Below are 72089 nucleotides of genomic sequence, written 5' to 3' on the forward strand. Positions count from 1 at the left end.
CATCATTGAATTAGCATTTTGGCTTCATGATCTTAAAGGCTCACTAAGCATAGGATGTTAATGAATGAAGTGGATTCTATTATAAAATGACCTGGAGCTGATTTGGATAAAGGAATTTGTAATGGGCATCTACAGTCATTTCCTATTTCTGTGAGTCTTTCATAAACCTAGATTTTAACAGTGATAACTGAAAATCCTAAAATACTCAATAGGTATTTGGAAGCAGCTAATTTCAATGAACAGGAAAAGGAGTGACACAAAGTTGCAGAGAAATATAGTAAGTAAGCAGTGGGATTCATAAGTGAATCTCTGGTGAACCCTTACTGTTTTCATGGACTAAGAAAGGGTTATGGCTTGAAGCTTATTGGAAATATGGATGTGAGGAAACTGAAGTTTGTCAGTGACCAGATTTTTATATCAACACTCCCTTTTTTTTTTTTATCCTTTTGTAGTTCTATTTAGGACCCTACGTGTTTATTATCTTCACCTGCTTCCTCGTGATCTTCTTGGTCTTCACCTACTTTAAAGTCCCTGAGACCCGCGGCAGGACTTTTGAGGAAATTACACGAGGCTTTGAAGGGCAGGCACACATGGCTAACAGAGCTGAGAAAGGCTCCGTTGAGATGAACAGCATGCAGCCTGACAAGGATACCACCAACGTCTAAGCCGTGCTTCCTTCCCACCTCCCTCCCAACATGAAAAGTAACCTCTCCCTGAATGGGGAGAGACCTCATCAGGTTGTAACCCAGGACTGTTTCTGAATGCTGCTACTTGATTCTTTTCTCATCCCCACACTCCATGAGCACTCAGAGGACCCCAGTGCTGGGGTTAGTTGTATCTTCAGTGGCTTTTTAAACATTTCATTTCTTGGACATTCTCTTCTGTTTGGAAGAGACCAAGTGAACCTACCTTCATTTCAGGAGGGATTGGCTACTTGGCATTTGACAACTTTGCCAGCTCTCCCTCCTTTAAGTTCTAATATTGCTTCATGAGGGCATGTAGGGGAGAAAGAGTTCCCCAACCTCAGACTCACCAGGAAACAGATAGACATGAGAGTGTGGAGGGCAGAGAGGAATTACATAAGAGCACCTTCCTCACTTCCATACAGCTCTGCTGAGCAAATTAATTTGAGTTTTATTTATTTTATCTTCTGGTTTTATTGCATAAATATTTATTTTTTTAAGTGTAATTTTACCAAATAATGAAAACATAAGGAAATTGAGGTTAGAGGGGAGGTACTTAAAGAGTTTATAGGGTGGAAGATTTGATACTGAAGAAGTTTATAGTTTAATAAGGGAAGATTTACACAGAAATGTAATGCGTTATTGGAAGGTATATGATGAGGTGTGTGAGGTTTGCAGATTGCCTCTTAACAATTTCTGTCCTTCAGATGGAAATTCTCAAGTTCAATTTCTCAGAAAAGTCATGTGCCTGTGTATAGAAGCTACTGGTTTCCTTTGGAACGTTTCTCTTTGTTTAAGATTATATGTAGTATTACTTGAAATCTAGGATTATTACTAAGGTGGGCATTGTAGTTAATGGTGGTTGATGGGTTCTGATTTTGGATGGAGTCCAGAGAAGGGAAGGTTGTTGGTAGAAATCAATCGTCTTCCTCTTATAGTGGACTCACTTTTTTTTTTTTTTAAGTGTTCCTACCATTCATCTGATTGGAGAGCAACCTAAAAATTGGTTCTTGGTAAAGGTTTGGTTTTTCTGTATTTTGTTCTTTAGGAATTTTTAGATGTTTATATTTTCTTTTTTTAATTTTGTTTTAAGCCATAGCTTTAAAAGAATTCAGAGGAGAGTGTTCATAGCTATCTTGGAATTTGTAACCTCAGCATTGGGAGAGGATTTTTCCTGAATGACTGTTACCTAGTTGAAGTATGTTACAGCGTTAGGGTCAGCCCATGCCTGTTTTTGTCTGTTTCCATGTCAAGTTACTCTTGTTATCATGTTACCATAGTATTATGTCAAGTGCCCTAAGGGCCCTTGAGTCTTTCCCATAGACCACATTTGAGGTGGTATGAGTAAATGTGCAGTGTAGCCACACTTGAGAGTATGAATGTATGTGCACTGTCACTTGGCTCTGGGTGGAAGTCGTTTATTGGTAACTTGTTTCCTCTGTGTTCCTACAGCCCCCTTTTGGATGGAATGTGTTCAAGTTTATCCCTGGGTATATAAGTAGCACTGCCTCTGCTGGGTGGGATTTGCATCTGTGGCTTTCTTCCTAACGTAGAGAACTCTGCCTCACTGTAGACTCAGACAGTGGGAGCAGGAGAGTGTGAAATCAGGACATGTGGCCTCCTAGGGGAGCTAGAAGGAAGTCATGGCGGGAAGGAGGCATTCTTTTCAAGGGGATAAGAAATACACTAAGACTTGTAAATCTGGAAAGTTTCAAAGAGTTAGATGAGATGAAGGTATTTACACTTGCCATAGGTCACAGACACCTCCACTATCTAGTTCCCTGTATTTTTATAAATGGTGACACCCTCTTTTCCCTTTTTCATATGTTGCTTGACCTCCTGACCTCCCATCCCCTCCTTGGTGCTTATACATTCGAGGCCCTTCAGCCAAATCCTTGCCTATGACAATATTTTAGTTCTCAGTTCTTACCATTCCCTCTGGTCATTGAGCCTTTGGATAAAAACTCAGACTATGGCGTGGGGCTTTGCTAGGACAGGTGACTTTCCTCCAACTGCACCTCCACTTCCGGCTCCTCAAAACCATGGGTGGGCAGTATGAAGTTTTCCCATTTCTCAGTGACCAGATTGTGAATATTTCCAAATAGGTTTTATATTATTAATGTTACTGTGGTTCTTCGTTTTGAAATAAAAATTCTGAATGTACATGTTGGGTTTCTTTGTTTTGTTTTTGTCCTTCCTCAACAAAATTCACTTTAAATCCTAGTTTGTTTCTTATAAGACAGTCTCGAACATATGAAAATAGTGCTCCTTGTTTGTTATGCACATGAAATTAAAATGTCTTGGTGCATTGCTTTGCATAGTTAAATTATGTCGCTTTCTTTCTTCAGTGAGAATTCTGTTTTTCTCTCTTAAGCTCGTTCCTACTTCATTTCTCCTTCAGTCTTTGATCATTAAAATTCATCCTGCACTGATGTCAGGGCATCCATATGATATATATAACACTGTCCACCTTAAAATCCTCCAGTAGATTTCAGTCAACTATAGAAAAAAAAAAAAAGAACTTACACCCCATAGTGGGTACAACCACTCTAATGCAAGGTCCCTGCTGTGTTTCCTAGGACTTAGCTCCAAATTATAGAAGAAGATGCCTCACCCACTACAACACCATTAACATCTCCATGCCTTCATTTATGCAGTCTGGACACCCCCATTCCTGTTTCTATTCACTTATTAAAAATTTGAATGGCTGCTTTTAATTTCCATTCAGCCCAAGCATGAGCTCCATACAGCCTTCCTCACTCCCAACATAATCTTTACACTATGGCACTCTGTATGTTAGACGGAATGAAAAAATGAGCTGTCCCCTGACTGGAAAGAGCCTCAGTGAGTATACCATCCTCCTATATAATAAAAGGCTAATATGCAAATTGACTAAACAGCAGAAGGACTGATTGCTATGATGCACACTGACCACCAGGGGGCAGACACTCAACACAGGAGCTGCCCCCTGGTGTTCAGTGCACCAGAAGCCAGGCGTAGGGCTGGTGAGCACAGTGTTGGTGGCAGGAGCCTCTCCCACCTCCATGGCAGACATCCCCTGAGGGCTCCCAGATGCGAAGAGGGCATGGGCAGGGCTGAGGGAACCCCCTGACTGCATGAATTTCATGCAATGGGCCTCTAGTATTCTTCATAACTGTTGTCTTCACTCCCTTTTCCCACCTTTGCTTCCTTATAGTTCATTCTCCAGGTAACCAGAGAGAGCTTTTAAAAATCAGATCATGAGGGAGAAACCAAGATGGCGGCATAGGTAAACACCTGAACTTGCTGCCTAGCACAACCACTCCAAAATTACAACTAAAAGACAAAACAGACATCACCAGAACCACAGGAAGGCTGGCTAAGTGGAAATTCTACAACTACAAGGGAAGAGAAAAGCACACTGAGACTCAGAGGAGGTGTGGAAGTCAAGTGCAGAGGTACAGAGCTACACGTGCGGAGAGGGCTGGCAACTGAGTATGCGGCTGGCTTTTTCAATCTGGAGGGAGACAGAAGCTCCCACCTGCTCTGAACTCTAGTTCTGGGCAAGACCCTGGGGACCCAGACTCATACGGGGAGAAACTGGACTGTCTGGCATTGGGCGGAACTCAAGGGCAGCTTTCTCTCAGAGGTACTTGCAGCAATTATCAAGGGACACTGAGACTTTGGGGCCTCTTATGGCAGGGCTGACGGGAAGCCATTGCTGTTTGCTTCACCCTGAGACTCCACCCCATCCAAGCTCTGCGCAGAGGCTTTTGCGTATGAACAGCCTGGTCCTTTGAAAACTAAAATTACCTAACAAATTGCAGCTGAGTCAGAGAGACCCAGAACATCCAAAAGAAGGCCCAAGGCCCCACAGCAGCTTGCATTGCTTCACAGCTGGGCCTCATCTGGGCACCTCCAAAACCCAAACAAAGAAGAGGAATCTGCAGATCTCTCTGTAGCTCCTGCTGGGTGGCCTCAGGCAGAGGCTAAATTAGCACCTCCTTGGAGATCTAAGAGCCAGTGTATCCAGGGGTCAGAGTGGGACCATCCAGATTACAACTCCTCAGATCCATAAGGGACACACTCAGGGGGCAGACTCAGTGAGCACCAAAGCCCCACTGAAGCAAGTCTTGCCTCATAAGGGTGTCTTCAGCACAGAAGTTCTCCCAGCGTAGACACAGCTGATCCTCACAGCCAATTGGCCTGGAGGTCAATTCCTCCCAGTGATACCAACAACAATCAAGGCTTAACTACAACAAGACTGTGTGCACAGCCCACAACGGGGTGCACCAAGAGTGTCCACCTCAGGTAACTGGGGAGGCTGAGACACTGGGCCCTATAGGACACCTAGCACACAAAGCCACTCAATCAATTCAGGGAAGCAGCCAAAATGCGGAGACAAAGAAACAGATCACAAATGAAAGGAATGGAGGAAAGCAAACGACTGGATATAGAGTTCAAAACCACGGTTGTAAGGTTTTCCAAGAATTTTCTAGAAAAGGCTGATAAATTTAGTGAGACCCTCGAGGATATGAAAAAAGGACCATCTAGAAATTAAGCATACACTGATTGAAATAAAAAATAATATACAGAGCTCCAACAGCAGACTAGAGGATTGCAAGAATCAAGTCAAAGATTTGAAATATAAAGAAGCAAAAAAACACTCAACCGGAAAAGAAAAAAGATAAAAGAATCCAAAAATATGAAGATAGTGTAAGAAACCTCTGGGACAACTTCAAGTGTACCAACATCTGAATTATGGGGGTGCCAGAAGAAGAGAGAGAGCAAGATACTGAAAACCTATTTGAAGAAATAATGACCGAAAACTTCCCCCACCTGCTGAAAGAAATAGACTTACAAGTCCAGGAAGTGCACAGAACCCCAAACAAAAGGAATCCAAAGAGGACCACACCAAGACATATCATAATTAAAATGCCAAGAGCAAAAGACAAAGAGAGAATCTTGAAAGCAGCAAGAGAAAAACAGTTAGTTACCTACAAGGGAGCACCCATACGATTGTCAGCTGATTTCTCAACAGAAACTATGCAGGCCAGACGGGAGTGGCAAGAAATATTCTAAGTGATGAATAGCAAGAACCTACAACCAAGATTACTGTACCCAGCAAAGCTATCATTCAGAATTGAAGGTCAGATAAAGAGCTTCACAGATAAAAAAAAAAAAAAGCTAAAGGAGTTCATCACCACCAAACCAGTATTATATGAAATGCTGAAAGGTATTCTTTAACCTTTTGCACTCGGATGTCGAGTGTGATGGTTATTGAATGTATCAATAATTTGAAATATTAAAAAATCCAAATAAATAAGTTTGTATGAAAAGAAACTCCAGTTTTTTATTCTACTGCCACGCTTTGTAAAATCTGGGGTATTTAAAAAATTAAATCCCGAGTAGAATAAAGGAATCGAGAAAAAAGCAAGCGAGTGCAAAGGGTTAAGAAGAGGAAGAAGAAGAAAAAGGTAAAGATAAAAATTATGAGCAACAAATACATTTCAACAAGTGAATCTAAAAATCAAGTGAATCAAAAATCTGATGAACAGAATAATCTGGTAAATATAATAGAATCAGGAGCATAGAAAGGGAGTAGACTGACAATCCTCGGGGAAAGGGGTGTGGAGGGTGCCGGAAGAGAATGGACAAAAATCATACACCTATGGATGAGGGGGGTAAGGGCATGGGGTGGAGTGGGAACCGGGTGGAGGGGAGCTAGGCGGGGGGAAAAAAGGAATCAACTGTAATAATCTGAACAATAAAAATTTAAAAATAATAATAAAAAAATAAAAATCAGATCATGCCCTAGCTGGTTTGGCTCAATAAATAGAGCATCGGCCTGCAGACCAAAGGGTCCTAGGTTCAATTCTGGTCAAGGCCACATGCCCGGGGTTGCGGGCTCTATCCCCAGTAGAGGGCATGAAGGAGGCAGCCAATCAATGGTTCTCATCATTGATGTTTCTATCTCCCTCTCTCACTTCCTCTCTGAAATCAATAAAAATATATTTTTTAAATAATAAAATAAAAATCAGGTCTTGTCACTCCCTGCCTAAAGCCTTCCAATTACATCTTGTCACACTTAAAATATTGGGTGACTATATAAGTCCCAGTTTACTCCTATTACCCTGGTGTAACTTTTAGTATATTCCTTTCATTCATTCTCAAAACTGCCTGACAACAGATGTGGTTACCTACAAGGTTTGCTGTGTCAACCTCATGTCTTGTTGCTCTCCTTGTTCACTGAAGTCGAGACCCTTTGATCTTTCTAGTTCTCATGCACATCAAGTTCATTAGCACTTAGGTCTTTACACTTATCCCTTTTTGCTTGGAATATTCTGCCTCAAAATTTTGCATGGCTGTCTATCTTGTGAGTTAGGTCTTAGTTAACACTACCTCTGTGGAATATAAGCTCCATGAAAGCAAGTACCTTATCTGCATTGTTCATGCCTAGAACACTGCCTGACATATAATTGATATTTATTAAGTGTATCAGTCTGGCTCCTATCTGAAAACAGAATCACACATTGATTTAAACATGGAATGTTTACTATTAAAAAATCAAGCTATAATAAGAGTAAATAAAATATAAAAGATCTGCCTAGCCAGTGTTGCTCCATGGTCACAGTTCAATTCCTAGTCCAGGCACATGCCCAGGTTGCAGGCTCAATCCCCAGTAGGGGGCATGCAGGAGGCAGCCTATCAATGATTGTCATCATTGATGTTTCTCTCTCTCCCTTCCTCTCTATGAACTCAACATGGCATCTAAGAGCTGGGGAGAGTATCCAAATAAGGACAACCAGAGGGAGGCCACCTCCCAAGTGCAGAGGTTCAGGTCTTAATAGAAAAGGTCAGTGGCAATCCCACTAGATAGCAGAGAAGTTGGCTGGATTGCATGAACCGGAGCTGGCAAGCATTCCCCAGGTGAGCCACAGCTGGTAGTCAAATATGTGAGCGTTAAGAGGGAGTCAGGTCACCAATGTGGGTGGGAGACCTGGGGCCTTGTTGAAAGTGATCGCCAGACCTGGGCTGATCACCTGTGTGAGGTGTGTGAGGGAGCTTGCTGGGGTGCATGGCTGGGGCAGGGCACCACCCAAGGTTCTGTCATCTTCACCTGTGTAGCCACTGGAGCCAGCAGGGGAATCTCCTTCCTCCTACAATGTCCAGCACCATCCCCTGAGAACACTTCATTGTGCTTCACATCCTAAAAAAGAAATGATTTAAAGGAATTATATCCATTACCACCAAGCACTACTGAAGGGTAAATTTGGAGCTCAGAGGCAATAGATAACGGGCACAATAATTGTTAGATAGCTGGCTTAAGACGGTCCTTGGTTGAAAGGATTTCCTCCTCCCACACCTCCCAAAGCCACAGGACTTGAAATAAAATTCCAGTTGAAACGTGTGTCCCCCGCCCGCTCCCCTTTTTTTAAACCAAAAGTGTTTGCTGCAGAAATTTGGCAAAGTTCCGACTGCATAGCTCCAGCTGAGGTTGAGCCAGAGGGTCTGCCCAGAGCTAGGTCTGCCCAAGAAAAAGATGCCCTAGCTGGTTTGGCTCAATGGATAGAGCGTAGGCCAGTCACAACAGACCACATATTAGATGACTCAATTTACATGAAATTTCCAGAACAGGCAATTCTAGAGAGAAAAAAGGGTAGCTTAGTGGTGGCCCAGAAACAAAGGGAAGAAATTAGGAAGGAGCTGAAGATAGGGAATGATTTCTAATGGGTAAAAAGTTTATTTTCTTTTTTTTTAAATTGACTTGAGAGAGAGAGAGAGAGAGAGAGAGAGAACACATTGATTTGTTGTTCCACTTTATTTTATTTTATTTTAAAATATATTTTATTGATTTATTACAGAGAAGGGAGAGGGATAGAGTCAGATACATCGATGAAAGAGAAACATCGATCAGCTGCCTCCTGCACGCCCCCCACTGGGGATGTGCCCACAACCAAGGCACATGCCCTTGAAAGGAATCAAACCTGGGACCCTTCAGTCTGCAGGTCTACGCTCTATCAATGGAGCCAAACTGGTCAGGGCTGTTCCACTTCTTTATGCATTCATTGGTTCCTTTTTGTATGTGCCCTGAGGAGAGAGTCAGGACAACACTCTAACCAAATAAGCTACTTGCCAAGGCTCCAAGTTTCTTTTGGGGGTCATAGAAACACTCTAACATTAGAATATGTTTCCGCACCTCTGTAAAAATGATGAAAAAATGTTCATTGTACACTTTAAATGGGTAAACTTTAAAATGTATAAATTATGTAAAAATAAAACTTAGTCCTGGCCAGTGTGTTCAGTGGTTAGAGCGTCAGCCCCGCACCGAAGAGTTGAGGGTTTCATTCCTGGTCAAGGGCATAGACCTGGGTTGCAGGTTCAATCCCCAGACCAGTTGGGGGATGTATGGAAGCAACCAATCAGATGTCTCTCTATTTGCATAATCTCTCTGAAAACCGCTCAATTGTGGAGTTTCCTTGACACCTGAAGGAAGTAAGATATCAGAAGTTTTACCATATGCACACTTGGTCAAATCCTGGAACCCCACCTCCACTGTTCTCAGGATCTGTATTGCTCTACATCCTTCCAAGAAAATGCCAATTTTCTGTGGAAAAAGACCACAGAAACATTAGAAATAAAGCATTGCCATTTATGAGAACTGCAGTATAGGAGGAAAGCAAAATGCCAAAAAGGTTATTGGAAAGGTATACTGATATTTATATTCATGATTGTGAAAGGGGTACTGATAACATTAGAAACAAGGTCAAATATACATTTGAAAACAAAACGAATAATGCTGTTTATTCAAAGCAGAGTATAATATTGAATATCAATGAAGGGATTATAATGTTTGTCCATGGGAGTTAAACATTAACAATTTTTTTCCTGTTAATTGAATTTATATCTTAATATGTGACTTAGAGTGATCTTTATTATGTAGAAAAGCTGATTTTTTTCTTTATAGTCTAATAAGATAAGAACTGAGAATTGCTATTGGATTTAACAATATGGAGATCATTAGTGATCTTGACAGGAACAGTTTTGGTGAAGAGATGTTATTGAAAATTTGATTGACAGAGGTTCCAAATAGAATGGAGGATAGCAGATAAAATATACTTCAAGAAAAGGATTATTGCCCTGGCCAGTGTTGCTCAGTTGGTTGAGCATCGTCCCATGCACCAAAGAGTCACCAGTTCGATTCCTGTTCAGAGCATGTGCCCAGGTTGTGGGCTCAATTCCCAGTAGAGGGTGTGCAGGAGGCAGCCAATCAATGATTCTCTCTCATCATTGATGTTTTTCTCTATCTCTCTCCCTAAAATCTCTCTCTGAAATAAAAAACATATTTTTTAAAAAAGAAAAGGATTATTGAAGGAGATTAATATTAACAGAAAAAAGCTAGCTGGTGTTGCTCAGTGATTGAGCATCGACCCTATGAACCAGGAGGTCATAGTTCGATTCCCCAGTAGGGGGTGTGCAGGAGGCAGCTAATCTATCATTCTCTTTCATCATTGATGTTTCTATCTCTTCCTTCCTCTCTGAAATCAATAAAAACATATTTAAAAATAAATATTTAAATCATTTATATTCATTTTCTCCTTATGAAGCTAAAAAAGAGATAAGCAAATTAAAAACAAAGTTAGTAGAAAAAATAAAATAAAACAACAGAAATCAATGAAATAGAAAGCAGATAGGCTAGAGAAAATAAAGTAAAAAAATAGTTATTTGAAGATTTAAAAATTTGATCAATCAATAGCAAGACTGATCAAAAAACAAAGGGTGAAAATACAATTTATCATCATCAGAAATTTTAAAAATGAAATATTCTGCAGATATCAAAACAATAATAGAGAGTTAGTATGAGTAACTTTAAACCAAACTTAACAGTTTGATGATACAGAAAAATTCCTTGACAGGCACAAAATGGACATTAATCTGATTCATCTTTAATTGGATTTCTGCCAAATAAATTGAATTCATTCTTTTAAAAAAATTGCTCCACAACAATCTCCAGTTCCAGATAATGACTTATATCAAATATTTAAAGAAATAATACCAATCTCGCTCTTTCCCATCTTGCAAAATGGCTGGTGATAAAACTGAGAAGCCAAATGCTAAGGAGAAGAAAACTGAAGCCCAGAAGGCTGATGCTGGCGGCAAGGTTACTAAGGGCAACCTCAAGGCCAAGACGCCTAAGAAGGGGAAGCCCCATTGTAGATGTACAAAAGGAAGTATTCAGCAGCTAAATCCAGGATTGAAAAGAAAAAGGAGAAAGTTCTTGCTACTGTCACAAAACCAGTTGGTGGCAACAAGAATGGTGGTAGGTACCTGAGTGGCTAAAGGTCACAAAATGCCTAGATATTATCCTACTGAAGATGTACGTATAAGCTGTTGAGCCAAGAAACACTTCAGTCAGCAAGTGAGAAAACTTCGGGCCAGTATCACTCCCGGGACCATTCTGATCATCCTCACTGGGCTCCACAGAGGCTACAGGGTAGTTTTTCTGAGGCAGCTGAGCAGTGGCCAGCTACTTGTCACTAGTCTTCTCTCTCTTAGTTGAGTTCCTCTGCGTGGAACACACCAGAAATTTGTCATTGCCACCTCCACTGAAATTGGTATCAGTGGTGTGAAAGTCCCCAAACATCTAACTAATGTTTACTTCACGAAGAAGTTGTGCCCTAGCTGGTTTTGCTCAGTGATTAAAGCATTGGCCCACAGACTGAAGGGTCTTGGGTTCGATTCCAGTCAAGGGCACATATTGGGAATTTAATGAACAAACTGGACTACCAAGTGAAATAGAGACAGACTCATAGGTAGAGAGTGGGCAGACAGCTTTGGAGGTGGAGGGGGGAGGGGAGGGGTTGAGCAAACAATAAAAAAAAGAGAGAGAACTCATGGACATGGACAACAGTGTGGTGATTGTGGGGGGGGCAGTGTGGAAGAGGGCATAGAAGGGATAAATTGTGATAGAAAAAAATAAATTAAAAAATATTACTCATATATTTTTTACAGATGAGGAAACTGAGTCGCAGAATTAAGTTGGTGTAAACGCAGATACCAAGTGGGAAGATATGTCTAGAGTACAGGTGCTGCAAACTCTTAAACTGAAGATACATATTTGGGAATAGTCAGCCTAGAACAGTGATGGGCAACCTTTTGAGCTTGGTGTGTCAAACTTCGCCAAAAAACTGAGCATAACTCGGGTAGTGTGTCACTTTGAGGAAAAAACATTATTTCGCAAATGTTTCATCCTCAGGAGCAGCAAATGTTTCATCCTCGGCATGCGGCCGCCTCAGCGGCTGAGTGTCATCAGAAATGGCTACGCGTGTCAGTGCTGACACGCGTGTCATAGGTTCGCCATCACTGGCCTAGAAGTATGGAGATGCTAGTTAAAAACAAGGGCGAAGCCCTAGCTGATTTGGCTCAGTGGGTAGAGCATCAGCCTGCAGACTGAAGGGTCCCAGGTTCGATTCCAGTCAAGGGGACATGCCCAGGTTGCTAGATCCTCAGGGGGCATGCAGGAGACAGCCTATCAATGATTCTCATCATTGATGTTTCTCTCTCTCCCTCTCCCTTCCTATCTGAAATCAATAAAATATTAAAACAATAAAATAAAATAAAAATAAAAACAAGGGCGAAGCAAGAAGACAGAGAACAGAACAGGTCTGATGACAGAATCCCGGGGAATACCGCTGTTCCTGATTAGCACAGGAAGAGACACCCTTAAACATCTGCAAGGTAAAGATCCGAGAGACATTCACAGGCCAAGGAACAAAAGATTGTGTGTGTTCTTAAAGGATATAGAGCAATATAAATACAGCATTCTGAAATGGAGAGAAATTCATATAAAAGTATAGCTAAGATTAGGGGTTCTGGAGTCAGCTCTTCTTAGGTACATGTTTTTTGGGAAATCATTGCTCTTGCTCTAACCCTCAGCATCTATAACAGGATAATAGTATCTCACCTTGTTTACTGAGAGTGCATTTATAGTAATTATCACAGTATGGGCACATAGTTGTTATAAATGTTAGAGTCAAGTAAGATAATAAGTAAGGTTGCTGAATTAAACCATTTGCCCAGCCAGTGTGGCTCAGTGGTTAAGCATTGACCTACCTATGAACCAAGAAGTCAACAGTTCAATTCCGGTTGCAGGTTCAATCCTCAGTGTGGGGTGTGCAGGAGGCAGCCAATCAATGATTCGCTCTCATCATTGATGTTTCTCTCTCTCTCTTCCTCTCTGAAATCAATAAAAAAATATGTTTTTTAAATGTATAATGTTAACTAGCATCTCCATACCTCTAGGCTGACTGTTCACAAATATGTATCTATAGTTTAAAAGTTTGCAGCACCTGTACTGTCTGCCTACTTGGTGTCTGCATTTACTAGTATACCAACCTGATTCTGCAACACAGTTTCCTCATCTGTAAAATAAATATGAGTAATAATTTTTTTAAATTAAAAAACATACATTTTCCCCCAAAATTGAACCTTTTACGTTATCTCTAAGAAGATAAGCAGTATATATTCCTCATCTCAACACCTAGAAAAACAAGTTTTTGTTTTTTTAATGAACTAATGAAGGATGACTTTAAGGTGATTTTAAAAATTTAGCTTGATTACAATGGCTTGTTAAGGACAGAAAATGGATTGCAGTGGATTGAAGATAGAGCAGTTTATTTTAAAAAATATATATTTTTTTATTATTTTCAGAGAGGAAGGAAGAGAGAGAAACATCAATGATGACAGAGAATCATTGATTAGTTGCCTCCTGCACTTTCCGAACTGGGGATAGAGCCTGAACCGGGAATCCAACCATGGACTTCCTGGTTCATAGGTTGACACTCAACCACTGAGCCAAACTGGCTAGGGCTGTATCAGATATTTAAACAAGGAATTTTCTTCACAGAAGCACTCGAAATCCATAACTCTTTAATTGGACATCCATTGATGACACCCATTCCATGCTCACAGGATTCTGACCAACTAGTGAAAATCAATTCCATAGCTGCTCATCAAGCTAAGCAGAGCTACTTTTGTGGCCAAAAATACTTGCCCTCAGTGTTTCTGATAGTACAAGCCTGTGTGGCTGTGTCCATCTACCTTTCTTCTGCAGAACCCTGGCCCTACTTCAACCTCAAGTTCTGGTCCTCAGTCCTTGCACTTAAGTTATTGTCACCACACGCACATCAGAGAGATGGGTCATCAGAACATTGCAACCCTTTTAACCCCACTTGCACCCTATCCGAAGTGCATTAGTATGACCCATCTCATGCCCCAAGCTTCATGCCCTGTGCTTAATTAATGTGCTTCTCGAATCTCAGTTTGATCTGTGAGATGTGTATGTGTGTGTGTGTGTGTGTATGTGCGTGCGTGCGCCCGCGCGCGTGTATGTGTGAGAGAGATTTTTTTGTTCCATAGCTTGTGTAGTAGTGTACATGGAGGTAGTGCTATCTTTAAAGTCATTTAAAAGGTCATTTAAAATTCTCAAGGGCACATCCTTCTAGGACCACAGAGTTGGTAACAACCACCCAGACACCAGGAATCCTTTAAGGAGTCACTGACCACCAGCTGCTGCTTCTTTTCAATCAGGTTACACTTCCACCTCACCCCAAGGAACCTATTCAAATGCCTACATTTCTGTGTCCTTAGTCAACAAACTTCCTGTCCCGGAAGCTTTTGTCTGCGCCAACTGGCTTCTTTATTTAACAAATTCTCTTTATCTCCCGCTTGAGGCTAAGCTCACTTGGCCCTGGGAGCAGAAGAGGCCCTCCCCCACTTTCCTACCTCTGTCTGGCAGTTGTCTGCCTTTACCCTGGGTTTGCAGTCATGGCTTTTTTCCCTGCAGACACCAACTTTTTTGAAGAACAGCACGATTATTCAGAACAGAATTAAACGTGTCCTTTACCAGGAGAAGTGGGTGCTTGAAATTCACTAAGCAAACTTTATATTCTTCCTAGTACGGAGCTTTGAATCCAAACTATGCAAGTCAGAAGACGCCTCGAGGCAACTCAATCCAGTGTGGTAGTTTCCTTCAAGCACAAACTGAAATGGAAATACAAGCTGAAAAGCAAGACCAAGAGATTTTTAAAAGCTAAAATACAGGGTGGGACAAGAGTAGGTTTACAATTGTTTGCATGGAAAATAATACAATAAGTAAGAATACAAGAATAAACTTTTCAATAGTCACAACTGTAAATCTACCTTTGCCCCACCTTGTATAATAAGGTAGCTAAAATATGACATTGGAAGAAACAACCACCTCCTTTTGGGAGGAGACTGGAGAGAGCAATATTTTGAAGAGAAAGGATGTGAAAAGATGAGAGAGGATGGCAAGTGAATTTATAATTAATTTTATTTTTACCCTTGTGTACTATTATACTAGTTTATATTCTGATAAATCTGTGGCCAAAAGAGATAAGCTAAAAGCTTTGTACTTCTCCTAATTCATTTTGGCAGCCTCTTCCAGTTTTTATGGTGGCTTACTTATCCAGATGGTAAGTAATTTGGCTCTAATATCTTTTAGTTTAATTCTCAGAGAGCAACCTTCTTAGGTATTAACTATAAATGTTTCAGTTTTTAAACACATATAGACTAAAACTTGTGTTTTTAATCACTATTATCTAATAGTGCTTTAATAAGCCAGTTAATGAGTTTTCATTTAACCATGAAATCTGCAAGAACAAAGTGCCAATCCAAAAATAGTGTGCAATTTCAAGTATGAATTTCAACTTCTATTATTTATGAAAATTTTTTTCCATATTTTAAACATCTGTCTACATGTTTAAAATGACAAAATGTTAGTAGCAACATAATTTTTGGTGGCAAGTAACCAAAACAGAAACAACTTAAGTTGTATTACATCTGTGATATGATATACTCTTTATACAAATTAATTTTTAAATTTTCAATTGATTTTAGAGAGTGAGATGAAGGCAAGGAAACATTGACTTGTTCCACTTAGTGATGCATTCATTGGTTGATTCTTGTATGTGCCGTGCCAAACTTTGGCATATCAGGATGATGCTCTTACCAACTGAGCTACCTGGCCAGAGCTGTACTGATATATTCTTATGTAGAAAAAGCAGACTCTAGAACAAAATGCATGACATAATTCCATATTTGAATAGGAAGAAGTGTGCTATAATTTTATTTATATCATGTGTATGCATGAAATGTCTGGAAAGACGTCAAAGTTAACTGTAATGATTTTAATATTTTGTTAATAATTGTCTTTTTGTTTTTTGTTCTAAGGGAATGACTAAGTCACACTGAGTTGTTAGGAAGAACCAAGACTTAATCTTTCTCTTCTTTAGCTACCTGAATTCCACTCATTTCTTCATATCAGAAATGCTTTGGTAGAGAATATTCGAGAAAGAAACCATCTCAACCTTGGCTAATATATTTAGGGAAAATAGGGAACCTTACTATTTTTTAATGTAATTACCAATACTTAGATTCTTTCAAATAAATATATTTCTAAATTCTAACATGCAAAGAAGTTGAAGATGTGATGCTAAGTGAAAATAAAAAATTTTGAAAAAAATGTATGACCTGGGCATACATTGTATGTGGCTCAGTTGATTGATCATCTTCTCATGTACCAAAAAGGTCACAGGTTCCATCAATGTCTCTATCTAACATCAATGTTTCTCTCTCTCTTTCTCTGAAATCAGTAAAGAAAAAAAAGAGAGACAGAGAGAACATATGGTATAATCCTGTTACAATATAGCCATTATAATTCACATGTAAAACCACCCATATACAAAATAGCTGTAGGAATAGTGTTTATCACTGAATAGATATTTTCACTAGAATCTCTTCATTATGTATTTTCTCTATTGCTTAAATTGTTTTTAACAGAAAATTTTAGTGTTGTGATCAGAATGTCTGATTTTATAAAAAAATAAATCAAAATGTTCTTTGGGCCCTAACCGGTTTGGTTCAGTGGATAGAGCTTTGGCCTGCTGACTCAAGGGTCCCAGGTTCGATTCCAGTCAAGGGCATGTACCTCGGTTGCGGGCACATCCCCAGTAGGAAGTGTTCAGGAAGCAGCTGAATCCATGTTTCTCTCTCATTGATGTTTCTAACTCTATCCCTCTCCCTTCCTCTCTGTAAAAAATCAATTTTATATATATATATATATATATATATATATATATATATATATAATTTTTTTTTTTTAAAAGAAGCTTGGAATTAAAAATATGTTCTTTGGTTCCTTGATGATTGTGGATTTTACTATCCTCTGCCTTAAGTTTTCCCATTTTTACTCTAATAATATGTACCTTTTGGGTATAAGAAACAATAAATGAATGGCATTTCCATAAATGGCTAATTTCCAAAAGCAAACTATTAACATCAGAAATCAGTCCATTTCCCACTTTTCAATTTTAATTTCCTTTTTCTCCCTTACTTGCTTTCCTTTTTTTTCTTCAGTATCTAGCATGATGCTTTGAAGTTAATAGGTACTCCTGTCCTTTTTGCCACTCTAAATCTTCCTGAATTCTTAGCCATTCCTTGCTTATTCCCAACTTAATCCAAAGCAAACACAAGAAGCAAACAGGTGTGTGTATGTGTGTAAAAAATTGTCCCATGGCATGGTTTAGTACTGGGCTCTAACAGTTTGGTTTGTTTTTTAAAAAATGTATTTTTATTGATTTCAGAGAGGAAGGGAGAGGGGGAGAGAAATAGAAACATCCATGATGAGAATCATTGATTGGCTGCCTCCTGTACACCTCCACATTGGGGATCCAGAATCAAAACTGACCTCTTGGTTCATAGGTCAATGCTCAAACCATTGAGCCACATCGTCCCGACTGGACTCTATCACTTTGTAATAACTATTTTCCCAAGTTTCTAGACTGTGGTTCACCTTTCAGTATTTCCTCAAATTTGTTGCTTAGTATGTGCATTTATTTAGAGCCAAGAATTTTGTAGAAATGTTAGTGACAAATTACCTTTAAAAAGAAAAGCTCTAGTTTAATCTTTTTCCTTCACTCGTGCATCTAAAATATAAGTGAAAAGGGCAGGTGGCAGGAACAGATCAATTATTTTCAAAGTCAGAATAAAATCTGCTTGAATAGCAGTGACGTAGAGAATGGCATTTTCATTGTCCAATGAATGCTTTCTGTTTCTGTTATCTCCTTGGTCCATAATATAGCACATGGCACACAACTAAAAAAATCAGACAGCTTAAAGGAATAGCATGTTGTCCTTAGGTCTTGGCAGAAGTTAATTATCCCTGCCTTCTTCTTCTGTAAATTGTCTAGACAATTGGATTGGATGAGATTATAGAGAACACTGGACAATTGGGGACACCATGAGGAAAATGACCAAGAAAACGGCTCTGGCTATTCTCTGCAACTCTGATGCTTCCGAGAGCTGGAGGTTTCCAAGGAGCAAAAGGCAGAGTAGTGAATGAAAGTGCCCCCAATCCAATAAATTTGGGGCAAGCCTGGGTGGGAAAAGGACAGTAATAGGGGGGATTATTAGCATACTTTTTAGAGGGCTGCTTAGATCCTTATAAGGTGAGAACATAGTTTACCTGAAAAAATAATCTATTTCTAATTGGTCCTAGAATTTACTTATCTATTGGTCTCTGATCCTTTTTTCTTCAGTGTTAACATCAATGCATTTATAGAGCCATACATTAAAATGGCACATTAAATTGTGCTTTAATCCTAGTCGGATAGTTGGTCCACAAATTTGTCAAAAATAAAAGTATTTTGTCCTATCTAATTTGGCTCAATGGTTAGAGCATCAGCAGATGGACTGATGGGAGCAGTCAAGGGCACTTAACTCGTACCTGGCAACCTATGGATGTTTCTATCTCCCCTTCAGCTCTCTCTAGGAATCAATGGAGAGGGTATCCTCAGGTGAGGATTAACCAAAAATAAATATATAAACAAATAAAAGCACTTTTACGGTTGTGTCGACCAACCTATGAACCAGGAGGTCATGGTTCGATTCCGTCAGGTCACATGCCCGGGTTTCAGGATCAATCCCTAGCAGGAGGCAGCTGATCCATTGATACTCTGTCATCATTGATTATTTCTATTTCTCTCTGATATCAATAAAAATATATATTTAAAATATATAAGCTTATTTCTGGCAGGGTATAATTACACTGAAGAACTATCAGAACTACTCATGCGTTTCAAGTTGACATTCTAGTATCTGCCTCTCCCCTCTGCTGCCCTTCATTCAGCCCCTTCACAGACCCACGAGCTCTGCTTATCACGTTCCAGATGTGTCACTCTTCTCATAACTGAAAATGACAAATTGTAGTCTCACACACAAGGAGGGAGTAACTTGTTCAGGTCTAATGAATCAGTCCTAGCATCATATCCTAGTGACCTTTCCTTTGCTCATTCCTAAGATGGCAATCTCCCCAAAGTCTAGAGAAGATTTCAGTTAATGCCCCCCCCCCCCCCCCTAAAAAATCCAATAAATACCCATGCTTAGCAAATTTTTACTTATCATTAGACCACTGGGTGAAATCAGGGTAGAGCCAACTAATGATAAAATAGACTTTATTTATTTATTTGAATGTAAACTTGTAAACCAACCAGCCAAACTGGTACTATTGTCATGTCAGCAAAATACAAAAAACATCTTTTACAAATACTTGAGTAATAAACAAATTAAAGGGTGTAGTAAAACAGCAAAAGGGAAATCAGTGAAGCATATTATAGCTTAACCATTCACCTGAATTGAGGCTTTTAACAAGCCTCCCAACCCCAGAAAACATGAGGAATCCTTCATCACACACCTTTGTACTTTTGCCTTCTATTTTTGAGGTTAAGATTCTAGATCTAGCGTTATCCAAATACTAGATCTAGTATTATATCTAATTATCTACAGCCAGAGGCATCTTTTACCATTTGTCTAACAGCAGCAAGACTATAGAAGCCTCTTAAGAATCCAGTCATACCCAACCCCCACCCACCCTCCAAATTGGCACAGTAGGCATAATGAGAAGCAGCATATCAAGGCAGAGATATGTAAAAAAAAACCCTAGGAGAGGTAATACAGCCACTGCCCAACTGAGATTGAGTAATACACCCATCATCACACTATGTTCATGGAAAAATCTGGGAATAAATCTGCGGATTGCTGGGTACCATAATACTTAGGGGCTTGCAGTATTGCATCATAGGCTTCCCCAGCCATTTCCAAGGAGGCCTCCAAATCACTGACAGGATTTTGCTGGAACTGGATCTGGGGCTGCAGGGATTCCTCTCCATAGCTACAGAACTGGTTGTTCCAGGCCGGGTTGTTCCAAGCCTGGTTGTTCCAGGCTTGGGGACACCAGGTCTGACCATTCCAGGCAGGGTAGTTCCAAGATGGGCTGGTCCAGGAAGCGTTGCTCCATATGGAAAGGTTTCCAGAAGTGTTCACCAGGCATCCCTGATGACAGGAGGAGAGGCCCAGGTACTCCGTAGCTGCTGAGCTCATCTGAAAGAGAAGGATGGGTTAACGGAAAGGGTATAGGACCATCAGAACTGTCTGTGGCTGTGGTGTTATGCTTCAGCAATAGACAAAACGAGAAAGCCATTGGAAAGGAAAGAGCAGAAGAAATAAGTTTCTTGTTACCTGGGTCATACGGTGGCTATTCTTTGGCCAGTTGTATTTCTGCCACCTCTTACATTTCATTCTCTGGTTCTGGAACCAGGTCTTAATCTGTAGAAAAGCATAAAACAATAATAATGCAGATAGGCGAGGGACCAAAGAATATTGTTAACATTTTTTCCCCCTGACAATTACTTACAACCATCTAAAGCTCAGAAACAAAATTTGAATTTCTAGTGTCTTTTTAAAAATCATGAACTAACCTAATATTCTATCAATGAATATCCAAGCCCCTCTAATCAGTTGGCTGCTTTTTGTATTATAAACCTAACCTGTCAGAGTGCAATTCTACTAACCAGAAAGTGCAGTGTACATTTAAGGATCTATTCATCTCCCTTTGGTTTACCCATGCCATTGGTTACAGTTAATGGTTAATCTGTTTGGAATATAAAGTGCCCCCCATATAAGAACATTACATATTTCATAATAGTGGTAGTTTAATTCAGAATTATGAAACATGCAATTATTTAGAATTCACCACATTATATTGCAGCGCACAATAAACTAAAATTTCCATGTTGTTTATAAACTTAAGTTAGAAAATGAGATCACAGAGGGACAAGAATATATATACCTGTTATAAAATCATGGAATAGAGAACTTTCTAAGTATGGCACCAATGATAAAAAAAACACTCTCACAATTTTGGTTTGTGCAACAGGGAACAATGTTAAGTAAATTGAGATACAGTCACACAGTAGACTCTTTAATGAAAGATGGTTATGAAATATGTGACCAAAAAAATCCTATTTTCGTGTTAAGTTATTTGAGGGTTTGCATAGAAACAGAGTGCACAGAAAGATGTTAGCAATGCTTATCTGCAAATTAGGTTTTTTTGTGTGTGTTTTTTTTAATTTCTTATTGCAAAGACAACAACAAAACAGCCTCACCTGTTTGTAGCTAAGGTTCAGGATGCTGGAAAGCTCTTGCATCTGCTGGAGGCTGAGATATTTCTGTCTTTGAAATCTCTCATTGAGTACACAGAGCTGGGTCTGTGAGAAGACGGTCCGGATCTTCTGTTTCTTGACCTGGGCTTTCTCCTCCTTCCCAGTCCTGTTCTCTACAGAAGTGGGGAGTGTTGCGCTGGGACTGCTGGGACTGGTGGAAGAATCAGGGCTGTTCTGAATAAGCAGGTCCATGGAGGAAGGAAGAGAAGAGACTGCTGGGAATAAAAACGACACTTTCCTCTAAAGCTTTTTAAATATTAAATTTGCAAATTTATTTATTTATTTATTTATTTTAAATTTAATTTCAGAGAGGAAGGGAGAGAAAGAAATAGAAACAGCAACGATGAGAGAGAATCATCAGTTGGCTGCCTCCTGCACACCTCATACCGGGATCAAGCCCACAACCCGGGCATGTGCCCCGACAGGAAATCGAACGATGACCTCCAGGTTCATAGTTCAATGTTCAACCACTGAGCAACACTGGCTGAGCACAAATTTATTATTTTCAAAGCACTTTCCAAGTCCTCACAACCTCAGAGCTAAGTAATAACAATCCCTAAAGCAACCTGAATAATAACTTGCCAACCTTTGTACAATCCAGTACGTGTACCAGTGTCACCACTTATACATACATTGGACATGGCTAATACCAATACAAAGGACATGGCTAATATTGCTGGGGAACAGAGTGGGACTCAAGCCTCTTTAACACCCTGGCTGTTCAAAAAGGTCAAAACAGATTACTTGACTCCCACCTACAGTGTCCCATGGTAACTTCCTTTTGTAATTTTAATGATTATCTACATAATTTTTTATTTTATTTTTAATTTTTAAAAATATATTTTATTAATTTTTTACAGAGAGTAAGGGAGAGGTATAGAGAGTTAGAAACATCGATCAGCTGCCTCCTGCACACCTCACACTGGGGATGTGCCCACAACCAAGGTACATGCCCTTGACCGGAATCGAACCCTGGACCCTTCAGTCCACAGGCCGACGCTCTATCCACTGATCCAAACCAGTTAGGGCAATTATCTACATAATTTTTTAAACTGATGATCAGCTCTTTCTAGCCAGCACCGGGCCATGTACATCTCTCAGGACAACCCGCACAAGCGCCCCAAGACAGGAGGCAAGAGGAAGCCCCATCACGGGAAGTGAAAATAGGAGCTGAGACGCCCTGCTGCCAACACTAAGATTGCCCCCCGCCGCTTGCCACCCCACCGCCGTAAACACACTGTCCCACTTGGGGGAGGCAGCAGCAACAAGTGCTGGGCCTTGAGGCTGGACATGGGCAACTTCTCCTGGGACTCAGGGTGTTGTATGCGAAAAACAAGGATTACTGATGTCGTCTACAACACATCCCAACAACGAACTGGTACCCACCAAGACCTTAGGAAAGAAATGCATGGTGCTCATTACAGCACCCCACACCGACAAGTGGTCCGGGTACCACTAGGCACCGCCCCTAGGCCAAAACAAGGGGGCCAAGTTAAGGAGGAAGAGAATTTAAACAAAAAACGATCAGAGAAAATTCAGAAGAAACATGGTGAAAGGAAAAAGAATGCCAGAATCATCCGTCTTCTAGCGAGCAGTTCCAGCAGGCAAGCTCCTGCACGCATCCCTCCAGGAGCAGGCCAGTGCGGCCGCGCAGAAGGCTCTGTGCTGGAGGGCCAGGAGCTGGGGCTCCAGCTGAGGAAAATCAAGACCCAGAAAGGCAAATAAAGCCTTCTTCATATCTTAGCTCATGTAATACAGGTGCTTATTCTAAAAAAAAAAAAATATATAAACTGATGATCCAATTCTGGAAATCCATCCTTAAGTCAACGGTTTACCGACCACGTATAAATACTAGGACTAACAGGACACGTGACTTTCAATAGGCTTCCATTTCAATCCCCAGACTTTGTCCTTTTTAAAAATTTATCTTTATTGTTGAAAGTATTACAGATGTCCTCTTTGATTTTCCCCCTCATTTACCTCTTCCACCCTAGACTTAGTCTTTATTAGCTCTGAAACCTCATTTCCAAAATTATTCCTCCCTCACTTAAAGTCTTTAAGTTATTATTTTTTAAATCCTCACTCGAAGACTTTTATTCTTCAATGATGAGAGAGAGAGAGAGAGAGAGAGAGAGAGAGAGAGAGAGAGAGAGAGAGACATGGATCCGTTGCCTCCTACAGGTACCACGACCAGGGATCGAACCCCGAGATCCATCGGTTCACGGGACGATGGTCTAACCACTGAACACACAAGGCAGGGCTAAGCTATTGTTTTGCACTATGGGTAAAAGTTGGTTTACTTTTTCATTTTTAACAAACTGATCTCAAAAAAAAAAAAAAAAAAAAAAGGTACCGGCTTTAAGTATTCCAAGCATCCCCCAGTTATTATTCAGAAGCCTGAGTGCTGGAGTACAGGTTTTGAAGCCAAACTGGGTATCAATGACAAACTTTAGCCACTTTGACTGTCAGCAGATTAAACTAAACCTTCTGAAATTAACCACCATCAAGAGGAATGGACACTTCCTTGGGATTGAGGAGGTCTGAGCATCGCCTGTGCTCACAGAGCTCTAGAAAGGGAAAACATTTCAACAAGGTGGCGTTTGTATAATTAGCTGCGCCATTCCTGGCATTCCAGGAAGAGACGGGCCTGGAAGGTGATGCTCACCAGCAGACACCCTGCCCCCCACACCCCAAGCTGTGCCGTTACCACTTCTGGCTTAGTAGTATTTACTGTTAATGTGTGTTCAGACGTAAACACCAGTTTATTTACCACGACGTATTTGTTTTCGCTGTGTCTACGCACAGAAGTTCTCAAACATACAGTATACAGTTGATCTGAGCTCCACGTCCCCAGTCGCAGCCCACAAGCCGACACCTGGCACACAGGTGAAAGGGCACGCGCCACTAAGTTGCGACGGGAAGAGAGGTGTTGCCAGGATTAATAGAAATGACACCTGCCTCTATAAATCATAAATGGGCTGTGATTGCTCAAGAGGGAAAAGAATGACCCTTACCCACCACCCCCTTTCTTCCTTCCCTTCTCCCTCCAGGAACTCAGACTTTTGAGGATTCCGTTTTTCCTTACCAGTCTCCGTGGGGAGTGTCTCAGCAGATGACATTTGCAAGGATGCATAGTTTTCTTCAGGCTCATAAATCTCAGGCACTGGTGAAGGCTCCCTAGAACCGGATGATTCGGAGCAGGGCAGGCTCTGGGGATACGCCGAATCCACACTCATGTTGCTGAGTTGAAGGAGAGAGACAAAAACACCAAAGAGGTAGATTGTCAGGAAGACCCGGGCTTAAGTATTTAGCTAGAAGAGCTTAGAGAAATATGAAAATCTCCAGAGGTAAAAGCATCAAAAAAAAAAAAAAAAAAGGTGGGGGGAGGAAATGGGTCAGCTTTGCAGTGACTGGATCCAACCAGTCAATTTTGCAAAAAGATGAAAAATTTGGAGGCTCTGGATTTATAAAGGAGGCTCAACCAAATTTAGGCCCGCCCTCTGTGCTCCCCACACCCACACACACCCTTGCGAATTCTCAGTTAATCCTGTCTGCCAGGCTCACCACGGCCATTGTAATGCAAAAGGTAGCTGCAGAATAACCCAGACTGGGAGGGGAACCAGAACACTGGGGCCACCGACGCAATAAATCCAGCAACTTCTGGGTTCATCCCGTTTCCACCTTTTAAAATCAAAGATGCACCTCAGGTGAATGAAACTCCCACCAGGACAATCCATTTCTTGATCTTTAGACCCCTAGAAATTGGGCTAGATACACAGAAGCTTCAACTGGCTCCGTTTTCCTCTTGGACTCACCCTGAGGTCACAATAAAACACACATTGTGTGTTAAATGGATGTCAAAAAATAGTACTTGTTTTCAACTTCCACTGAAGTTGCTTCTTGTTTTTCAGCTTTCAGAAAGACGAGCTAGTCTTCCCAACGGGAGTGTTGTCTTGTTCTCACCAAAAGCCAGAGGAAAGAAGCTGCAAACTGCTAAGACACTCTGGTGCCCTGTTAGTAATTATGCACATACTGTTACTAGGGAAGATTTTGCGTTTCTTTACACGCGTTACTGGATAGAATCTTGGTTCAGCCACTTTAAAAAGTCTCAGTTTCCTCATCCATCAATAGGGACAAAAGTGCCTTCTCTGTGTTGTTGTAAGAATTAAAGGAAATAAAATGCTAAATGCACTATTGGGCGCGTGGGTGACCTACAAATAGGTGGCTGCTAATAGAAATTGCACCAGGATCCTGTGCCCATGAGCTTCAACATTGAAATGACCTTTTGTGGTGCCTTTTATGTTCATCCAGTAGGCAAGATGATAGAATGAAAGCGCCACCTTTTAATTTTGCCTGGGGAATTACTAGATGTAAAATAATGAAATGTATTGACCACCCCAACTGAAAGGAGTTAAAGAAGAACAATCTGTAGGCAAATGATATTCCTATGGTGGACTTGCCAAAGTGTTTGTAGATAGGTGCCTTTTAGAGTCAATGGTTACCCTCCTGTCTCTACCCCTTTTTCCCCCGAACAGTCATCATCTTCTGGCTTTTCTCTCCCCTCCGATGGCTCTTTGTTTAATCAGCTTTTTCTCCTCTGGCCTGGCAATCTGGTCATGTCCTCCAGCCCACACTCCTTCCCCACACTGCGCTTTTCGGGATGCCTTCCCAACGGACATACTGTAGAGTTGGGTTCCAGGAATAATACATTCATGACAACGATAATAACAATCTACAGACAATCTAACAACAATCTTAACAATCCAATTTTCCTCCCCATTTTCAAACTCAACATCCAAGAAATTTAAGATTCCTTCCCCCTTTTCAATCTCCCACCCCTAAAATAAACCCTTAGCAAATCGCAAGCATATATTTTCCTAAAATACAACTCTTGGCTAATCACCCCATGCACTCTGCTACATGGGTCTCCACCTAGAGCTGCTGGCTTTGCGCCTGTGCAAGCTGGGTGTGTTTTCTTCACAATTCAAAGATGCCAACTTGTGAGCCTAGGTCACAGTGATGGGCAACCTTTTGAGCCTCGTGTGTCAAACTCGCCAAAAAACTGAGCATAACTCGGGTAGTGTGTCACTTTGAGGAAAAAACTAACTCCAAGACTCTAGTCGCAAATGTTTCATCCTCAGGAGCTGCAAATGTTTCATCCTCGGCATGCGGCCGCGTGTCATCAGAAATGGCTACGCGTGTCAGTGCTGACACACGTGTCATAGGTTCGCCATCACTGGCCTAGGAATATTGCGGGGTCCAAGCAAGGGGGTGGAAATTCTATGTAACCTTTCTTTGTCTTTGCAGATCACTATTCTGGAGCAGGAGGGTCTGGCATAGGGGCGTCAAGTACAAGGTGGGTAGAAAGACATGGTGCTTCAGGCAGATAGCCTCTGTCTCATTAGAAAAAGGATAGGGTTTCTTTAAAAAAGAGAATGCGAGGTAACAGATGTTAACTAAACTTAATATGGTAATCATTTCGTGACATGTACATATATCAAATGATTATGTTGTAAAACTTAAACTAATTCAATGTTATATGTCAGTTTACATCTCAATAAAACTGAGGCGGAAAATAAATAAAGAGGAACACCTGACTTCAGGGCTCTCCATTAGCAGTTTGGTAAATGAGGGAGATCAAGGCCACCATGCGTAGTTTTCCTGCAGCTCTCTAAACTGCAGGTACCAGCAGCTTTGTTCTTTGCTGATGGGGGTCTCTGCCAGAAAGCCCGGGACAAATTCACCCCCCCCCCCCCCCCCCCGGGCCCGTGTTCCATTGTATCTAGTGGAAGAGCCTCCGGAATGAAAAACACAAAGGGAGGGGGTGGTAGCTAGAAGGCAGACTTACTACATTCTTTGCCCAGGAAAGCAATTTGAATAAAGCCGAGAATGCTTCAGAAGCTGTCGGAGACCTTGGGTTTGTTTGGGTAGACGGTATGGGTGGGGGAGGGGTGTGTTATAAAGTGCTAGAGTCCAGGGCTGCAAATGTAAGTGACTCGATGAAACCCTTATTTTAGGTTTTATAGGCACACATCGGAGATAATGTGGGTTCCAGTCCAGACCACCACAATGAAACAAATACCGCAATAACACGAGTTACACACATTTTTTGGTTTCTCGGGGCACATAAATGTTACATTTACTCCACTGTCACCGATTCAGTGTGCAATAGCATCACGTGTAAAATACAGTATACATACATTAATTTAAAATACATTTTGCTAACAATGTTAACCGCCATCTGAGTGTTCAGCGAGTCATAATCGATTTTTTAAATTCTTTTAAAATTTATTTTTTTATTGAAGTAACATTGGTTTAAAACATTATACAAGTTTCAGGTTTTCAACATTATAATTGAACATCTATGTGTCCTACATCATGCTCACTATCAAAAGTCTAGTTTCCATCCATCACCATACAATTGAGCCCCTTTATCCTATTTCTATCTTCTTTACATTATTTCACTCCACCTACTAAGCTCATTCAATAAGTAACTAACCGTTCCTGGTTGATATATGTACACACATATATGTATATATATTTTGTGATTTAACAAACATCTATTGGCCAGGAAATATTTATTTATTTATTTATTGCTTATTTTTTGAAATTATAGTCGAGAGGCCCAAGAAGTAAAGAAGTGACCAGGAGTAAAAAAATACCTGTAAGTCTTTAATTTAATATCTTCTTTTGTAATTATTTTGCAGTGTCCTGATGTTCCTCCTACTAACCTGGTGGTTCTCTCTCCGTTTCCTTTCTGGTTCCTCCTTATCCCGGTATACTGAAAAGCTTAGTTCTCAAACCTCTTTTCTATTTACACACACTACATTGGTGATCTCATTCTGCCATAGAACTTTAAATGCCATCTATATACTTTTGACTTTCAAATGTATATCTTTATCCCAGACCTGTTCCCCTATCTCAAGTCTCATACATCCAACTCCTTACTTAACATCTTCACTTGAATTTCTAATAAGCAGCACACAATTAATACTTCCAAACCAAACTTCCAATATTCCTCCCTTACACAAGTTCTTCCTATAGCCTTCTCCATCAGTGTATGACAAATTCCATCTGTTTAATTGCTCAGGCCAAAATCATAAAACCATCTTTGTTTACTAGGCTATCAAAATATATCTAGAATCCAGTTGCTACTTTTAAAAATATATATTTTTATTGATTTCAGAGAGGAATGGAGAGGGAGAGAGAGATAGAAACATCAATGATGAGAGAGAGTCATTGATCGGCTACCTCCTGCATGCCCCACACTGGGGACTGACTGGGAATCAAACCCTGACCTGATTTATAGGCCGACCCTCAACCACTGAACCATGCCAGCTGGGCTCCAGTTGCTTCTTTTTAAAAAATTTTTTTACTACACATGTTTCCTTTTTTAACTGTTTGAGTGAATTTTTTATCATCACATGGACTAGGACTCAGAGAACCAGCTGAGTAGCAGGAAATGGTTATTTCTTTTATTTATTTATTTAAAAATATTTTTACTGATTTCAGAGAGGAAGGGAGAAAGGAGAGAGAGAAACATCAATGAGAAAGAATCATTGATCAGCCTGTTCCTCCAGGCCCCCTACTGGGGATCAAGCCATAACCCTGGTATGTGCCCTGACTAGGAATCAAACCATGACCTCCTGATTCATAGGTGATGCTCAACTACTGAGCCACACCAGCCAGGCAATTTATCTATCATCCATCTATCTATTTGTCTATCATCTATCTATCTATCTATCTACCTATCTTTTAAAGAAATGTATTTATTTTGTTACTGCCCGAATCACAGAAGAGCTGGGGCTTGAAATTACCTGGGTCCTCTGGCAAAAGAGGAGGCTCACATTGGCAAGTTCCAACACAAGCTGAACTTAACCCCTTACTAAGTATCTAGAAGACTACTACACTATCCAAAGTGCCATATACTGCTTGGACTGTTCAATGCCTTCTAACTGCTCTCCTTGTTTGCACCCTGCCTTCCAGTAATCTAGTCTCAACCTATTGGACAAAATGAGAGAGAGAGAGAGACAGAGAAAAAGAGAGAGAGAGAGAGAGAGAGAATGATCTGTCGTTTCACTTACTAGTATTTATTCATTCATTGGTTGATTCTTTTTTTTTTTAATATATTTTATTGATTTTTTACAGAGAGGAAGGGAGAGGGAAAGGGATAGAGAGTTAGAAACATAGATCAGCTGCCTCCTGCACACCTCCTTCTGGGGATGTGCCTGCAACCAAGGTATATGCCCTTGACCGGAATCGAACCTGGGACCTTTTAGTTTGCAGGCTGACGCTCTATCCACTGAGCCAAACCGGTTAGGGCAATTCTTTTTTTTTTTTTTTAATTACTTTATTGATTAAGGTATCACATATTTGTCATCAACCCCCCCCCCCCCTTCCCTTCCCAATCCCCCCCATTGGTTGATTCTTATATTCTTGTATGTGCCCTGACGGGAGATCAAACTCACAACTTCGGTATATGGGGACAACACTCTAACCAACTGAGCTACCTGGCCAGGGCTTGTCCTAGATCTTTCAGTTGGGAGTGGGACCCAGGAGTCTTATCTTTTAAGATTCTCTAATTCTTGCTTTTTTGCAACGGTTTTATTCCCAGAACGCAAGTGTTATAAAAACCACCACTAAATCAAACCCAAAATGAGAAAGGAAAAGACTCATATTAACATCATCGTCTTGGACACATAGATTCCGGCAAGTCTACCACTACTGGCCATCTGACCTACAAGTGTGGTGGGATTGACAAAAGACCCATCAAAAAATTTGAGAAGAAAAAAAAACTTTTTGAGAAGGAGGCTGCTGAGATAGGGAAGGGGCTCCTTCAAGTATGCCTGGATAAACTAAAAGCTGAAGATGCCCTTGCTGGTGTGGCTCAGTTGGTTGGAGTGTTGTCCCATGCACCGAAAGGTCTTGGGTTTGATTTCCAGTCAAGGCTCATACCTAGGTTTTGGACTCCATCCCCAGCCCTGGGTGAGGTATGTGCAAGAGGCAGCCGATCAATGTTTCTCTGTCTCTTCCTTTTTTTCTCTCTCTCTCTCCCCCTCTTCTTTCTTGCCTCTCAGGCATTCATCTCCTAAACTCTAAGGTCTCCCCGAGAGAGACCTGCAACCAGGGAAGCAATGGGCAGTAGCAGCTCATCCTGGGCTAACCCCCTGAGCCTGTCTTCTCTTCTCTGACTTTCTAGGGAGCCAAAGCAGCCCTGCCTAGGCTCTGTCCTGTGGCTTCTTCTATCCTAAGCCCTTCCTTGTCTCCCTGTCTCCAGCTGTAATAGACATATTCTAAAATAAATAAATAAATCTCTAATCCTGTGCACCCTAAATTTTGAGAAGCACTGCTCTGGAATACAGTGCTAGGCAGTAGGGAAAATACAGCTTCAGTGGTCAAAACACTGATATTCACAATATTGGAGAATTGCAAGAACTCTCAAAAAACACACATTTCTTCCTTGTGGTTCAGTTTTAGAGTTGTCAGATCTTACTCTAACTAAAGGTTTATAATATTTAAGGACTAAATTGTGTATACCAAATTCTAAGTCCTCCTAGTGGAGAGGTCTGAAGGGTAAACCATCCAACTGAATTGTCAGTCTTGACCGTGAGCAACACTACAGAAAGCAGGGCTTCACTCCCCCTTTCCCACCCTGCCTTCAGGGTATCTTTGACCCCGTGTAGGAAAGGATTTCTTTTCCCATTCTTAGATCTAGCCCCCAGGAAAGGGAAGACATCTGGAAAAGTCTACCAAAGCGGGGCAAACATTTAACATTGCTCCGGAATGATGTGATATTTTGACCTAGAAGTGAATAGGCTTCTCAGTTTCTCAGTAGGTATTAGAAAATGCGGAAGAGGAACTTAGAAAAGTAGATGGTTGTGGGAGTTGAGTAAGGTGAAGTGATGGTGGTTGTGGTGAGAAAAAAGGAGAAACTCGAGCACCCTAGTTGCTCTAATTTGCTGGTAGTGGAATGAAATAAAGCTGTTAATACTAGTAATAATGCATCTAGATATTGTACTTAAAGAATTTCAGGATGCCATAGTATTCTAATATTATAAAGGGATTAGAGAAAGAAGGAGCTAGAGGTTCCTGTCTCCCAGGAGTATGTACATGTTTTAAAATTTTTTATTTATCTATTTGAGAAAGAGAGAAACATTGATTTGCTGTTCTACTTATTTCTGCATTCATTTATTGGTTGATTCTTGTATGTGCCCCATCTGCTAGCAACAAAGATCAATACTGTCTCCAACACAGCACCATTCCCCAGGTGGGTGATTAGCCATCTACGCAGTGGCAGGTTAATTCTTAGGACCACTTTCATGTTGGAAGAAGAGTACTTTGTTCTTTTTAGAATAGACATTTATTCTGGATACAGATTTGCCTTTCCTGCATGAATGCTTCTGCCAAAATTACTATCTGTGCATTTACAGAATGCGTAATCTACCTCCACGGTGTTTCACACAGCATTCTGATGGATGAGTTCACTTTATTGAAAATGAAGTGTCACAAAGGCGCTCATACTTATGGATTTCACCAGTCTCACAGTGTTTCCCATGACCCTGAAGTAGTTGGCTAGAATGGTGGAATGGCCTTTGGAAGACCCATTCACAGTGCCAGCTAGGTGGCAACACCTTTCAGGGCCGGGGGATTGTCCTACAGGAGGCTGTGCATGCTCTAAATCAACATTCAATACATGATGTTGTTTCTCCCATAGCCAAGATTTACAAGTTCAGGAATGCAGGAAAACAAAGACTTTGTATCATCTCATTGGAAAAGAGCACATTTTTTTTTTATTTTACACAGGGTAGACAGAAGTATGACTTTGCTGTTTTCTTTTTAAAAATATATATTTTATTGATTTTTTACAGAGAGGAAGGGAGAGGGAGAGAGAGTCAGAAACATCGATGAGAGAGAAACATCAATCAGCTGCCTCCTGCACGCCCCCCACTGGGGATATGCCCACAACCAAGGTACATGCCCTTGACCGGAATCAAACCTGGGACCCTTGAGTCTGCAGGCCGATGCTCTATCCACTGAGCCAAACCGGTCAGGGCATATTTTCTTTTTTAAAAATATATGTTTTTATTGATTTCAGAGAGGGAGAGGAAGAGAGAGAAACATCAATGGTGAGAGAGAATCATTGATCGGCTGCCTCCTGGCACAACCACACTAGAGATTGAGCCCACAACCCAGACAAATGCCCTGACTGGGAATAGAACTGCAGTCTCCTGGTTCATAGGTCGATGCTCAAACTGAGCCATGCCGGCTGGGCTGACTGCTGTTTTCTTTATTTGAAGATTAAATATGATTTTTTAAAATATATTTTATTGATTTTTTTACAGAGAGGGAGAGAGATAGTCAGAAACATCAATGAGAGAGAAACATCGATCAGCTGCTTCCTGCACACCCCCCACTGGGGATGTGCCCACAACCAAGATACATGCCCCTGACCAGGAATCGAACCCGGGACCCTTCAGGCCGCAGGCCAACACTCTATCCACCGAGCCAAACTGGCTAGGGCGAAGATTAAATATGATTTAAGGAGATGTCTATAAGTGTCAAGTTGACAAGAGATGAGCCATGATGGTTACTTTCATGTATCTATTTGGCTAGTCTAGATTACCATTATTCAATTATACACTATTCTAGTTGTTACTATAAAAAGTATTTTGTAAGTGTAGTTAGCATTTACCATCAGCTGACTTAAGTAAAGGACATTATACTTAATAATCTGGGTGGGCCTCGAACAAAACTGATTTTTTTTTTTTTCCAAAACTGATTTTTTTCCTGAGGAAGAAGAAATCCCACCTGTGGACTGCAGCTTTGACCTGAGCCTGACAATTTCTAGCCAGCTAGCCTGCCCTATGGATTTTGGACTTGATAGTTCTCACAATCACATAAGCCAATTCCTTGAAATAAATATCTATATCTAAATAAATATATCTATATCTGTTTATCTTCTACTGGTTCTGTTTCTATGGTAGAACCTCAACTGATTCAGCTATTAGGTATCTGTATATATAAAAGCCTAAGAGACCATTCCGACCGAATGACCAGTCATTATGACGCGCACTGACCACCAGGGAGCAGACACTCAATGCAGGAGCTGCCCCTGTTGGTCAGTGCGCTCCCGCAGTCAACCTCCCCCAGCTGGCCAACCTCCCAGGCCCCTCCCCCCGGCCGGCAAGCCTCCCATGGTCCCTCCCCTCAGCCAGCAGGTGATCAGGGCCATCTCCTGGCTGGGACGGGGAACTGGGGGTGGCTGGTGGCAGACGCGGCCCCTTTCCCATGGGGGCCAAGGGCCGGCTCCGTCCTCAGGGCCAGTGGCCAACCTCCCACGGTCCCTCCCCTCTGTTCTTCCCCCCAGCTGGCTGGCAGGCCCCAGTGGCGGTGTGGCAGTGAGGGAAGGAAGAGGGGGGAAGGCGGGGCACTGCACAGTGGCGGGGTGCCAGCAGCAGCAGCGTCCAGCATCCCTTCCTTCTGCACTCAGCCCAGCTACCATCGCCTCCTTTCCCGACCCCGCCCATGCAGGAATTTTGTGCACTGGGCCTCTAGTATTACCAATAAATAAAAGAAAGGAAGAAAGAGTTAACACCTAGGCATTGACAGTGGCATCTGGTTTATTTGGTTTGTCCAATTTGGCATTTGTTATTAACCCTACCAGACTTGAAGCCCTGAACCTAACTGTCCCCTATACCTGGGCTCCTGAGCATTAAAGAGAAAAAATCACCATGATATAGAAAAATGGTAGTTACATGCAAACAAGTGGTTAGAATAAGTTGGAACTTGGAGACATTGTAGAAAATAAGTACTAGGCAAAGTACCGAAAATTAGGTATAGTGTTATAGCGGTAGATTCGGAAATTACCGAAAAATCGGTACAGCGGTCTCTTAGGGTTAACAAAGGTATTTTTATTTGGCTTTATTAGTTTATCTTTAAAAATACATTAAAGCCCTAGCTGGTTTGACTCAGTGGATAGAGCATCGGCCTGCAGACTGAAGGGTCCCAGTTTCAATTCCGGTTAAGGGTACATGCCCAGGTTATGGGCTCGATCCCCAGTGTGGAGCATGCAGGAGGCAGCTGATCAATGATTCTCTCATTATTGATGTTTCTATCTCTCTCTCCCCTCCTCTCTAAAAATCAATAAAAGCATATTTTTTAGAAAAAAGCTCAACATCACTAATTATCAAAGAGATGCAAATTAAAACAACAGTGAGGTACCACCTTACACCTATCAGTATGGCTACCACCAATAAATCAGTAAATAAGTGCTGGTGAAGATGTGGAGAAAAAGGAACCCTCGCACACTGCTGGTGGGAATACAGACTGGTGCAACCACTACAGTGTAGAGTTTTCTCAAAAAAATTAAACTTGGAACTGCCATTTGACAGAATGATCCCACTTCTATGAATATGTCCTAAGAAAATCTGAAACACCAATCTGAAAGAATATATGCACCCTATGTTCATAGCAGTGTTATTTATAACTAGTGGCCCAGTGCATAAAATTTGTGCACGGGGGGCGGGGGGGGGGGTCCTCAGCCTGGCCTGCACCCTCTCCAATCTGGGACCCCTTGAAGGATATCCTACTGCTGGTTTACAGGGATTGGGCCTAAACCAGAAGTCGGACATCCCTCTCGCAATCTGGGACTGCTGGCTCCTAACCGCTCACCTGCCTGCCTGCCTGCCTGCCTGCCTGCCTGATTGCCCCTAACCACTCTGCCTGCCAGCCTGCTCGACCCCAACTTCCCCCCGCCGCTGGCCTGCTTGCCCCCAAATGCCCCCCTGTGGGAAAATTCATGGGGCCTCCCCATAAGAGCACTGGATAGACGGGCCTTGAAAAGGGTCTGTCTCTAACTGGTGTTCTTATTCCAAGGCAGCTGCGTGATTGCCTGTCCTTGGAAAGGGGTCACATGAATGTTATAAGCAAACTGTAATAGTAACAGATATAGAGGTTAAGTGTTCTTGGAGTGAACTTTGCTCAAGGAAGATTGGATTGAGAGTCCATGTCTCAAGGATTGCTTTGTCTCCACAAGGAGGTGCGTGTGGCTCGCTGCCCAGACCTATAGCACGATGCCCGGGAGTTCGGGAGGGGAGCTAAAATTTGGGATATAAATGTACTGCTCTCTGTGAATAAACTTGCCTTCAACAGCATCACTGTTGTTGGTCCTCCTGATCCCCGCTTTTGCTTCTCTTTCTTTCTTTTTCTTCGTCACCGTCTCCTACTTTCAGGATTACCCTGTTCTCTGTCAGAGCAGGTCTCCGACACCCCCCTGCTAGCCTGATCACCCCCAACTTCCCCCGTGCCAGTGTGCTCGCCCCCAACTGCCTCCCCTGCTGGCCTGCTCGCCCCTACTTTTCCTCCCCACTGGCCTGCTCGCCCCCAACTGCCCCCCCTGCTGGCCTGCTCACTCCAAACTGCCCCCCCCCCCGGTGTCCTGATCACCTCCAACTGACCCCCACTGATGGCCTGCTCATCCCCAATTGGACCCCCTGCTGGTCTGCTTACCGCCAACGGCCCTGCCCCCTACAAGCCTGATCACCCACAACTGCCCTCCTCTCTTGGCCTCTAACCGCCTCTACCTCGGCCCTGCCACCATGGCTTTGTCCAGAAGAATGTCTGGAAGGTCTCCTGGAAGGTCTCCCAGTCTAATTAGCATATTACCCTTTTATTAGTATAGATAGCTAAGACCTGGAAACAGCCCTAGTGCCCATCAGAAGATGAATGGATAAAAAAAGAAAAAAAAAGTGGTAGCACTGTTATACCTGATGTTCTGTAACACTGAGATGGCAGCCAAGCACCCCCTCTCTGAAGCGTGTAGGGTTACTATTGATCATGTGACATCTATGAGCTGCACATCACTGATGCTTATTTATCTGTGGGCTGTTACTACATTGAAGGCCCAGGAGAACCTCCTTTTGCCACATTCTTTGAAAACCAAGCTGAGGTGAAGAGGGAACATGGAAAGCGATTCCTAAAATATCTAGGAGGATGTGAGAGTAAAATCTGCCTTCCGGTGATTAAGAGGCCTGAGATAGATAACTGGGGAACTGGCATTCAAGCTCTAGAGTCTGCTCTGGAGTTGGAGAACCAGTTAACCAAGCTCCTGCTAGACCTGAAGACCACAGCTTCTGTCAACAATGCATCTATTGTCTTATATTTCATGGAAACGTACCTGAATAAACAGAGGAACATCACAAATAACTGCAATGCCAGCTTGTATACAAGGAATTAGAAAATCAGGCCCAGGAGGAGGAAGACCCATTAAAAAAGCCTGCTGAAGTGTTAGGTGAACAGACCTAACATCTGAAGGCAACAAAGCAAGTCTTCCCATTGTGGTAAGTCCCAAAAATCAGCCACTTAAGAATCTTTTCTTTTTCCACAGTAGAGAGATTGATAACTTTATACATACAGTTTGACACACACACTAAGAATATGCTGGAGCCCTAACTGGTGTTTCTCAGTGGTTAGAGTGTCAGCCCATGGACCAAAAAGTCATGGGTTCGATTCCTAGTCCAGGGCATGTACCTGAGTTGTTTGATTCCTGGTCAGGGCGTGAGTGGAAGGCTAGCAACCAATGTGTCTCTCTCACATCAATGTTTCTCTCCCTCCCTTCCGCTCTCTCTAAAAATCAATGAGAACAATACGCTGGGGTGAAGATTAACCAAGAAAAGAAAAGAGGGAGAAACCAAGATGGTGTAGGTAAACACCTGAACTTGCTGCCTCGCACAACCACTTCAAAACTACAACTAAAAGACAAAACGGACATCATCCAGAACCACAGGAAGGCTGGCTGAGCGGAAATTCTACAACTAGAAGGAAAGAGAAAAGCACACTGAGAATCAGAGGAGCTGTGGAAGTAAAGTGCAGAGGAACGGAGGCACGCGCGCAGAAAGGGCTGGCAACTGAGGACGTGGTTGTCTTTCTCAATCAGGAGGGAGACACAAGCTCCCGACTGCTCTGAACTCCAGTTCCGGGCGAGACTCCGGGGATCCAGACTCATACAGGGAGAAACTAGATTGTCTGGCATCAGGTGGACAATCGAGGTGCTTGCAGTGATTACCAAGGGACACTGAGACCCGGGGGCCTTTTAGGGCAGGGCTGATGGGAAGTGATTGCTGTTTGCTCCGCCCTGAGACCCCACCCCACCAAGGTGTGTGCAGAGGCTTTTGCATATGAATGGCCTGGTCCTTTGAATTCTAAACTTACCTATCAAACTGCAGCTGAGTCAGTGAGACCCAGAACACCCAAAGAAGGCCCAATGCCCCACAGCAGCTTGCATTGCTTCACAGCTGGGCCTCATCTGGGCACCTCCAAAACCCAAACAAAGAAGAGAAATCTGCAGATCTCTCCGTAGCTGCTGCTGGGTGGCCACAAGCAGAGGCTAAATTAGCACCTCCTTGGAGATCCAAGAGCCAGTGTACCCAGTGGTCAGGGTGGGACCATCCAGATTACAACTCCTCAGATCCATAAGGGACATAATCAAAGGGAAGACTCAGTGAGCACCAAAGCCCCACTGAAGCAAGTCTTGCCTCATAAGGGTGTCTCCAGCACAGAAGTTCTCCCATCGTAGACACAGCTGATCCTCACTGCCAATTGGCCTGGAGGTCAATTCCTCCCAGTGATACCAACAATAATCAAGGCTTAACTACAACAAGACTGTGCACACAGCCCACAACGGGGTGCACCAAGAGTGTCCACCTCAGGTAACTGAGGAGGCTGAGCCACTGGGCCCTATAGGACACCTAGCACACAAAGCCACTCTATCAACTCAGGGAAGCAGCCAAAATGCGGAGACAAAGAAACAGGTCACAAATGAAAGAAATGGAGGATATAGAGTTCAAAACCACGGTTATAAGGTTTTTCAAGAATTTTCTAGAAAAGGCCGACAAATTTATTTAAAAATTTTTTTTTTAAAAATATATACTTTATTGATTTTTTACAGAGAGAAAGGGAGAGGGATATAGAGTTAGAAACATTGATGAGAGAGAAACATTGATCAGCTGCCTCCTGCACACCTCCCACTGGGGATGTGCCTGCAACTAAGGTATGTGCCCTTGACCGGAATGAAACCTGGGACCTTTCAGTCCACAGACCGACACTCTATCCACTGAGCCAAACCAATTTCAGCAAGGCCAATAAATTTAGTGAGACCCTCGAGGATATGAAAAAGGACCAACTAGAAATTAAGCATACACTGACGGAAATAAAGAATAATATACAGAGATCCAACAGCAGACTAGAGGATCACAAGGCCCTAACTGGTTTGGCTCACCACAATGGACTCAGACAGGCTCCTGTGTCCCTTCACTCAAAAAGGACTAAGTACTGCCCTGATAACAGCAAAGCGGAGGAAGAAGAAAACTAAAAGCTACGCAAGGGACTGAGGTGCCAACATAGAGTCATCTAAAGAAGTTAATGACTCAAGTGCAACAGATTATAGAAAAGCAAGAAGTTGAAGCTATTTCTTCAACCATGTTCCTGCTCATGTTAGCATCTGTTATCTACCAGTCTTCTGCAAAGTCTTGCGCAGCCAAGTCCAAGGACTCTAAGTAAATATACACCAGCAGCACAAGAGACTTTCTTTCATTTAGTAGCTAAAAATGTTAATATGTCCATAGTTTTGATTTCTCTCTTATTGTTTTATTATTATTTAATAGCCATAGTTTTGCTCTTAACATTCAAGATTTGAAAATGATAACATGTATGTAATTTAATTTTGCATTGGCATTGTTTACAATTGTTTTAATATTAGAGCTTTATTAATATTTAAATTTTACTTTTATTATTAGTAGCCTAAAAAACAAAAAAGGGGGATCTGTTGGAGACAGGGTGTAAGCTGACACGGTCCTTGCACCTGAAGGGGCTAGCAAGGCTGGCCCCTTACCCACACAGTTTCCCCAGACTTGTTTGGATGGTGACTATCAGTAGAATGAGAGCAACCTTTTATGGCTTGCCAAGAAGTCTGTAATTACTTACTGAGATTTACTGTACCGAGAATTTGTCCTACTCTATCTCTCCCTTAGAGATTAAGAGGAACAAAGAGACCTCCTATTCAGTGTTTTGTATATAAAAGGCATTACACAGTTAATAAACGATGCTACAGTCTCTCGATTGACTCGTAGACCTCCCGATCCCGCTGTCCTGTCTTTCTTTTCTCAAATCCCATCTTTCTACCTCAGCCCAGTTCAACCTGTCAGGCTGGTCCTGACAGCCGGACACTTAGCATATTAGGCTTTTTTTTTTTTTTTTAAATATATATATTTTATTGATTTATTACAGTGAGGAAGAGAGAGGGATAGAGAGTCAGAAACATCGACGAGAGAGAAACATCGACCAGCTGCCTCCTGCACACCCCCCACTGGGGATGTGCCCGCAACCAAGGTACATGCCCCTGACCGGAATCGAACCCGGGACCCCTCAGTCCGCAGGCCGACGCTCTATCCATTGAGCCAAACCGATTTCGGCTAGGCTTTTATTATATAGGATTTTTCACATTGGATTTGAGGAATCTACAAGGATACATATAATATCATATACATAGAAAACATATAATAATGCCAGAAAAAGAAACTATTAAGTTGATGTAAACTCAAGATTATAGTAGTCAAAACAGCATGGTATTTGCATAACAATGGACACACATCAATGGAACAGAATAGATGACCCAGAAATAAGCCGATACATGTAAGCCAATTCATTTGTGACAAAGGAGCCAAGAATATACATTTGATGCTTCAATGAATGGTGTTGCAAAAAATTGGACAGTCACATGTGAAAGAATTAAACTGAACCACTATCTTATACCATATATGAAAATTAACTAAAAATGGATTAAACACTTGAATGTAAGATCTGAAATGATAAAACTCTTGGAAGAAAACATGGGCAGTAAGCTCCTTGACATTGGTGTTGGCGATAACTTTTTTTACACCACAGGGAAAGGCAACAAAAACAAAAAATAATCAAGTGGAAATACAGCACACTAAAAACTTCTGCACAGCAAAGGAAACCACTAACAAAATGAAAAAGCAACCTACTGAATGGAAGAACATATTTGCAAATCATATATCTAATAAGGGCTTAATATACAAAATAAATAAAAAATTCATACAACTCAATAGCCCAAAAATAATCTGAAAGACACACAGATGGCCAACAGGTACATGAAAAGATGATCAACATCATTCATTACCAGGGAAATGCAAATCAAAATCACAATCACCTCACACAGGTGTTAAAGTGTTAAAGTGGTTATTATACAAAAGATAAGAGATAACAAAGGCGAAGATGTAGGGGAAAAGGAGCTTTTGTACACTATTGGCAGAAATATAAATTAGTGCAGCCACTATGGAAAACAGTATGGAGGTTTCTCAAAAAATTAAAACTAGAACTACCATAACATTCAGCAATTCCACTTCTAGGTATTTAACTGAAGAAATTGAAAACACAAACTCAAAAAAGATATATGCACCTCTATGTTAACTGCATTATTTACAATAGCGAAGATAAGGGAACAATCTAAATGTCCAGTGGTGAATGAATGAATAAAGAAAATGTGACGCACGCGCGCGCGCTCCCACACTCAGCCATTGAAAAAAAAAGGCCTAAATCTTAACATTTGTGACAACATGGATGGACCTCAAAGGCAGTATGTTAAGTGAGATAAGTAAGACAGAGAAAGACAAATATTGCATAACATCACTTATCGGTGGAACCAAAAAAGTAAACAACACACGCAAGCAAAATAAAACAGAAGCACTCATAAAGGACAAACTGGGCCCACGTGGATCTGGCGTTCTGCCCCAGCTGGGCTGCAGCCATGGACCTCAGTGCCCAGTACCTCAGGGAGAAGCATGTCAAACTCAAAGGCTAAGATGGGCCCAATAAACAAGGTTTAAGTTTATGTGGGCCACAAAAAAACAAAAGCTTCAATTTTCTTAGAAGCGTAGGTTTATTTCGATAGAGACATGCTGGGTACAAAGGGCTGAAATAAATGAGTCATCGTTAACATAAAGTAATAGAACATTTTCATAAAAATTAATATTTTTTCTTGAACATTAACTTACCAGACACTGAATAACCGCACAAATTAATAAGCGTAATGCAAATAAACCTATTTCTCTTGTTCTCCGAAAGCGAAATATTTCCTGTTGCGCACACCAAACAAGTCAGTCCAAGACTAATGACGTGGCAATCGGCTGCTACAATATTCGCTGCTAGTGTTAGTGGAGAGAAATGGTGCGCCTGCGCGTAAGATGCATAAGGGAAATGAATGCAACACGGTTATAGTAATCAGCCATTAGTGAACGTTGTAGTTTGTTATTAATAATTATGTATAACAGGATATTGTAAAAGTTAAGTTAGGAAATTTTTATTAAAACGTTTCTTACATACTGATATATTGGCTGGGCCGCAAAAATATTCATTGTGGGCCGTATGCGGCCCGCGGGCCATGAGTTGGACATGTTTGCTGTAGCAGGACCCGGAGGCAGAGCACGCGGAAGTGGAGGACTCCCAATCCATGGGCGTCCAGCTACCGAGTCCTGGCGGGGGTGTCGCTAGTTCGAGGAGAAACCGCTGCTTCAGCGACACCGGCTGGTGAATCTGCGCCTGGCAAAGAGCTCCCCCATATTCATGCCTTTGAGCAGAAAACCCTGACCCCCAGAGCAATGGGCCCGTAGAGCGGCAGAAATAAGAGACCAGAACCTGCATAGCCATAAAATTAAAAATCAGGGCCAAAAATAAAAAATAAAAAAAAAGAACAAACATGGCTGCTAGAGGGGTGGGAGGATGGGTGAAAAAGGTGCAAGGTAATATGAAGAACAAAATCCCAGTTATCAAATAAATACCAGAAACCCTTATGTGTGTGTTTTTAAAAATATATATTTTATTGATTTTTTACAGAGAGGAAGAGAGAGGGATAGAGAGTTAGAAACATCGATGAGTTGCCTCTTGCACACTCCCTACTGGGGATGTGCCCGCAACCAAGGTACATGCCCTATGACCGGATTCGAACCTGGGACCTTTCACTCTGCAGGCCAACGCTCTACTCACTGAGCCAAACCGGTTTCGGCATCTTTATGTGGTTTTTATATTTCAATCCCCTCCATTCCACATAATAATAAACAATAGGTTATTCTATTACGGTTTTTTAACTCCTTGCTTTTCTTTTTAACTTCACCACTGAATTAAGCATGCCTATAGTTCAATTCTACTTTTAAAAAACATATTAATGTATTGCATGATATGCATTTTGATGTGTCTGACTTCTCTTTTCACCATTGTACCTCAGATTTATCTTTGTTGTGTGGAAGCTGTAGCTTGTTTACTTGTATTGCTGCATACTATTTTATCTTAGGAATGTGCTATGGTCTACTTATGCATTCTACTGTTGATGGATTTTGGATTGTTTTTAGCTTAGGGCTACTACTAACAATGCTGTGACATTCTTGTACATTTTTCCTGGTGTAAATACGTATTTCTAAAGACAAATACTGAGTAGTGGAATGGCAGGTTTAGAGGGTATGTGTATTTTTAGCTTTTTTTCCTTTTTTGAATGATTTTGCCCATTTATAGTCTTGTTAACAATTGATATGAGGTAGTTACTGTATCCTTGTCTATACTTGGCACTATCAATCTTTTTAATTTGAGTTATTCTAATGAGTGAGTATATGATGATATTTCATTGTGTTTCTAATTGGTATTTCTTTGATGGCCAATAAATTTGGGTATTTGCATTTCTTTTGTGAAATGTCTGCTTAGGTCTTTTGCCCATTTTTCCTGTTACGTGGTTTGACATTTTATTGTTGTGTATTAGTTTCTTCAATCTTTTCCTGAACGGAAGATAATAATGTAGTTTAATTTATCAATCTTTTTAATAATGTTTTTTGTGTCTCGATGGACAAACCTTTCTCTATCCTGAGATGATTATATTTTCCCATATTTGGTTTTTTTCTTTGTTTGCTAATCTTCACCCGAGGATATTTTTTCTGTTGATTTTTAGAGAGAATGTAAGGGAGGGAGGGAGAAACATTGATGTCAGAGAGACAACAGAAGGAGAGAGTGTCCCTAGTGTTTGGGTCCCAGCTCTGGGAAGGGGACAGAAAGCCATTCTATCTGACAGAGCAGCAGCTCCTAGCAGTGTACACAGGGCTCCTCCAGGTAGAGCCTCTCACGAAGGAGCAGCATATCGTGATAAGGACTTCCCTTCCTATCACGCTGTGGGTTTGGAATATGTTTTATCGGGCCCATCTCTGCCATGGCTGGAACTTTGACTAAATGGCATGCCTGTTTGCAGCAGAGAAGCATCCTGTCTGCCAGCCCACAATGTGAGTGCTCTTAGGCCCCATAGAGATGTAGACCCTCCAGGTGTCCTCACCTCTATTCCTGTGGCAGCCCCTGCAGCCTGGAGAAAGAGGAGGAGGAAAAACCCCACTGATGCCTGGTATGTAGATGGGTGTAGTTGGGGCAATCCATCCACCAGGACTGTAGTCACTCTTCAGCCAAACACTGACACCATCCGGATGGAAGCAGTAATCAACCACAGCAGCCGGTGGGCTGAACTCAGGGCTGTTTGGTTGGCGATCACTCATGGGCCCTGGGCATTCAAGTTTGCACTCACAGTTTGGGCTGTTCTAAAGGGATTCACTCTTAACGCTTAGACAGTGAAAAGCCAGGGGTGGATGATCATGAGCAAGCCCTTGTGTGGTCAGGATGTGTGGAGGGACATTTGGGTTCACCTGCAAGAGCCTGAGGTATTATTCCTCACTGTTTTTCACATCCTGGCTCATAAGGCACTGACACCTTCCTGCCAATCAGGAAGCTGATGCCCTAGTTCAGGTATGATCCCTAACGACTGACCCTTCAGTACATACAGCAGGTTGGGTGCAGAGGAAGAGGCTGCTGCATGGCCTGGGTGGGAGGGCATATTGCCAAGGATGCCAGATTGCTCTTGAAATACAGTGAATTGGCTAATGCAGTATCAGCATGTCCTGAGTTTTCTAAACAATGGCCAACGCAGCTGTCAGAGGAGTCTGGGCTCATCCATGAGGTTGCAAACTGGTGAGGGATTGACAAATTGATTTTATTGGCCCCCACTCTCTGAGCAAGGGCTCTAAGTATGCCCTGGTTTGTCTTAACACTTCATCTGGCCTAACCCAAGCTTTCCCCATCACCATGCAAACCAGGCTGCAATCAACAGGGGATTAGATAACCTCAGTACCAGGTACATATTCCCTTGTTGAAGAAGCAGTGATCAGTGGTCACATTTCAAAAGTCACGATATGCAAAACTGAGCAAAAGAACATGACACTGAATGGAGGTTCTATCTCCCCTATAACCCACAAGCAGCAGGGGTGGTAGAGGGGAAAAATGGAATATTAGGCAGCAGATCAAATTACTAACAGGTAAAACCACTTTGGCCAGGAGGATAAAGCACTGTCCCAGGCTTTACACATTTGAATGACCAACAAGTATGGCCTGCTGTCCATATGCCAGATTGGGGACCCCTACCAAGGCACCTTCCATAAAAGCATGGAAGTTGAGGGAAGCAGCCATTGACGCAAATGCCGCCATGGATCAACATGCTGTGCTGCTGAGAACACAGCCCCATCAATCCTGGGAAAGGCATTATCTACTGGGATTTGCAATGGTACATCCCATAAAAATGGATGGGTTAGTTTGCACCTTTGGGGGAGAAGGAACTATTCAATCTCCACTGGAATCTCATTGTCCATTGTCCTGCTGTAAACTGGACCTGTTGAAACGTCCTATACCTGGGATGAAACACGTACCATTGAAAGAGGGAAGAAGGTGGGGGTCTTCTCCTTAAGTTATAGACACAGACAAAATCACCCTTCAGGAGCACAGTCAGTTTTGTAGACAAAAGGCAGAAAGGGCCAGTTAGAGATATATGGACAGATTGCAGGATGTACTAACCCATTTGAATCTATTGTAGACTTCCCTTTCACTCTCTGAACATTTCCACAGAAGTTAGTAACTTCTTCATTGATTTTTTTTCTTAAATAAAATCAATGCACTTACTTATAAAGTTTAAAATTCACAGTAGTGTAAAAACAGAATGTTTACAAACTTCTTTGCACTCCCTTCATTCAGTTCTCTGCAGAATTAAACAATTGCTAATATGTTCTTGTTTATCCTCCAGAACTCCATTTATACATGAGGATCATGTCATACAAAATGTTCAACAGCACAGTCCATGTACTTAACATATATCAAAATGTTAAATTTGGAAAACTATCCCCACTGAAGAACAGGGGGATCTTTCTAAAAAAACTTTTTAAAATGTCAAAGAGGTAAAGAAATTATAGAGGTGGAGAAAGTACAAGAAATTTGAAATATTTCCACATTAGAATTTTTTTTAAAAATATATTTTATTGATTTTTTACAGAGAGGAAGGGAGAGGGACAGAGAGTTAGAAACATCGATGAGAGAGACATCGATCAGCTGCCTCCTGCACAACCCCCACTGGGGACGTGCCCGCAACCAAGGTACATGCCCTTGACCGGAATCGAACCCGGGACCCCTCAGTCCGCAGGCCGACGCTCTATCCACTGAGCCAAACCGGTTTTGGCCACATTAGAATTTTTAAAAAATATATTTTATTAATTTTTTTAAAGAGAAGAAGGGAGAGGGATAGAGAATTAGAAACATTGATCAGCTGACTCCTGCACACCCCTTACTGGGGATGTGTCCATAACCAAGGTACATGCCCTTAACCAGAATTGAACCTGGGACCCTTCAGTCTGCAGGCCGACACTCTATCCACTGAGCCAAACCGGTTAGGGGTAGAATTTTTAAAAAAATATATATTTTATTGATTTTTTACCGAGAGGAAGGGAGAGGGATAGAGAGTCAGAAACATCGATGGGAGAGAAACATCGATCAGCTGCCTCCTGCACACCCCCACCTGGGGATGTGCCCGCCACCAAGGTACATGCCCTTGACTGGAATCGAACTTGGGACCTTTCAGTCCGCAGGCTGACGCTTTATCCACTGAGCCAAACCAGTTAGGGCAGGGGTAGAATTTGTTTTAAAGAATGTTTTTATTGACTTTAGAGTAAAGAAAGGAGAGGGAGAGAAACATCCATCAGCTGCCTCCTGCATGCCCCCTACTGGGGATGGAGCCCAAAATCCAGGCAGATGTTCTGACCAGGAATCAAACCTGCAAACTCTTGGTGTATGGGATGACGCCCAATCAACTGAGCCACATCGTCCAGGGCCACATTAGAATTTTAATAGAGAAAAGTAGGAGTACATAAACATTACATATGAAACACAAATTGACATAGCCTAGAATGAAAATGCCTGAGAGAACAAAGTACAAATTCAAGCTTAGAGATTTAGGTACTGGTACTTGATGAAATCACATTATTTCCCAGCAATTCAGTTTCCTCATTTGTGGTTTAGAGTGATAATCAAGTGAGTCAATAAATGAATATATGTATATAAATATACATAAATAATAATATATAAAAGTTCTATATACCGCCCAGAGCTATTAAAAATACAGATGTTCTCTTCTTAATTTCTTTCAATCACGTTTCTTTCTGCCAATAGAAAAAAAAGAGAAACATCAAAATATATTCGGTATTTACAGAATGAAAAAGATAAAATCATTAGTTATATACTGCAACAACAAAAAATAATGGCCCTAGACAGTTTGGCTCAGTGCATAGAGCGTTGGTCTGTGGACTGAAGGGCTCCGGGTTTGATTCTGGTCAAGGGCACGTACCTTGGTTGCAAGCTCCTCCCCGGCCCGGGCCCTGGTCAGGGAGCGTGCAGGAGGCAACCAATTGATGTGTTTCTCTCACATCGATATTTTTCTCTGTCTTTCCCTTTCTCTTTCACTCCTTCTAAAAATCAATGAAAAAATATCCTCAGGTGAGGATTAAAATAATGATAATAAAAATAAATTTAAAAGATAAAATGCTTTAAAAATATATAATGGCTACAGTTGTATATTTGCTAATATGTCTACGTGGTAAATAGTGGAATGATCATGTGTACCTCTGCATTTTTGTGTGTTGAGTAAAGTGAAAAACAGGGCAGTAAATGGCTCATTGCCACTGGCTAGAAACATGAAAATGTTTATGAGATAGTCAATAACTATATGAATACAATCTATCCCCCAAAGTCAATATGCACAGTTTGGTAAACGCAGATTTACAGTTGTGAGTACAAAAAAACCCACAATTTATTTTTGTATTATTATTTAGTAACTATTATATTATCTTTCATACGAACAACTGTAAACCTACTTTAGCCAAACCCTGTATTCCTTTTTTACTTTCTTACAACTTAATGTTCTTACCTCTTGAGCTTTCTCTTGTATTTTCGCTTATACATTTCTTGTTTGAATTTCTTTCTCTTTTTTAAAAACCATTGATTTACCTGGAGAGAGAGAGAGAGAGAGAGAGAGAGAGAGAGAGAGAGAGAGAGAGAGGGAGGTGTGTGAGAGAGGTGATTAAACAAAAAAATAAGGGTATCGGCTTATACAGGCAATAGTACTATATGAGTGACTCTGTGAATAAAGAAATATGTTGTCCCACCTGTTTCTCTGTCATGTTAAATTCAAATGCAAGCGATAGACTAAGTCCTTTTGTGGGGCACTTGTTTAACTTGAACGTTGCCCAGAGAGTGTCCATGAGGGGCTTACTGACTAATCTTTTCTCCGGATATTCTTCCTCACATTCCATTTTTTCTCCTTTTTTCTCTTCCTCCTGTTCCTCTGCCAGTTTCTCTTTTCCATCCTTTTCCATTTCTTCTTCCTTTTCTCCTTCTCCTTCTCTCCAAGTTTTATTTTTCCTTCTTTCATCTTTACTATGATTCCTATTGGATTGCTCTGGATTTTTATCACAAGGCATAACTGGTTGTTTCTGTATAGCAAGATCTGTGGGAGAAAATCAAACTACAGTTAAATTTGACTTTCAGATCATAGTCAACATTCTTCAGTGTGAGAATATATTTGATTTTCTTTCAGAGAGAGAGAGACTACAATGTGAGAGAAACATCATTTGATTGCCTCCTATTGGGGACTGAACTTGCAACTTGGGCTTGTGCCCTGATTGGAAATTGAATCAACGACCTTTTGGTGCACAGGACTATGCTCAACCAACTGAGCCACCCAGGGCAAAAATTTTTTTTGAATGTATGACCAACATTTAAAAATCATGAGATTAAGCCCAGTTCGTGTGGCTCAGTGATTGAGCATCAACCTATGAACCAGGAGGTCACTGTTCGATTCCCGGTCAGGGCACATGACAGGCTTGTGGGCTGGATCCTCAGTGTGAGGTGTGCAGGAAGCATCCAATCAATGATTTTCTCTTATCATTGATGTTTCTATCCTCTCTCCCTCTCCCTTCCTCTCTGAAATGAATAAAAAAATACTTTTTTTAAATCATGAGACTCAACATAAAAATTCAAATTTCCAAAAAAAAAAAAAAACTTAAATCGGTGGTCCTAAATTCCCACTTATAATAATAAAAGGGTAATATGCTAATTAGACCGGATGTCATTCCGGATGTCCTTCTTGACCAAGCTGGGGCCGGAGGGAATCCAGTGCTGGCAGCCAGGGGAAGGAAGGCCTACTCTTGCACAAATTTCTTGTATCAGGCCTCTAGTGTAATCAATAATTGGCTGGCTCCAGTGGATAGACTGTTGGCATGTGGACTGAAGGGTCACGGATTTGATACCTGGTCAAGGGCACATGCCTTGGTTGCGGGCTTGATTCCCACCCTGGTAGGTCGGTTGGTAGGTTGGGAGAGAGTGTGGGAGGATATCAATCGAAGTGTCTTTCACACATCGATGTTTCTCTCTGTCTCTCCCTCTCTCTTCCACTCTCTCTAAAAATCAATGTGAAAAGTATCCTCTCATGAGAATTAACAACAGCAGCAACCAAAGGACTACATCCCTAGATTTCTTTTCATATATATATAGTCCTAGCCTCAGTAACCCAATCTCCATGTTTTTAATACCACTCAAATGGTGATTGGTTCCAGATTTTTCTCTCCAGCCTTGTATACCAATTCCCAATTCATTATATCTGCTTGAATGTCTAACAGGCAATTTAAATTCCCAAACTCAATCACGATCCCCTTCACTGAAACCTGACCCACTCTTGGTTCTCTTCTAAAAGCCAACTACATTATCCAGTCAATTGAGTCTAAAAACCTTGGCAGCATCTTGGACTCCTCGCCTGTCTCCTAGTCCAAATTCTATTAGTCAGATCTTGTGGTTTTGTTTTTTTTTTCCTTCAAAATATACTGAGGCCCTAGCCAGTTTGGCTCAGTGGATAGAGCATAGGCCTTCGGACTGAAAGGTCCCAGGTTCGATTCTGGTCAAGGGCACATACCTGGGCTGCAGGCTTGATCCCCAGTAGGGGGCGTGCAGGAGGCAGCCGATCAATGATGCTCTCTCATCATTGATGTTTCCATCTCTCTCTCCCTCTTCCTTCCTCTCTGAAATCAATAAAGAAATATATTAAAAATATATATATACTGAGAATATTACAACTTCTTACCACCTTCATCTCTAAACTAGATAGCTTTTATAACTCTCTGCTTTGCAGTATAGCAGACAGGGTAATCTTTTAAAAATGTAAATTAGATAATATTATTCCATGGCTCACAACTTGACAGTGGCTTTCCATTTCTTTCATAGTAAAAGCCTAAAACTATATAATGGCTTACAAAATCCTATAGGATTGGGTCCCTTAGTACCTTTCTGATTTCTACTAACACTTCCCTTGACTCACTTTACTCCATCCCCTCTGGTCGCCTTGCATTTTAGTGAACAAGTCAAGCATGGTCCCAGTTGATGCCTTTGCACTTCCTATTTGCTCTGCCTAGAAAGTTATTTCTCCAGATAAAAACACAACTTACTCTCTTACCTTCAATGGAAAAATATCCTCGGGTGAGGATTTAAAAAAAAAAAAAAGAAAGAAAGAAAGCCGAAACCGGTTTGGCTCAGTGGATAGAGCGTCAGCCTTCGGACTGAAAGGTCCCAGGTTCGATTCCGGTCAAGGGCACGTACCTTGGTTTCGGGCACATCACCAGCAGGAGGCAGCTGGTCGATGTTTCTAGCTCTCTATCCCTCTCCCTTCCTCTCTGTAAAAAATCAATAAAATATATTTAAAAAATAAATAAATAAAATGAAAGAAAGAAAGAAAGAAAGAAAGAAAGAAAGAAAGAAAGAAAGAAAGAAAGAAAGAAAGAAAAGTAAACTGGAGAATTGATTAGAGCTGTTCTAAGCTGGAGACCTGTCAGAAGGCTGAAATCTTTTTCAACTCAGGCTAAGGGTTTTATACTAGAGGCCCAGTGCACAAATTCGTGCACTGGTGGGGTCCTGAGAGAGGTGGGGTGGGATCTGATTGGCCCTCCAGGTGGGATGGCCTTGCCGGCCCGGGATCTGTATCCATCCCGCTGACGTTTGCACGGGTTGTAGGGAGTCCCTTTCATATCCTTTCTTCCTTGTGGAGTGTCTAGGGAGGGGAAGCAGCCAAGATGCCCGAGGCCAACTTCCAGGAGGCCGGTGGCGCTGTCGGATCGTGCGGCACTGGTCCCGTTCCCTGGAGGTTAGACCTGCAGAACTACTGAGGGAGTGAGAGGCTGCCTCCCCGGCTTGTGGGCCACTGGGAAGGGTCAGTCAGCTGAGCGGCATTCCCGCTGTGGGAGCGCACTGACCACCAGGGGGCAGCTCCTGTGTTAAGCGTCTGTCCCCTGGTGGTCAGTGTGTATCATAGTGACCGGTCCTAATGGTCGCTTTGACTTTTTTTAATATATAGATACTTAAGACTATTAAATGACCAATTTTAAGTACTGGTACTTGAAGGGTTTAAGTGATGAGATAAACTGTAGAGAATAAATTGGATTAAAGATATTTAGAGACAGACCGATTATCCCCTTGTAGTGGAAGTTATAGAGATCATGGTGACAAGAATTAAGGTAAATGTCATCTATATCTTGGATGTCAATAAGCCAAAGAAATAGCACCCAGTGGTAGAGTGGGCAAACAGTATAAAGAATAAGTTCACAGAAATAATGTATTTCCAAAAGGCATTTGAAAACTGATTAATATCCATTTTAATCAAGATGAAAAGAAGCCAAAAAAAAAAAAGATGAAAAGAAGCCTAAATCTTAAATACTGATATAAAATACGATTTGCAGTATGATGCAACTTTTACAAATAAATTAATGAATTCTGATATAAAATACGATTTGCAGTAAGATGCAACTTTTAAAAATAAATTAATGAATTCAATAAATGTTTATTGACCACTTACCATGTAGATGGCAAAATTGCTTAAAGAGCAGAGAGGTGGGAAAGGCCATTCAATTTCCAAAATGTGTTTCTTTCTACCACTCCTAAAAATGCTGAAGAGTCAAATTAAATAGTATGTCAGCAGCCAATGTTCTGAGAAGGCCCTCTGGCACGGCTCTGCCTCTTACTCTAGCAGACCACATAAAGGGGACTTTCACTTGCTTCTGTCCCAGGGAGCCAGACACCTTCGCTACTTTCGCTCTGGTATCACAGAAAACAATGTGTAATATTGTGATTTATAATAAGAAATAGATACTTGGTTTGTATTCCATTCCTGGCCCAGAGCTCCTAAAATCCATGGAATTTTCTAATAAGAATGTTAAGGCATCTTTTGTTATGTTAATGAGGCGACTGGAATGTTTTTAGGTAATCTGAATGTGGACTGGTTGCTAGGGAAACCAACCTTCTGATTAGAGGGTTGGAACTTTCAGTCCCAACCTCTGACTTGCCTCCAGAAGGGGAGAGGGACTGAAGATTGAGTTCAATCACCAATAGCCAATGATCTAATTAATTATGCCTGTGAGTCATGCCTCCATAAAAACCCAAAAGAGTGATTTTTAGAGAGTTTCCAGGTTAGGGAACCAGAAGTATCCATGTGTCTCTGTGCAGGGCCCGAAACCACAGAAGCTTCTTTGTTCTGGACCTCTTTCTCTGTTGACTTCATCTGCTGTTGACTTGTATTCTTTAATAGCCTTGTAATAAACTAGTAAGTAAATGGATTTCCTGAGTCCTGTGAGGCTCTCTAACAAATTAAACTCAAGAAGGGGGTCATGGAAACCTCTGATTTGTAGATGGTTTGTCAGAAGCACAGGATTTGTGATTTGTGATTGGCGTCTGGGTTAGTGATCAGTTTTGTAGAAATGAAGCCTTAACTTGTGAAATCTGATGCTATTTTTATTTTTTCAAATATATTTTTATTGATTTCAGAGAGGGAGATAGAAACATCAATGATGAGAGAGAATAATTGATCAGCTGCCTCCTGCATGCCCCCTGCTGGGGATTGAGCCTGCAACTTGGGCATATGCCCTTGACCAGAATCGAACCCAGGACCCTTCATTCTGCAGGCCAACGGTCTATGCACTGAGCAAAACCAGCTAGGGCTCTGATGCTATTTTTAGATTGATAGTGTCATAATTGAATTGTAGGACACCCAGCTGGTGTCAGACAATTGCTTGATGAGTGTGGGGGGGAAACTACATATTGGAACTGGTGCAGATTTGTACTATATATGCATTTTTGGTGTTTAATGTTAATTCTATATACTCATTTGCACAGTGTTATTAGAGAGAATTCAAACTTGTGGAATGTGGGGTAGATTTTATGAGAACATGTTTAGGTGGCGAGTTTAAAGATGTAATTCTAAATATGTAATCAAATGCAAATTTACCTTTTATATTTGTTTTGGTGTTTTATCAGGGGCCTCCAAAACTCTGAACAGGAGGGGACAGATGCTCTAGTAAGACATGTTAAGAGATTATGAGCCCTAGCCAGTGTTTCTCAGTGATTAGAGTGTTGGCCCGAGTACCGAAGGGTATCGGTTTCAATTCCCGGTCAATGGCATGTGCCTAGGTTGCAGGTTGGATCCCCAGGAATCAATGTGTCTCAGAAATCAAAGAAACATCGATCTTTCTTTCTTTCTTTCTCTCTCTCTCTCAATCAATGGGAAAAAATATCCTCAGGTGACGATTCACAAGAGAGAGAGAGAGGAAAAGTTATGAAACAGGTTTTGTTATTATTAGCTTACCACCCACCTAAAGTGTCTATAAGTGGCAAGGAGAGTAACCAAGAAAGGTAATAGAATTTCTTTAAAGAGAGGTTGGTGGTGGGCTCTGCCTTCTTTCTCTGTTGCACACACTAGCTTCACTCTGGTGGGAGAAAATGTTGCCACTTTGTCAATCTCAGCCAAGTGCAGAGAGTTTCTAGAATCACGTATAGAGTTTGACTTTTGTGTTTGAGAAATACACAGGGACTGGCACCTAACTCACTCTTGACAGTGGATAACCTTGGGAGACAATAGGGAGCTGTCCATGGTAGTTAAGTGTGGATGGCATGTACCTTGGTTGTGGGCACATCCCCAGTGGGGAGTATGCAGGAGGCAGCTAATCAATGTTTCTCTCCCATCGATGTTTCTAACTCTCTATCCCTCTCCCTTTCTCTCTATAAAAATCAATAATAATAAAAAAAGAACTTACTTAGAAAGTGGGATTCTCTATATTCTCATATCTCTTAAAAGAGGGTATTTATTCCATATTCCCTAATCTGGAACTTTATCTGATGTAGTGTCAAGATACAAAGTCTCCATTCACATTATGCTCTTGATGGGGTTCAGGACATGCTACCCCCAAATATGGTAACTTGGCATATTAAATATTTTAAACTGAAGGAGTTTGAGAAAAAAACATAAACTGAAAGGTCCCTTTCTCTCTCCCTCTTCCTCTCCCTCTCCCTTCTTTCTTGAAACAGGTTATAACCCGTCCTGTGAGAGGCGCCCTCCCTCTACCTGGAGGAAAGGACCATGCTTGATCTAGTATGTGCAGTGGAGAAGAGGAGTGGGGCAAAGTTAGTTCTGCTTAATAATATCTCATTTTAAATCTTTTGTATCCTTAAGTCCGTTTGCATATATTACATCAAGAATATTATCTTTGGTACCAGAACTTTTCAGTAGTGTTTTTCTTGTCCAGATTGTCATTCCTGGCAGTTCAAGTAGTGAACACTTGCCCAAGCAGTGAGGATCCTGCAGTTCATTTATAGAAAGGTCTTGACCAGTCCTGGTAGTTTAGAAATGGGGGCACATTGTGTGGGACTTGTCCCTGAAAAAAGAGTAAAAATGGCATGTAAGAGCTCTACAGTATGAGATGATATTATCACTGGTTCCTTGCACTGTAATTTGATGAAGGTTGTGGTTCAGGAGCAAACAATTTCATGGGCCTTTGGTAATACATCTTAACCTAGTTTTCAGATTTTGTGTGACTGTCTCTCAGGACCCAGGGAGCCTGCCTAAAGATATCCCACAAAGATATATTGATTACTTTGAATTGAAGTAACTTACTAGTAAGAAACTGCCCAAGCAAGAAGAAAATGCTGACCGACCTGCCTCCATAAAAGCAGGAGATAAGTCTCCATCTGATAGGTGCTTCCTGCTCCTAGGGGCTGAGAGACAAGCTTATCACAAGAACTAAAAGAATCCAAAGTCAAATCATGTATAAACAAGCCTTGTAAACCTTTACTAATTTACTGCACAAGCCCCACCATTGCTTGGATTCCTTTCTAGATTCCTTTCTAATGAGCACTTTACTTTGTTTTTTCAAAGCCATGGAACAAATATCCTCAGGTGAAGATTTAAAAAACCCCAAACTTTAAAACTTTGCACCAGATTTAAAATGAAACAAATTTTGTAGGTTTGCATTTTATAACATGTTCTAAGGGCCTTGAGAATCATTCATAAAAGAAATGTCACTTGCCTTTTTAAAAAAATATATATTTTTATTGATTTCCGAGAGGAAAGGAGAAAGAAAGAGAGACATCAATGATGAGACAAAATCATTAATCGGCTGCCTCCTGCACACACCCCACTGGAGATTGAGCCCACAACTTGGGCATGTGCCCTGATCAGGAATAAACTGTGACCTCTTGGTTCATAGGCTGACGTTCAACCATTGAGTCACACTGGCCAGGTTCATTTGCCTTTTGATGTTTACATTATATTTTGGCATCACCCAACACCTTTAACAATAATCTTCAGTTACTTTTGGCCCATCCCAGAGGTTTTACTTCATACATAATTAGTTGAAGATCTTTTATGTTATAAAATATATTACAGCTATAAAAGGCTTCAATCTTCTAAATTATATTCTACTAGAGGCCTGGTGCACGAATTCGTGCATGGGTGGAGTCCCTTGGCCTGGCCAGCCATTGGGGCTGATCGGGGGCCGGCTTTGGGGAGGGACTGCAGGAGGTTGGCCAGCTGTGGGAGGTTGGCTGTGGGAGTGCACTGGCCACCAGGGGGCAGCTCCTGCATTGAGCATCTGCCCCCTGGTGGTCACTGCTCATCATAGCTACCAGCCAGTCATAATGGTCGTTTAGGCTTTTCTATATAAGATAGTATCTGCTCTATCAATATGAAAAAGAAACACTTTTTGGTGTTTTCTGGAGAATAGAAAATGAGCAGAAGTGTAAGATATGCTCTTGCTAAAATTTGGTAGGTCTGAACATTTCTTTTCCTTTGAGGACCTGATTAGGATCAGAAGTTATTTTTTCCCTGCCTGGGGGTTTGCCAGTATAGAAACAACCTAACGGGATTCCCAGAAATTTAACTGATGCTTAGTAATTTGTAAGAGGCAGGTAATTCTAGATGTTCTTATTTTACAAGTCTAATTAGGCCATTTTTTGAAGAAAAAAACACCACTACCTGAGGATGTTGTATAGATACACCTTTAGATTTTTTTGACTGTCAAAATGGGGAAGGGCTGCTCACCCGCTTTCCCCCAGGCCAGTAGGCCAGGACACTTTGGCCTTGCTCTTAGGGGGCCTAGGGACAGAGTTTAGCGCCACCCTGTGGGGCTCCTCTTCTGTGCTTGCCTGCATCCGCTCCCATTCTGGGGCACAGCTTGTTTCACATATCTCTGACTGTCTCCCCATCTCTCTAGTGGTCCTTTCAGACGTGACTGGCTCTGAGCTGTGCACCACAGGGACAAGGACTGAGTGGGCTTGCGCACTGGACTTCGTTAGCTCCCAGGCGGGGCCAATCCCGTCATCTGCTCCTCCCAGTGACTAAGCTCCTGGTGATTAGTCGATTTTGATAGATTTCCTTTTGGTTAACACTCTCCTCTATCTTTTACTATAAAAAGGGACCTGGGAACTATATGTCCTGCCTTTCCCAGCTTTGAAGTCACAGAATTGGTGGTCACAGCTCAGATACTACACTGACCTAATCCCCCTTCAAACCTCTCCCAATTCCTCTAATCCACCATGATTTGAAATCTCGACAAAGTCTGAAATAAGACCATATTCCTTTAATTTCTGTCTATGAAGGCCAATCTTACATAAAAAACATTATGTAAAAGAGCTATTTATTAAACACATTAACTGCATTATTTCAATGCCATTTTTATTTATTACTTTAGATATATTTCCTATTCAGAATATATAATTTTATTTAGTATAAAAATATTAAAACTTATAGTTATGGCTTTGTGAATACATGCACACATTCATTTGATCAAAAATTGTGCAGAAATTAACAAAACATGTATATATATGCTGCTTATACACAAAAACATCTGCTTTGGCTTACTTTTTCTGACCAGGTTAAACACACCAGCAGATCATTTCATGCCTCATAATCTTTTAAATGCAAATTTTCTCAGACATATTGCACTTGAGCACCTGTCAAAGTTTATTTACTCCGTCATGAGGAACCTAGCAAGGAGAGAGTGCGCTTACTCACAGTGACTGGAGAAATGAGGAGGTTTATATACTTTCAGTAAGGAGTTAATACATACAGCTTCTCCACTGAGCACAAATCATTATTGACTACTGCTGTTTTATTTGTCATTGTCATAAAAATGTCATGTTTTTGTTAATCAACCTGAATTAAATTTAGGACATGTCCCTTTAGAGCTGTCTTCCCAGAAATACTATTAGTAGAAATAATAAGTAATGTATCTGTAAGCAGATTGATCTGTGGATCTGTGGGTGCTTATCAGCTCCAAGCAGCAGGGTTTGATCTCCGGCAAAGAAACACCCACAGTGTCCTGGGGAGTTTTGTTCACAGAGCTGTGGGATCTTAGCTTCTTTTTCAAGCTATTATCTATCAGTCTCCTCAGCATTCAGTGCACAATGCAGAACCACCATTTGCCCACTTCTCAGTTGGAAGACTAAAGTTTTCTTGCTCAATTTCAATTGTTAAAAAACACACACCTCTTTTTTATTTTAATAGTTTCATGTTGCTAGTTTTGAGCTGTTTAGAACAGCTTTGAGAAGCAGGCCTTCCTAACAAAAGCTGTTATGTTAGTAAAGAGAATCTTGGAACTATTAGGAGACATTTCCTCCCTTGAAACTACAAAAAGAGATTGATATAGTTCTGCATTGTGAACTGTCCTTGCATGAAAGGTCCAGACTCCTTTCTAAGGTCAATACCTCCTGTTTTGTACTTGACCTTATCCTTTTGAACTGCTCAAGGGCATATTTCTGGAATTCCTGCTGCTCCCTCTATTGCACTATCAATATTCCCTTCAGTACTTGATCTTCCCCGTCAGCATACAGACCTGCTATTACTGCAGAATTCTAGAGCCTTCTGAGGATATCTGATAGTAGGCCATTAAAATGCCTTCATCTATTCTTAAAATATCTCCCAGTTGGCTCTAGAAAATGAGAGAATTGAAATTCTTGAAGTAATTGTATTCCTATGAGACTCAATCTCAAAATCGGGTCCCACCTAACACTTACTGAATCAGCATTTGCATTTTAACAAGATCCCTGAGTACATTATACAAGTTTGAAAACCACTGGACTAGACAAGTGGCTCTCGACAACTAGATTCACTCGAGGAGTTTTAAAAAAACATCCTGATACCCAGGACACACCCCGATCAACAAAATTCTAGTAAGAATCTCTGGGGGTGGAGCCCAGGATTTAGTATTTTTTAAAGTTCCTTTCAGTGACATCAATGTGTAGCTAAATTTGAGAACCAATGTAGTGGACAGACCTTCCCCTTTCCTATGTGGTTGACTATTGGTATGATCTCTTTAAAGAAAGAAGACTTCCAGGAGAAAACAAACCTTCTTGGTATCTTACATGGCATTAGCACTGGCTAGACCAGGTCTAGTCCTGACTTCTAGAGACATACATATTTCTTTTTTTTTTTTTTAATTATTCAAAGCAGATTTGGAAACACTGCTTCCATTTGTTGTTGTTAATCCTCACCCAAAGATATTTTTCCATTGATTTTTTAAAAATATATTTTTATTGATTTTTTACAGAGAGGAAGGGAGAGGGATAGAGAGTTAGAAACATCGATGAGAGAGAAACATCGATCAGCTGCCTCCTGCACACCCCCTACTGAGGATGTGCCCGCAACCAAGGTACATGCCCTTGACCGGAATCGAACCTGGGACCTTTCAGTCCGCAGGCCGACGCTCTATCCACTGAGCCAAACCGGTTTTGGCTCCATTGATTTTTTAGAAAGAGTGCAAGGGACTGGGAGAGGTAGAGCAAAACATGGATGTGTGAGAGACACATCAATTGGTTGTCTCCCACACATGCCAGGACCAGGGCCAACATCCAGGCTGCAATCGAGGTATGTACCCTTGACCTGAATCGAACCCAGGACCCTTTAGTCAGCGGGCTGACATGTAGACATATATATATATATTTTTTTTTTTTTGAGTGCTGTATTTTTTATTGGGAAGGGAAAGCAAAGACAAACACATAAGTGCACTTTTGCTCCTATATAAACAGAAGACTTCAGTTTTGATTCCAGTGTGATTTCTCTTAAACTGTCATAAAAGATGCTTTGAGCCCTGCCAGCATGGCTCAGTGATTGAGCACTGACCTATGAACCAGGAGGTCACGGTTGGATCCCCAGTCAGGGCACATGCCCGGGTTGCAGCCTGATCCCCAGTGTGGGGTGTGCAGAAGGCAGCCACTCAATGATTCCCTCTCATCATTGATATTTCTATCTCACTCCCTCTCCCTTCCTCTCTGAAATCAATAAAGATATACTTTTTTAAAAAGATGCTTTGCGATGTGCTTTTTGTCCAACAACCCAGCACTAGAACATAAACCTCTCTCCAAAGTCTGAAAAATATTAATTGTCCTAAACAGTATCGTTAGAAATAATGCGAGCCCCCAAAATCAGGGGTCCTGGTAGAATACAAAGCACACTTGGGAGCCAGGCAACAAGGCAAATATCTTTACTCCTGCAGACAGGTGTGGTCTGGAGCACCAACATATTTCTTTTTTAAGAAGTGGCCCACAGGAAAGCCAATGTGACTCAGTTTCAAGAATGAGAAGCTGAAGAACCAAACAAAACGAATGGTTGCCCTAGCAGTTTGGCTCAGTGGATAGAGCATTGGCTTGTGGCCTGAAGGGTCCAGGTTCGATTCTGGTCAAGGGCACATGCCTGGGTTATGGGCTCGATCCCCTGTGTGGGGTGTGCAAGAGGCAGCCGATCAATCAATGATTCTCTCTCATTATTGATGTTTCTATCTCTCCCTCTTTTTTCCATTCTGAAATCAATAAAAATATATTTAAAAGAAAACACACACAAAAAAAACCCTAGTGGTTATATACTGTCATAAGATCTGAGTATACAACAAGGAAGATATATTCAGGAATACAGATGACCAGATGATAAAAACAAACAAACAAATAAACAAACAAATCTTGGGATAGATGGTGGCTAGGGAGATAACAGAGGAGAATAAGTATCTAATCTCCTATGGTAGCTTGTAAAGTTGATTTTTTAAAAAAATCTTTATTGTTGAAAGTATTACATATGTCCTTTTTCCCCCCCATTGACCTCATCTAGCCTGCCCCTGCCCCTCACCCCAGGCCTTAATCACACTATTGTCTGTGCCCATGTGTTATGCATATTAGTATATATGCATACAAGTTCTTGGTTGATCCCTTCCCACTCACCCATCCAACCCTGCCTTCCCTCTGAGATTCCGCAGTCTGTTCTATACTTCTATGTCTCTGGATCTATTTTGTTCATCAGTTTATTTTGTTCATTAGATTCCACATATGAGTGAGATCATGTGATACTTGTCTTTCTCTGACTGGCTTGTGAGAGTGCACAGCTGTTCCTAGAGAGATGGGCAATCTACTAGTAACCCATCTGTGGACTTCAAGGATAGTTTTCCCAAGTCCTTGTAGCTGTTTCTGAATTTCTAAGTTCCCTATTTTCCCCAAATCTCTCTTTGGCCGAATTAAGAGAGGGGATCTGCCATATAGAATTTCAAAATGAAGAGAACCCTACCCTGGCTCTCGGGGCACTGTGCACACACAGGAGCACAAGTGGTAAGATATCTGTCCAGGGTAAGTTCCTCTCCTGCCATAGCTTAGCCATAGCTTAGCCATAGCCTGCTTAAGAGCCCGGTTCATGCATTCTACTTTCCCTGAACTCTGGGGCCTGTAGGCTGTATGTAAGTTCCACTTAATTCCTAAGGCCTTAGCTACCTGCTGTACTACCTCAGCTATAAAGGCTGGGCCATTATCTGACCTTATGGTTAATGGCATTCCATACCGTGGAATTATGTCCTTCAGTAACGCCTTAGTGACTTCTCTCGCCTTCTTTGTGTGGGTAGGATATGCTTCAACCCACCTGAAAAGGTGCAGACAAAAAGGAAAAGGTATTTATTTCCTCTACTAGGCCCTATTCTGTCAAGTCTACCTCTAGATCTTCAAAGGGAGCCTGCCCACAGCGCTGAATTCCTATCGGTCCTACAGGACCCTGCCTTGCATTGTTCTGTGCACAGAGGAGGCAGCACTGAGATGCTGAGGCACATAAGGAGGGGAGACGGGCAATTAGATAGTACCTGCTAGAGCCATCTTCCCGAAATGGGTACTACTCTATGAGCTAACTGTTCTGGAATGCAGACCCTATGATCTGGGAATATCCACCAACCTTCCTTCATCCTTTTACCCCCTTCTCGTTGGGCCCATTCTTCTTCTTGAGGGGTGTACTTCGGAGGGTCAGGTAATTCAGGAACCAGCATGATCCTTAGCAGCTAGCCTTACCGCTGTGTGTGCACAATGGTTTCTTCTGACACTGAGTCTTTTCCTTTTTGGTGTCCTCTACAATGGATGACGGCTACTTCCTTGGGCTCCCAGACTGCTTCTAGTAACTTCAAGATCTCATTCTGATTTTTTATTCCTTTTCCTCCGGCCATCAGGAGCCCCCTTTCCTTGTATATGGCCCCATGGATATGCAGGGTAGCGAAGGCATAGCGCGAGTCAGTGTAGATGTTGGCGTGCTTATCCTTACTGAGATTTAAGGCTCTGACTAGGGCCTAAAGTTCTGCCCTCTGAACTGACCATCCTTCAGGCAAGCCCTGTGCCTCTATTATCTCAAAGTTTGATACCACTGCATACCCGGCTTGTCTTTTTCCTTCATCTAGGAAGCTATTGCCGTCCGTGAACAATACTAAATCCGGATTCTGTAGAGGCCTATCTGTTAGATCTGGCCAGCTGGAGTAGACCTCCTCAATAGACAATCATGCTCAGGGGTTCCCTCTGTGATGGGTAGGAAAGTGGCATATGCCCTGACCTGGAATCAAACCGTGACTTCCTGGTTCATAGGTCGACGCTCAACCATTGAGCCATGCCGGCTGGGCTCCATAAACTATTATTTAAAAATAAATCAATGAATCAACATGTAATCAAATTCCTTTAACGTAAAGTTTGCATGCCCCTTTAAGTAAATATATTTTATTTAATTGCAGAAAGTTTGAAAAATATAAAGTAAAAATAAATAATAAAATGAAAATCCAATCATATGAAATGCGTGTTTTCTTTCCCTCCAGCCTTTTAAGATAGTCTCTCCTGCCATGGTGAGAGAATGTGTAAAGTTCCAGCAGGAAAATATCATAAAATATTAGAATCCCAGATATTGACATCATAGGAATGTGATGAGGATGAGAATGATTATCCATTGCTAGCAAAATCCTATATTTCACCAAACCAAAAAAAATCCTATATAATAAAAGTCTAATATGCAAATCAACCAAATGGCGGAACAACAGGTTGGCGGGGGCTGGGGCCAGCCAAGGTGGGTGCTAGCGGGCAGAGGGATGGGAAGGCAATCAGGGGGTGGCGACCAGCGGTGGTGGGGCAGCGATGGGGGAGCAGGGCCAGTTGCTCACCAGCCAGCGCCAGTCTCCAATTGGCCCGCCAGTCACCTCCCACAGAGAGGTGGCAGCGATTCGCCCTCCAGTTCCTCCTGCAGAGGGAGGCCACTGGTGGTGGGGCGGTGGGGGCCATCCCCCAATCAGCCCACTGGTCGTCTCCTGCAGAGGGAGGCCAAACTGCTCTTTAACTATAGGTCAAAGTTTCCCTATTCCATGTGTCCTGAAATTTTCATAACTTCTTATCAAACACACAATATACTAGCCGGTTTGGCTCAGTCAATAGAGGGTTGGCCTGAGGACTGAAGGGTCCCAGGTTCTATTCCAGTCAAGGGCATGTATCTTGGTTGCGGGCACATCCCCAGTAGGGAGTGTGCAGGAGGCAGCTGATCAATGTTTTTCTCTCATGGATGTTTCTAACTATCTCTCTCTGCTCCTCTCTGTAAAAAATCAATAAAATATATTTAAAAAACCACACACACAATATAGTATACAGATGATGTATCATACAACTGCACACCAGAAAACTATATAATTTCAGAATGTCACCCCAATAAATTCAATCAATGAACAAGAATACACATGTCTCAGATATGCCTCAAGTTTATTAAAGATGCCCTCTACACACATCTGCTACTGAAAATTGAAATAGGACATCAAAAATGTTATAACTCCAATAACTACAAGAATAAGCTATATATTTAAAATGGCTCCATGCCATAATTGTCAATAATACAATCAAGAGGACCTGGATGTAATAGGCAATGACTACAGCCACATTTAAATCCTGGTTTATTCTGAAAAAAAAAAAGAAAAGAAAAAGAAATGGATTAATTGTGTTATGAATAATGAAAGGATCAAATCTAAACAGCATTTGGAGTAGTGTACACTAAAAAAAGAAAAACAAATAATCTTTGTGGTGGTGGTAGCAGGGAGGAGGCAGAATTGAAATGCATGAGTACCAAAGAATACCAGAGCTTGGGACATTTTGTAAGGGTAACAGGTACTGATTGTCAATTAGGGATTTGTCCAATACCACACAGTATTGGCATGAGCATCCAGTTTGTGATAGCATATGGACAAGTAAACATACACCAAGAGTGAACCTTAATGTAAACTATATTTAGGTGATGATAATGCCTCAATGTAGATTCATCACCTATGACAAACACTGCCACTCTGGTGTGGGATGCTGAGAGTGGAGGAGGCTATATGAATGTGCGGGGTCAGAAGGTACATGGGAAGTCTGCATTTTTTGCTCAATTTTGCTGTGAGCCTAAAGCAGCTCTAAATATATTTAGAGCTGCTTTAGGCTCACAGCAAAATAATATATATATATATTTACATTATGAGCATTCCCACCCTCCCGTTGGGAGAACTGTAGGCCCAGATACTAAACTCACCAGATACAAGGTGCGATATTTAATAGCATCCAACCTTCTTATCATCCTTAATCGAAGCCTTTCTCCCATTTCCTTCATTTCTTTCTGCACACTTGCCACTGTCCTGGCTCCACGTCTCCTCGTGTAAAGCATGCCTTGATTCAGCCCCAGTCCTGACGCCTTCGAGTTGTTTCCTATGTCCTGCTGTTGGGGTGAATGTTCTGGTGGAAGGGAAGGGAATTCGGTACTAGGGTTGAGAGTCAAGTTACTAAGGTTCTGTGCTAGTCCTTCTGAGACAGCTTGAGTGTCAGCTGAAAGAAAAGAAATTTAAAATCCATAGGGCAGTGGTCGGCAAACTCATTAGTCAACAGAGCCAAATATCAACAGTACAACGATTGAAATTTCTTTTGAGAGCCAAAATTTTAAAACTTAAACTTCTTCTAATGCCACTTCTTCAAAATAGACTTGCCCAGGCCATGGTATTTTGTGGAAGAGCCACACTCAAGGGGCCAAAGAGCTGAATGTGGCTCGCAAGCTGAAGTTTGCCGACCACGGCATTAGGGTAAACTGAATTACCCCCAAGTTACTAGTCTCAGGCTCAAACTAGGCCTGCCCTTAAACAGGTGAACATGGACAATGGAGGTTTCTCAGGTGGAGGATTCCTTCTACCCCCTGCGTTACCTAGTGCTAGTCGAGAACTCTGCACAGTTAATTTTTCTTTTTCCTGTTTTTGTTAGTTCTGAGTGTTATATTTTTTCATGACATCAAAAGTAGCTAAGTACATAATTCCAAGAGGAAGATTATGGGACAGAAACTAGGCATTGGATGTTACTTCATTTTCATTTGTGTGAATACTTAATATAAATAAGAGGACATATAAAGCATTAATAAATCAAAATGTCCCAGCAGTTCAACTTTAATCCACTAAAATTTTCTGGGGGGAAAACCCCACTCCGGTGAAATAGCCAGAGAAAACCCACTTACAACAGTCTCTCCTCAGCCTTAAGCAGAGCTAGGAAGTTTAAATGGCTTATGCCCGCTCTTGGTTACACCCCGATTGTTCCTGGTAGTAAATCTTTCTATTCAAACCCGATATTATGGGAAGTCAACGACTTAACTCTTGCCTCTTCCCATGCAAACCACTATGCATACCTCATACACATTCATGTCAGACAATAAGGCTGCGAATGGGCTTACAATATAAGTCAGGACTTTCTTAGAAGCAGTGCTTCAGGATTCTGCTAAGAACCTTGCTGCATTTTCCTGGGGCCTAATTTTTCTGGGAGGCTCACCCACTCCCAGGCTCACTCCTTTGAAACATTATCCTGACAAATGGTGGCTGAGTAGTATGGGTGATGATGTAGGACCTGGGTTTATAAACCCAACCCTTCCCTCTGCTTCCTGAAAAGCCATTTTCCTGCTTATTAACATTCCCTACCTACAGGGAAGATTTAGCTAGAAAGACAAGCCTGAAAATGTTGGCAAGATTAAGAAATCTTGCCCAGCCAACTTGGCCTAGTGGTTGAGACCTATGAAACGGGAGGTTATGGTTGGATTCTCGGTCAGAGCACATGTCCTGGTTTCGGGTTGATCCCCAGTGGGAAGGTGTGCAGGAGGCAGCCAATCAATGATTCTCTCTCAACATGGATATTTCTATCTTTCTCGCTCTTCCTTCCTCTCTAAAATCAATAATAGAAAATATATAAAAACTTTAGGTTAAATTGAAGTTAAGTTTCTTGTGTTTTGTTCCTTTCCACCATTCCTGACATCTATTGCTGATGGAAATGCTGATTGCGAGATCCTATGAACCATTCTAACAGAATTTTGGTTTCTCTTCCCCAGAGAGTGGACTGAAAAGATTGCATTGTAAGCAAGCAAGACAGTTTAATACTCTTCCCCTCTTTCCTTTCCTAAGATTAAAAAACTGTGCTCTCCCCTCCCCCTACTGGAGGATCCTATTTAACTGTATTCTTTAAAACAATGAAAAAATTAAAAATAAAACAATGAAGTCATCCTAAGTAAGGAGGGGAGGCTCTTCACTTCCCCAACCCCTATAGTCAAAAAGGGCAGCATCCATCATACCTGAATATCCTTCACCAGGCGTCTGAGAGAACTCCTGGGTCGAGGGTGTGCTACGCTTCGTTGGTGAGTCCATTGGAAGTCTAGTCACAGCCTGAAGTTCTCCTAGATTCCGTTTGAAAAGAGCTCAAGCAGATGCTCAAAACTCTCACATCGATACAAGGTAACCCAGAAAGAGCAGGATCAAAATGTGGGGAAAGAGCTAACCTAAATAATGCAGGTAAGCCAATCAAACAGCCTATTTGAATGTAAATGACGGGTGATTACAGGGGTTCAGGTGAGTGAAAGTAGTCCTGTTAGTGGGCTAATAGGTGATTGTGCATCTGCTCTCCATTAAAATAACCAAGCCCTCTTGGCCATTGGCTGGCAAATTTATCAGGAGCCTCTATGGGTGTGTCTCCCTAAGGTTGCCTTAACATTTAGTGTAGGTGTGGGTTTTTTTTTTTTTTTCAAATTCTACTTCCGGAGAGGACTACTGGTTTGTGAACCGGACTTGGCTCATTCTAGAGCAGAGCAGAAAAGGGCAGTTTCCCCCCATTTTGGGATTAACTCCCAATTACGTTAACTGAGAAAGTTTCCTTAAAGTTTTCCTTGCCTGGCTCATCCTCAATCTTTGATGCTTCTAATGGGGGGTCTGCTAGTGAGGGAAAGTGGAGGAGAAGTGTCATTATAACAGCTGATTAGCTTGGTATTTTATGGATGTTATTTTAGATCTAGAATTTCATTTTATAAGCTACACCTTTAAATGCAGCTAACATATTTAAGCAACTGAAATTAATTAAATTTAAAATTGCTGCCCCTCACCCCAATACTTGTACTGAATTCCAGCAAAGAGCACCAACATTAACTGCTGATTTTCTACAGGAAGTAGAACAAATCCCCAGCCGCCCCAATCTTTTCCTCATCTCCTGTTCAATGTACAACCTTCCCCATCCCCTTTTCAGCTGGAAACTATGAGAAAAGACTCAAAAGCAATCTTGTTTATTTTTAGTAAAAAGCCAGAGGTGAAATTATGACTCAGAATTTGTTTTTAATCTTTATTGTTGAAACTATTACATACGTCCCCTTTTTTCTCCCATTAACCTCTTATAACCCCCTTGCCCCCCCCCCCCCCCCCCCCCCGTCACAGGCCACAGACCCCAGGCCCCAGGTCTCCACCAACCTATTGTCTGTGTCCCTGGCTTATGCATATTTTATTTATGTATTTATGTATTTATTTATTTATCCTTACCTGTGATTAAAGAGAGTGGAAGGGAGGGGGGGGGGGGCGGGGAAGAGAAATTTGGATGTGAGAGAGACACCTGGACTGGCTGCCTGCCAGGCCCACCCAGGCCTGGGGCTAGGGTGGGGGATGGAGCCTGAAACCAAGATACAGGCCCTGGATCAGAACCGAACCTAGGACGCTTCAGTCCTCAGCCCCAAGGTCTATCAACTGAGCCAAACGGGCTGGGGCTTATGCATATATTTTTGCAAGAGAACATTTATTTGGTAAATCACAGAGGTAGAAAAAATAATTGCCAGAAGACATAGGTTTAGGAAACAAGTTAAAGAAGTAAAGGAAGCACCCTTGGAGCTTGGGAATGAGGAAGCTAATGAGGTTCCTGGGGCAGGGAGGGGGAAGGGAAAGGGAAAGGCTGGGGTATGCTCCCAGGAGTAAGGGCTCCTAGAGGTAAAGTCTTTTTTTTTTTTTTAAATATATTTTATTGATTTTTTACAGAGAGGAAGGGAGAGGGATAGAAAGCTAGAAACATTGATCAGCTGCCTCCTGTACACCTCCTACTGGGGATGTGCCCACAACCAAGGTACGTGCTCCTGACCGGAATCGAACCTGGGACCCTTCAGTCCACAGGCTGATGCTCTATCCACTGAGCCAAACCGGTTTCGGCTAGATGTAAAGTCTTTATAGGGCCAGAGGTGTGGCTCTAGAACAACAAAACCCACTAAATTCCTTTACCTTCCTATAAACCTCCCTCTTCAGCTCAAAATACTTATAATTGGCTTTATGAAACCAACATCCTTCTAGGGCAGTGATGGCGAACCTATGACACGCGTGTCAGCACTGACATGCGTAGCCATTTCTGATGACACGCGGCCGCTGAGGCGGCCGCATGCCGAGGATGAAACATTTGCTGCTCCTGAGGATGAAACATTTGCGAAATAATGTTTTTTCCTCAGAGTGACACACTACCCGAGTTATGCTCAGTTTTTTGGCGAAGTTTGACACACCAAGCTCAAAAGGTTGCCCATCACTGTCCTAGGGTAAACTGGCATTTCTTTCCCTGTACCATTCAGATATAAATACCTGGCATTCTTTTAAAAATCTTATCTGAGCCCTAGCTGATTTGGATCAGTGGTTAGAGTTCCAGGTTTGATTCCAGCCAAGGGCGCATGCCCGAGTCATGTGCTGGCTTCCAGGAGGGGGCGTGCTAGAGGCAACCGATCAATGATACTCTTATTGATGTATCTATCTCTCTCCCACTCCCTTCTTCTCTGAAATCGATAAAAAAAATATTTTAAAAAATCTTATCTGATCCATATTTTAAAATCAAGTTTCGCCTGCCCAGTGTGGCTCTGTGGTTAAGTATCAAGCCATGAACCAAGAGGTCACTGGTTGGATTCCAGGTCAGGGCACATGCCCAGGTCTCAGGCTGGATCCCCAGTGGAGGGAGTGCAGGAGGTTGATGTTCAATGATGTTTCTCATCAAAGTCTCTCTATCCCTCTCCCATCCTCTCTCTTTAAAAACCAATAAAAACCTTCAAGCATATGAAGGTGGGAGGGTAGATGACACATTTTATGTATATTTTGTTTCCCAAAGAAATTCACATCTGCAGATGATGAGTCATGAAAAAGGAAAATAACCTATGTAAAATACCATTGGATGGCAACCCTCTCTTACCACTACCATATTTCATTTCCTCCTGCCAAAACCCTCTACTTCTCTTCCACCTCTAACTCTGGAATTATTATTTTTTACATCTTTTTATTGATTTCAGAGAGGAGTGGAGAGGGAGATATAGAAACATTAATGATGAGAATCATTGATAGGCTGCTTCCTGCAAGCCCTGTACTGGGAGTCAAGCCCACAACATGGGCATTTGCCCTGACAAGGAATTGAGCCATGACCTTCTGGTTCCTAGGTCCAACCTCAACCATGGAGCCAAAATGGCTGAACTCCTTTTTTTTTTTTTTTGCTTGTTTTTAATCCTCACCTTTGGATATTTTCCCATTCACTTTTAGAGAGTGAAAGAGAGAGGGAAAGACTGAAACATCCATGTGAGAGAAACACATCGGTTGGTTGCCTCCTGCACACCCCCTGACCAGGGCCCTGGCCAGAGAAGACCTTGAAACCAAGGTACCTGCCCTGGACAGGAATTGAACCAGGGACCCTTCACTCCACAGACTGACACTCTATCCACCAGGCAAACTGGGGAGGCTAAAAAATATTTTTAAAACAATAGGGAGCCCAGCCCTCGCCGGCTTATTCATTGCTAGCAAAATCAAGTATAAATAAGACTAACAACAAGGGGGTGAACATGTTACTTGGAGAGGAGACCTAAGTTCTTGTTTTCTTTTTTTTTTTAAATTACTTTATTGATTAAGGTATCACATATTTGTCATCAAACCCCCCCCTATTCCCTTCCAAACCCCCCCACACGCATGCCCCCCTCCCCCTGTTGTCCATGATCACTGGTTAGGCTCATATGCAAGCACACAAGTCCTTTGGTTGATCTATCTCTCTTGTCCCCACCCTCCCCTACCTTCCCTCTGAGGTCTGACAGTCTGATCAATGCTGTTCTTGTTCTTCAGTCTATGTTGTTCATCTTTTCCCCTAGATGAGTGAGCTCATGTGATACTAGGAATACACTTATAGGAACCGAAAATGAGACAAGCAATAATAGTTATGCTGAGAGGCAAATGAATCAGTCTATAGTGAGTTTCTTTCTGGGCCAACAGTTCTTTTGAGTCCCAGTTTCTATGTCCAACATTTGTTTATGTGTTCATAACAGCAATGATATTTCAGTTCTGGATGGTGGATAAATGGTGGTAATGCAGGTCCGACCCTCTCTGGTTTGGTCCTGGGCAATCTGCAGTGACGCACATCTGCTGACGGCTAGTGTGGCAAGGCATGGTCAGTGTCTTCCATCTCTGGAGGTTCTTGTTTTCTTGAGGGAAAGATTTCCATCAAGTGACAAAGTGGAGAAAAGCAGGCAAGAATTTGATCATAGCAAAAGTATACTTAGGACAATGAAACAAGGGCATAAAGAACCAGCAGGAGAGGCTAGGCTGGGCTGCTTTGGCTTTCTGGGAAATCAACAAAAGGGGGAAAGGGGACCTTGCAGACAGACTCAGGGGTCTGGCCCAAGATGAGGTGCTGCTGCCCATTGCTCCCCTGGCTGCAAGTTTCTTGGGGTCCCTTAGAGGTAAGGGGATATGTCCCCAGGCATGGGGTGAATAGAGGGGGAAGAGAATGGCATGGGCATGGTCTCTGGGTGTTTCTGAGGTTTGAAAGGGTGGGTGCTTTGGGGAGAGCTTATGGTTGGAAATAGAATATTCACTAGCTTTATGCTGATGCACCAAAATGAGATTTATTCTCTTAACTGGATTTCTATTATCTGCCTGCCCTGACTTAGCTATTTGCCCTCTGGTTGGGGAGGAGAATTGCAAACCATTTACCCATAAGTCCTTAGTTTAGAGAAGATGAGATTTACTAGGTGGCTGAAAACTGCTCTTTAACTATAGGTCTTAGTTTCCTTATTCCATGTGTCCTGGAATTTTCATAGCTTCTTATCAAACACAATATAGTATGCAGATGATGTATTATACAACTGCTTACCAGAAAGCTATATAATTTCATAATGTCACCCCAATAAATTCAATCAAAGAACAAGAACATTAATAAATATGTCTCAGATATGCCTCATTTATTAATGATGCCCTATACACACATTTGCTACTAAAAATTGAAAGAGTACATCAAAAAATGTGTTACAACTCAAATGAGTACAAGAATACAGTATATGCCATGTCATAATTCTTTTTTTAAGGTGTGAATTTTGTTTTATATATACATATATTATTGATTTCAGAGGCAGGGAGAGGGAGAGAGATAGACACATCAATGATGAGAATCATTGATCAGCTGCTTCCGCATGCTCCCACTTGAGCATGTGCCCTTGACTGGAATTGAACCCCGGACCCATCAGTCCTCAGGCTGACGTTCTAGCCACTGAGGCAAGCCAGCCAAAACCACGTCATAATCCTTAATAATACCAAAAGGACCGGGATGTGATAGGCAATGACTACAGCCACATTGAAGTACTGGCTCATTCTGGAAAAAAGAAAAAGAAAAAGAAACAGATTAATTGTGTTATGAGTAATGAAATGATCAAATGCTCCCTCAAATCTAAAAAGCCTTTGGAATACGGTACACTAACATGTAAAAAACAAAACCTTTGTGGTGGTGGGGAGGAGGCAGAATTGAAATGCATGAGTACCAAAGAATACCAGCCCATGGGCCATTTTGTAAGGGTAACAGCTGCTGATTGTCAATCAGGGGTTTTGTCCATTACCACCCAGTATAGGCATGAGCATCCAGTTTGTGACAGCATATAGACAAGTAAACATACACCAAGAGTGAACTTGAATGCAAACTATAGACTTCAGTTGATAATAATGCCTCAATGTAGATTCATCACCTAAAGCACTGGCACTCTGGTGTGGGATGCTGAGAGTGGAGGAGGCAATGAGTGTGTGGGGTCAGAAGGTCCATGGGAATTCTGCATTTTCTGCTCAATTTTGCTGTGAGCCTAAAACAGCTCTAAAAAATAATATTTACATTATGAGCATCTCCACCCTCCCTTGGGAGAACTGTAGGCCCAGATCACATAAACTCACCCTGTTCTTCTTGCGGTTTTGAATAGCCTCATTCCTTCTCCTCAGCCATGTTGGAAACAGTTCTTTGAGGTCTCTTTTAAGACTTGCCATTGTTCTCACTCCGCGTCTCCTCCTGTAGACCAGCCCATAACTCAGCGTCAGTACATATTCTTCTGTGTCTTGTTGGGGTGAAAGTGTTCCTGGAAGGGAAGGAAATTAGGGTTGAGAGTCAAGTTACTAAGGTTCTTTGCTGGTGCTTCTGAGACAGCTTGAGTGTCAGCTGAAAGAAAAGAAATTTAAGATCCATTACCCCCAAGCCACTA

General features: G+C 41.7%; 2 protein-coding genes and 2 pseudogenes across 4 annotated transcripts in view; 3 read left to right on the forward strand and 1 right to left on the reverse strand.

Moving 5' to 3' along the window:
* SLC2A3 (solute carrier family 2 member 3) overlaps positions 1–2846 on the forward strand; it is a 12502-nt gene extending 9656 nt beyond the window's left edge. The window contains exon 10 of the mRNA XM_079774455.1: positions 453–2846. Within this exon, the coding sequence (XP_079630581.1) occupies positions 453–665 (213 nt within the window). The 3' untranslated portion in view covers positions 666–2846. The remainder of the gene's footprint in view (positions 1–452) is intronic.
* A 7900-nt stretch (positions 2847–10746) lies between these two features.
* Positions 10747–14598, forward strand: LOC307102051 (large ribosomal subunit protein eL6-like; annotated as a pseudogene). The gene is made up of 2 exons: positions 10747–11358; positions 14509–14598. The product of its transcript is annotated as a large ribosomal subunit protein eL6-like (transcript).
* A 5135-nt stretch (positions 14599–19733) lies between these two features.
* On the reverse strand, positions 19734–24477 carry NANOG (Nanog homeobox; the record flags this gene model as incomplete). Its single annotated transcript, XM_079775511.1, has 4 exons — positions 19734–20120; positions 20259–20345; positions 21185–21453; positions 24327–24477. 4 exons carry the CDS (start codon positions 24475–24477, stop codon positions 19734–19736), a joined length of 894 nt encoding a protein of 297 aa, XP_079631637.1.
* Positions 24478–41063: 16586 nt separating this feature from the next.
* LOC307102054 (bolA-like protein 2) lies at positions 41064–41989 on the forward strand (annotated as a pseudogene). The gene is made up of 2 exons: positions 41064–41099; positions 41721–41989. The product of its transcript is annotated as a bolA-like protein 2 (transcript).
* Positions 41990–72089: the final 30100 nt, after the last annotated feature.

Source organism: Cnephaeus nilssonii (assembly GCF_951640355.1).
Source record: "Cnephaeus nilssonii genome assembly, chromosome: 6".
NCBI lineage: Eukaryota > Metazoa > Chordata > Mammalia > Chiroptera > Vespertilionidae > Cnephaeus > Cnephaeus nilssonii.